The 54375-nt window shown below is 34.3% G+C and overlaps 3 protein-coding genes and 3 long non-coding RNA genes across 11 annotated transcripts; 4 read left to right on the forward strand and 2 right to left on the reverse strand.

The window, feature by feature from the left end:
- The first annotated feature begins 5379 nt into the window (after nucleotides 1-5379).
- On the forward strand, nucleotides 5380-10632 carry LOC145724033 (uncharacterized). Its single transcript, XM_081972101.1, has one exon. The coding sequence runs from the start codon at nucleotides 5380-5382 to the stop codon at nucleotides 10630-10632; it is 5253 nt and encodes a 1750-aa protein (XP_081828227.1).
- Nucleotides 10633-10680: 48 nt separating this feature from the next.
- On the reverse strand, nucleotides 10681-12602 carry LOC145740643 (uncharacterized). Its single transcript, XR_014181494.1, has 2 exons — nucleotides 11621-12602; nucleotides 10681-11564 (listed from the first exon to the last, which is right to left on the reverse strand). It is a non-coding gene; the product is annotated as an uncharacterized LOC145740643 (long non-coding RNA).
- Nucleotides 12603-12605: 3 nt separating this feature from the next.
- Nucleotides 12606-14180, forward strand: LOC145740639 (uncharacterized). Its single transcript, XR_014181489.1, has 2 exons — nucleotides 12606-12889; nucleotides 13609-14180. It is a non-coding gene; the product is annotated as an uncharacterized LOC145740639 (long non-coding RNA).
- A 65-nt stretch (nucleotides 14181-14245) lies between these two features.
- Nucleotides 14246-47366, reverse strand: insc (spindle orientation adaptor protein inscuteable). Of its 5 annotated transcripts, none has more exons than XM_081996207.1 (11): nucleotides 47101-47366; nucleotides 22977-23146; nucleotides 22812-22921; nucleotides 22581-22755; nucleotides 21973-22458; nucleotides 21687-21920; nucleotides 15453-15777; nucleotides 15154-15402; nucleotides 14808-15101; nucleotides 14501-14725; nucleotides 14246-14438 (listed from the first exon to the last, which is right to left on the reverse strand). In XM_081996207.1, the coding sequence occupies exons 2-11, from the start codon at nucleotides 23114-23116 to the stop codon at nucleotides 14307-14309; spliced, it is 2370 nt and encodes a 789-aa protein (XP_081852333.1). In that variant the 5' UTR covers nucleotides 23117-23146; nucleotides 47101-47366; the 3' UTR covers nucleotides 14246-14306. The 5 variants fall into 5 exon arrangements, with proteins under 5 accessions (XP_081852333.1, XP_081852336.1, XP_081852332.1 ...); XM_081996210.1 differs by lacking the exon at nucleotides 47101-47366 and adding an exon at nucleotides 26749-26971 and having other exon boundaries at nucleotides 22581-22749; XM_081996206.1 differs by lacking the exon at nucleotides 47101-47366 and adding an exon at nucleotides 26749-26970.
- Nucleotides 23417-38753, forward strand: LOC145740642 (uncharacterized). 2 transcript variants are annotated; one of them, XR_014181493.1, is made up of 3 exons: nucleotides 23417-23547; nucleotides 31359-31478; nucleotides 36686-38753. It is a non-coding gene; the product is annotated as an uncharacterized LOC145740642 (long non-coding RNA). The 2 variants fall into 2 exon arrangements; XR_014181492.1 differs by lacking the exon at nucleotides 36686-38753 and having other exon boundaries at nucleotides 31359-31745.
- A 4046-nt stretch (nucleotides 47367-51412) lies between the features above and the next one.
- On the forward strand, nucleotides 51413-54118 carry RpS16 (ribosomal protein S16). The gene is made up of 5 exons (XM_081996247.1): nucleotides 51413-51522; nucleotides 51610-51654; nucleotides 51760-51891; nucleotides 52065-52179; nucleotides 53917-54118. Exons 1-5 carry the CDS (start codon nucleotides 51508-51510, stop codon nucleotides 54060-54062), a joined length of 453 nt encoding a protein of 150 aa, XP_081852373.1. The 5' UTR covers nucleotides 51413-51507; the 3' UTR covers nucleotides 54063-54118.
- The last annotated feature ends 257 nt before the right edge of the window (nucleotides 54119-54375 follow it).

Raw genomic sequence — 54375 nt, forward strand, 5'->3', positions numbered from 1 at the left:
CGGTGCTTCTTTATGGGATGGAAGGTTGGACCCTCAAAGTAAACACCATCAACAAATTAGAAGCGTTCGAGATGTGGTTGTACCGCAGAATCCTCAAAATACCCTGGACAGCAAGAATAACAAATGAAGATGTGCTAGCATCTGTAAACAAAGAGCGAGAGTTGTTCACCACCATCAAAAAGAGGAAAACTGCATACCTAGGGCACGTCATGAGGAACGAAAAATATAAATACTTGCAATTGATAATTGAGGGTAAGATAGAGGGTCGGAGAGGAGTAGGAAGGAAAAAGATGTCTTGGCTACGGAATATTAGACATTGGACGGGAATGCACAACATACAGACACTGATTCACACCGCTGGGAACAGGGATGAAATGAAGAATGTAGTCGCAAACATCCGTTAACGGATAGCATGACAAGAAGAAGAAGCACCAGAGTCCAGAGATGTAAAAGCGGTAAAATGGAGGATCGATCTAAACGCGGAAAAAACGCATAATCTTCAAAAGGAGACCAAAGATGAGGATAAAAAGCAACGTCAGGTTAAAAGACATGGAGATCGAGTGGCGCCACGAGGCGACGTACCTTGGGGTCAAGATGGACAAGAAACTCACGTGGGGAAGCCACATAGAATATGCAAGACAGAAAGCCAGAGCAACCAGAGCAAAACTGTACCCCATGACAAGCAGGACATCGAAGCTGGCACTTCGAAACAAAGTGACGCTCATCAAGTCGGTTCTTCAGCCGCACTTAGAGCAAAAAGCGGAAAGCAGCGAAAATCAGTTACTGCGGGAAGCAGTGAACTACGACCCGGAGCTAGAAGCATCCCACAAACGAGCCCGATACCAGTTAGGTACTGGGTAACCGGTAATTATAAATAAGTTGTTCTTTTTGTTTCAGATAGACGACAATTCAGGACCAACCAGACAAGAAGAGGACCACAATTCCCCCGAGGTAGCGAGAATTTTATTCTCAAAATCTGGGTAGAACTTTTTCGCAGTTATCCCGGTGCTAACATGGGCTCTGACTGCACTCCTGGCACCTTCCCCCGCTTTGTCTACGCAAAGGTGGAAAACTCACCAGACCCCAACTCCCCAAAACTTTAGGATGTAAAAACAGACGGACGAAAGCCGGCTGTTTGGACATTCTATAGTTTGCTAGGCCCACCAGAGATGGACGAGCTGACGAAGAAAAAGAAGAAATGGAGAACAATAAGAAGAGCGCCAGAAGAGCCGCTCCATCAGCGGGGGCATCCTTTTCCCAGGACAAAGGATGCCGATACAACTCTGTGAACTTCCCGAAAGGAAAAATTCCTGGACTGTAGCGACTTCCTCTTCCAAACCAATCCTTTTGGTCTACAGCGATGGGAGGGTAAAAAGCAGTAGTCTTGCTTGACCCATCTATCTGAGGTCGCATTCCCAGCCAAAGAATATTGGCGAAAAACACTCTCTCTCAAACCTACCATCACCAAGTAACGCTGTCCCAATAAGACGGCCAACCAATTAACAACCCCAAATTCTTCACTTTGAAAGGTACTCCTGCTATTTGCAACACATCTATAATTTACTCTCTGAATAATTCCTTCAAGCAATAACCTCCAATTCTTTCACTTGAAGAGGTACCTACCACAGAGGTATACCTACTCTTGCTATTTGCAACCTATCTATATTTTACTCTTTCACAAATCCTTCGACTAAGAAACCAATCAAATCCTTCACTTTGAAGGTACTCTTGCTATAAGGCAACTTATCTCTTACCCTGGTAAGATCACACTCCACTCTGTTTACCTTACCTATGGATCAAAAATCACTACGTGTAATTAAAGTGTAATATACTTGATAAAAGTGTCATAATTTCAAAACTCCAGCACCTCGCAAATCCCTCAACTCAATTGGAGGGTCTCTAGTTAAATGATTGGTAAGGCAAAATGAACCTTATTCTTGATCCTATTGATTCTATTTTAAAAAATTTTATTAATCAATTTTTGAGGATAATTGTTGAGTTTTAAGGCGTTTTTAGCTTTATTAATGGCTTTATCTTGAAACTGCATGTCTGATAATTTTATGGCTCTGTTAGCTAACCTTATTACTATAGATTTTTTTTGGCTAAAGGAAGATTTGAGTCAAAATGTAAATAACGTGAGAACCATGTTTTTTTTAGTAAATCATTCGGTTAAAATGTAATTTTTTTCTGGATGCTGTGTTACATCTAAGAAGTTTAGAATCCCATCTGTTTCCAATTCATATATGAATTGGAGCTTATTATGGTATTTGTTGAATACATATACAAATTTGAAAATCTTGTTAGCTAATGAAAAACTTTATCAGTGATAGCTCTGAGACGTTGTCGCTATGCGACCATTTTCCGCAAAATTATATGTTTTTTTGTCTATTCCTACAGGAATATTTTTTATATGCTTCAGAGTGACCATCAGTCCATTAGTATCAGCCAAATTCTTACACATTACATGAGTGAAAAACTGAAGTATAATTCGGCATGAGTAAATTTAGCTATGGTGACTCAGACGATGTTTGAGGTAAAAAGTTATATACAGTTTGTCTATCAAGGAAGACAGATTTAAGGTTCCGTTAGTTTTATTGTTAAATACCTTTGAAATTGTAGGTTTTTCTTTCTCTTTTATTGAAGATTACAGTGATTTATACTTTTTCTTCGTAGTGCCTTCTTCTTCTTCTTCTTTAGCCTATGTCCATCCACTCCTGAATGTAGGCCTCTTCCAATGATTTTCATGTCCGTCTATCCAGGGCAGTTTGAAACCAGTTTCTTCCTGCTATCTTCTGGATGTCATCCCGCCATCGCTTTGGGGGTCTCCCTGCATTTCTTTTTGTGGCTCTTGGGCGCCACTGCATTATTTTATTAGTCCATCTAGATGGATCCTGCCTTGCAACATGACCCGCCCATCGCCACTTTAGTTCGGCTGCTCTTCTCATAACATCGGTTACCCTTGTTCTTTTTCGGATCTCTTCGTTTCTTATTCGATCTCTGAGGCTGATTCCCAGCATGGCGCGCTCCATGGCTCTTTGAGTTGTTCTGAGCCTCTCTGCACTTCTCTCTGTAAGTGTCATAGTCTCCAGTCCGTATGTTGTGACGGGTAAAATGCAGGCCTCATAGACTTTCCGCTTAAGGTTGATTGGGATACTTTGGGATTTTAGAATGTAGCCTAGCCTACCGAATGCCGCCCAGCTGAGTCTTGTTCTCCGGGATATTTCGTTTGTTTGGTTTTGTTTTCCCAGTCTGATAGCGTGGCCAAGGTATACCAGGTGTCCAAGAGCACCCTGGACATAGGAGATTAACATGGGAAAATGGTTTTGATTTTTTTGCGCCTGTACGGTTCATTTAATGGAAAAACGCTTTAGATAAAAGTTGTAGAGCACATTTTCGGCTATCTACTTGTAATTTTTTCAATACCGTAGATTTGACCATTAAGACGAAAAACGGATCTAAAATTCGGAAATTTTAAATCTCCCGCCAAGCGGTCGTTAAGGAAAGTTTATATCCGGTCGTGCTACCAACCTTTCAAAATCATAACAAATCGTTGTCAGTCACTCTGTAATCAAAACAAGTTTATTTAGTAATAATTTTGAGTTACTACCCACATACTGCGAAGAAAATACAAATAAATCATGATAAAAACACTTTATCAGGAGCCACAGTCCAAAAATCTAGTAAGTTGCGTTCATAACCTCATTCAATGTCTCTACTAAACTTATTTACTTTGTAGCAAAATTCTTTAAGAAAACACTGGTTTTGCTTGCAAATATTTAATGAGAATGACCGAATCACCTATCTCAAGCCTCTTCATAACACTACCAAACGATTTAAAGTGATAAAAACAATGGACTAGGAAGGCCTGCAGATGTTTGAAGATAAGTTGCTTTACTATACAGGGACCACAAAAGAGGGTAAATACTTCCCTCAAAAGTGGTGCAATTTAGTGACCTATGTGACTGATAGTTTATTGTATCCTTCTGTTTTGTAGTGTTATCAACACACCATAGTGTTTAAGTGGTTTTACATTGTATGATGTTAATAAAAAGGCATTTTTTATAACTGATTGTCAATGTTTTTTCCCATCTCTACAGGGTAAGGTAAGTACTGATATTTAATTAGCTCCATTAGTTAACTTGAACATCATTCACCTACAAGGATACTTGTAAAATGTCTACTAACCAAACATAGTTTATTTGCAAGTAATGTGTAACTCGAGTTCACATTTGATTAGTAAAAGTATGTCCTGTGACATGGTGTATTGAATTAGAAGCAAATTGTTTCTCTTTAGAGACTTTCAATCACTACATTTCACCTACCTTTGCTAATTTGGAACTCCACTATTATCCAAACAAACATTAGGTTAGTAAGACAAAGTTGTTTTTAGCATAGCTTGTATGGTGAAAGGTTCACCCACTCACACTCAATCTGTGGAACAATCACTGTTTATGTGGTAAGACCAGTTTTCTTTGCCACCTATTGTACCTAAGCTTTTCACTTGAAGAAAATGTATACTGTACCTTGAACTGTGAATAAATAATTAATACAAATGTTCAGTGTACAAAGTTTTATTTGGAACAATTGAGTGTGTGGAAAAAAGAACACAATTATAATGTTAATACCTACCTAAACCTAGAATAGAACAGCTCATGTAGATAGCTCAATTGGAAATGTTGGAAACTCATACAGTTTTTTTTAATTCCCTGTTGTTGATCGAATGAACTAATTCGGGGATTTCATGTTTTTTTTAGTATAATTTTTTATGTACAAATTCCTCGCGTTAATGCACATTTATGCGGACAAAATCCGGCAGTACGCGTCGTACAGCCGCTTCAAATAGTCTGGCTTCGGTACCGATAATTTTGTGACAACGACAAGAGCAGGTGAGTCCTATTAATGTGCATCGTTTAATTTAAATACAGTCCACTTAAAATCGTATGTTAAACACAAAAGTCTATTTGCGACATTTTGGCCACTTCGAGCCGGATATTTTCTCGAATTAGTTCATTTCTCTTCAGAAATATCTAATTAGTATTACATTACTTATATCCAACAATTAGCTCATTTCTCTTCAGAATTACTAATTGCTTGGCAAAATCGTCACACAACAAACATTTTTGAGCAACTCATCTGCATTTTGTGATTTGTACGTCGTTATTATTTTACTTTAAAACAACTTGAACACTTTTTTGCTGTACACTTGATCACCCGTACATTCGGGCATTTTAGGCATTTGGGGTTTGGGCTATTTTTAGCTTATCTGCGTGCGATAAAAACCAAGTTTGTAGTATACTTTCAGTTTGGGTCGACAATTTCTTAAACCAATTTAAAATATAAATCTGATTTAAATTTGTATAGTAATAACAATAAGCTAAAATGACGGATGCAGATATCATTGTCGAACTGAATAAACTTAGACTGCGACGTAAAGTGTCATTACAAAGATTGTCAGAAATTTATAATTATGCGGTGAATAATACCGATGATCAGTTTTATAAGCAAAACTTGTTTGCAAGATTGGAATTTGTCGACTCTATTCATGATGAGTTTAGAGAGTATCATAACTCCATTGTTTCTTTGATTTCAACTGACGCGGAATTTCAGTTAGAAGATAAAATTCGAAGTCTAGCAGATAAATATGTTTATGACGTTAAAGGGAAAAAATTTGAACTTACATTGTCTGCGACTGCTCAGCAGGAAACGTCAACGCAGTTTACTTCAACTTTAACTCCAAAACTTCCAAAAATCAACATACCTGTTTTCGATGGAAATTTGAAGCAATGGCCTGCATTCTACGACTTATTTAACAGTGTTATTCATACTAACCCAACTCTATCAGACATAGAAAAGTTTCATTATTTAACGACATCACTTAAAGCTGATGCTCTCAACTTAATCAAGTCCATTCCGTTAACTGCCCCAAATTATCAGATAGCATATGATGCCTTGAAGACTCGTTTCCAAAATAAGCGTGTTTTAGCCACTGCATATTTCAATGAAATTTATTTGACACAACCCATCTTCAAGCCTACGGCTAAAGATATTCGCCGGTTAATTGACACCTTTTCTGAAAATCTTGCTTCTTTGAGAGGTTTGAATTTTGATACAAATTCGTGGGATTTCATAATCTTCAATATACTTTTACAAAAACTCGATACAAAAACCAGAATGGATTTTGAAATTGAACATAGTACTGTAGAGTTTCCCACATATGCTATGCTGTCAACTTTTTTGAATAATCAATGCAAGGCTTTGGAGTCGGTGGAGTTCATGACGCCTGCTTCTAAAGGTAAATCTGAGGTTGCTAATCAAAATCCCCGAAGCAAATGTCAGTTCAACGACACTCATAGAACCGATATTTTATTTAATAATAATGTTTTAGATAAGGGCCAACAAAATGCAGTCGATCGAAAGTGCCCCTTATGTACAGCGTCTCATGCTTTGTATCGATGTTCTTTATTTTTAGCTAAATCACCTCACGAACGACTGGCTTTGGTTAAGAGTCACAATTTGTGTGTCAACTGTATGCGTTCACGTCATACCGTACGTAACTGTCTTTCTACAGTGCGGTGTAAAATGTGTAACTTACAACATCACACATTGCTTCATTTAGGTTCTCCAAGAATTTACAATCAAAATTCTGGAACTTCTCAATCATCATCTTTTCACGGCCCACAAGCCTCAAATAACCTTGCAGATGCAGCTCAAAACTCTGATGGAGTACAAAACTCTCAAACTGCCTCAACGGCTTCAGCACTCTCGTGCACCTCGCCATTTGGGCACCAAAGATCAATTTTACTATCTACCGCTATCGTTGAAATTCTTGATGCTTTCGGGAATTATCAAAAGGCGCGAATTTTACTTGATACGGCTAGCATGGCCAACTTCATTTCGGAACGCTGTGCCAATCGTTTAGGCTTAAAGCGTTACCCGTGCTCTACTCCTCTTGAAGGCATCAATAACCAAATTTCTAATCCGACTTATGGTAAAGCCCATTGTATTATTAAGCCTTTTGGCAAATCTGAGCCAGGGTTTGAGTTTGAAGCCATTCTTTTACCCAAAGTCTGCTCAGACCAACCGAAAATGGTAATTGATACCACCAATTGGCAGCACATTCAAGACTTACCTCTAGCTGATCCTCAATTTCAAATCCCTAGTTCCATAGATATTCTGTTGGGTGCAGAATTAGTACCTTATATACTACGATCTGGTCAAATCTTTGGTCACGCAGGTCAACCTGTTGCACTTAGAACCATCTTTGGTTGGATTTTACAGGGTCCAGCTGGAAATGTACCATCAAATTCTTCTCTCGTAAGCTGTCATGTTTCTTTGAATCCTCATATGGAACTAGCACTTAAAAAATTCTGGGAACTGGAAGAAGTGCCAACTTCTAGGAAGTTGTTGTCTCCTGATGAACAGCGTTGTGAAAGTATCTACACTTCCTTGTTGACTCGTGATGCTTCAGGTAGATTCATAGTTCCACTTCCATTTAAACATCAAGACCCGAACTTTGGTGATACATACTCACAAGCCCTTCGGCGATTTACATATCTAGAGTCTAGATTACATAAAAACCCTGAACTTCATTTAAAATACGTACATTTTATAAAAGAGTACATTGAAAAGGAATATATTTCCGAGGTTTCTACTTCAGATTATCAGTCTAAAACCGCATTTTATTTGCCACATCATTGTGTGCTTAAACCAGACAGCGTCTCTACTAAACTCCGTGTTGTCTTCGACGCTAGCGCAAAGGGTACCGCGGGTTTAAGCTTGAATGATACACTGTTTGCTGGACCTAAACTGCATCAAAACTTGTCCTCTATTTTGTTAAGATTTCGAATATACCCATACGTATTTGTTTGCGACATTAAACAGATGTACTGCCAAATACTGATCAAGCCAGAATATAGAAAATATCAACGTTTTCTTTGGCGTTTTTCGACCGATGAGAGTATCAAGGAATACCATTTAAATCGGGTCACTTTTGGAGTATCTTCTGCGCCTTATTTAGCCTTAAGAACCCTGAAAGAATTAGCCGCTTTTGAGCGAAATAATCATCCTCTAGCGGCCAAGGTTTTAGACGAATCGGTCTACGTAGATGACTGCGTTGCTGGTGCTGAATCAGTGAAAGACATTCTTAAATTACAACAAGAGCTGATCTCTTTGCTTGAAAAGGGAGGTTTTGAATTGAGAAAATGGGCCAGCAACTGCTCCGAATTATTATCTGCGGTAAAAGCTATTGATCCACAGATGCCATTGACTTTTGATAGTGATGGTCCTAATTTTGTAAAGGTTTTAGGTCTCCAATGGCATCCACAAAATGACATATTTTCATATTGTTATACTCCAATCAACGTACCCTGTACAAAACGGAACATATTGTCTCAAATTGCTAGAATATTTGATCCTGTTGGGTTTTTGTCTCCAATGATTTTCCTTGCTAAGCGCATTTTGCAACTTTTATGGTTGTCCAAATCTGATTGGGATGAAATACCATCTCATGAAATTGTAAAAACTTGGGAAAAAATAACCTCTGAATTGTCTGAAATTTCTAAAATTCGCATTCCTCGTCTTATGTCGTGCCTAGGATCAACTACGCGTGTGGAAGTCCATGGATTTTGCGATGCGAGTTCTTGCGGCTACGGTTGTGCTGTGTATTTCAGGTCAATTTCCAGTAACGGACAAACAGAATGCTCCTTGGTAGCGGGCAAATCTCGTGTATCGCCACTCAAAATAGTTTCATTACCTCGACTCGAACTATGTGCCGCTTATTTATTAGCCGACTTACTAACGTTTGTTATATCCTCTTATGAAAAGCTGCTCACCATTGATGCAGTATATGCTTGGTCTGATTCACAAGTCACTCTTGCTTGGATTCTTAGTTCGCCACACAGATGGAAAACATTTGTGGCTAATCGAGTGGCCCGTATTCAAGAGTTGATTCCTTCTTCTTCATGGAAATACGTTCCTACGGACCTGAACCCAGCCGATTGCGCATCCAGAGGTCTCACTCCTCTAGAACTTTTCGAGCATAAATTGTGGTGGAAGGGTCCCGAATTTCTTACTCACCCTTGTCATATGTGGCCAACTCAGCGCTCAGTAGTGTCGGATGGTACCCCTGAAACATCTTCTGAGGAGAAACAGTTGTCTCTTCACGTAACCAAGGCTGATTCTTCTATTTTAACAGATCTTCTGTTTAAGTTTTCCTCATTGCGAAAAGTTCAACGAGTCCTTGCTTGCGTTTTAACGTTTATTTCTCGCACCAGAAGACAGATTTCTTCCTTTCAGGAAACTATTCCAAAGGATGCTATGCAAAGGTCCATGGTTCTGCTCCTATTACACGCCCAGGAAGAAAGTTTTTCGAATATTCTACAAAACTGTCGTAATAACAGCCCTTTACCTAAACCTTTTAGAAAGTTGGCCCCTTTTATAGACGAAGTGGGTCTCCTTAGGGTGGGCGGCAGGCTTAGAAACTCCTCGTTATCTATAGATGCTAAATTTCCTGTTTTATTACCGAAAAATCACAGATTATGTGAACTGATTATCGAACAGAGTCATAATGATAATTTTCATCCAGGAATGAAGACTTTGCACAATTTAATCATTCAGAATTTCTGGATATTATCTCCCCGTTCCGCAATTTATCGCTGCCTGTCTAGATGTATCAAATGCTTTCGCATGAAACCTCGCTCTTATGCGCCATTCATGGCCGATCTTCCTTCATTTAGACTAACCCAAGTTAAAGCATTCTCTCAAGTGTGTCTTGACTATGCGGGACCGTTTTCCATTACTATGGGAAGGTATCGGGGAGGAAAACCTACTAAAGCCTATATTTGTCTTTTTGTATGTTGCAGTACAAAGGCAATTCATTTGGAATTATCCTCCGATTTGTCATCGGATACCTTTCTAGCGGCCTTTCGCCGTTTTATGGCGCGAAGAGGTCGAGTGTCCGAAATTCATTCAGACCAGGGAACAAACTTTAAAGGAGCGTATAATCAGCTTCTTGCCTTTTCTCAAATGGCTTGTAAGGAATTGTCAATTAAGTGGCATTTCAACCCTCCAGGTGCTCCTCATTTCAACGGCCTCAGCGAAGCCGGAGTTAAGTCTGTGAAAAGTCATTTGTACCGTGTTACTGGCGAACAAATTCTTACCTACGAAGAATTCTACACTCTGCTAACCCAGATTGAGTGTCTTTTAAATTCACGTCCCCTTTCACCTATTAGTGATGACCCAAATGACTTGTCTCCACTTACTCCTGGTCACTTCTTGACAATGGAACCACTCACGGGGTTCCCCGAGCCAGACGTAACACACATTCCTTTGAATCGTTTGGATAGATGGCAGCTTCTGCAGAAGATGCATGTTGATTTTTGGAAGCGTTGGAACCAAGATTACTTGCATACTTTGCAACAGCGCTCTAAATGGCTAACCCGTCTGCCTAACATTAAGCCAAACACGTTGGTTCTTATCAAAGACGAGCGCACGCCTCCTAAACAATGGGTATTAGGACGGGTGATCAAGGTGCATCCAGGTGCTGACGGTACTGTTCGCGTCGTTACCTTAAAGGTACAAGGCGGTTTATTGCAGCGTCCAGTCGTCAAGCTTTGTCCTTTACCAGGACAATGACTTGCAAACATAACCTTTCTTTTATTGCCTTTTCTTGATTTAGTAATCTAGTTTATTTTTTCTTTCTTTTTTTTTTTTTTTTTTTTCCTTTTCTCCTTTTTGCCTAATTTCATTTATATGTTTTTTTTGGGATAAAACCACAACCATAGGTTTTATGGTGGGCGGAATGTTGGAAACTCATACAGTTTTTTTTAATTCCCTGTTGTTGATCGAATGAACTAATTCGGGGATTTCATGTTTTTTTTAGTATAATTTTTTATGTACAAATTCCTCGCGTTAATGCACATTTATGCGGACAAAATCCGGCAGTACGCGTCGTACAGCCGCTTCAAATAGTCTGGCTTCGGTACCGATAATTTTGTGACAACGACAAGAGCAGGTGAGTCCTATTAATGTGCATCGTTTAATTTAAATACAGTCCACTTAAAATCGTATGTTAAACACAAAAGTCTATTTGCGACAGGAAAGTTGTTTTTTCAACAATACCTACCCATATACAAAAACTTTTGTCACCTGACTGATAATTTGACTGTGTAAGTCCATATTCTCTTGTTAGAAGGGGTTTCTCAGAGGTTTTATAGCCAGTTTAAGATTATTCACATTTCACAGGCACATCAAATTTTGAGATTTAAGTCAGATATCAACACTAAATCATTTTAAGTTTTAATTGCAACACTGGTGAAGACCCTCGCTGATGATAGTCCATGAAGTTAAGCACATTGAAACTAAATCACACCACTTATGAAGGAAGTATTTGGCCCCTTTGTTGTTGACCCTGTACAGTAGGAAACTTATCTTCAAAGATCTTCATTGTCCACTGTTTTCATCACTTTAAATCGTTTGGTAGTGTTATGAAGAGGCTTGAGATAGGTGATTCGGTCATCCTCATTAAATATTTGCAAGCAAAACCAGTGTTTTCTTTAAGAATTTTGCTACAAAGTAAATAAGTTTAGTAGAGACATTGAATGAGGTTATGAATGCAACTTACCAGATTTTTGGGCTGTGGCTACTGATAAAGTGTTTTTATCACGATTTATTTGTATTTTCTTCGCAGTATGTGGGGTAGTAACTCAAAATTATTTCCATCATCCACCAAAATTGGTTCCATCTACATTGATACCTTTGTTTTCCCAGGCCAAGTTTTTAAAGGCGCTTTCCAATGCCAATGTGAATAGTTTAGGGGATATGGTATCCCCTTGGCGGACTCCTTTTTCTATTTTAATCTTATCCGTTGATGTATCTTCGTCAATGGCTACTTGCAATGTAGCGTTTTCGTAGATGTGTTTTATAAGATTGGAGTATCTTGTGTCTATTCTTGCCTCGTTCATTGCGTTCAGAACCGCCCAGGTCTCAACCGAGTCAAAGGTCTTTTCGTAGTCGACGAACGCCAGATGTAGGGGTACGTTGTACTCGGTGCATTTCTCTATTAGAGAAATAGTGCCTTACGTTCTTATAATTACTATACATTTGAACTTGAATGTAAGTAATAAATCAAAATTGGAGCTGGTTTTTCGGATGTTATATATTACGTTTTTTTCAACAAGTATCAACTAAAAGATAATTTATTTATTCACAAAACCACATGTAAAATATGAAAAACAAAACAATACCTAAATGAGCGCAACTACTAGAAAAATACATACACAGAACCATATGCGACTTAAGTATGACCACATTTCTCTTTTTGTTAACTGAAATCAAGAAAACTTTTTTGATTGATTGATAAAATTCTTAAAGTTGACCTCAAATCTTGGATTTAGTTTTGAATCACTTAAAATTTAAGCTATTTAATGTGATTAGTAAGACTTTTTAGCAAAGTAGTGAACTACTCTGTGTAAATAAGAATATAACCTGGTCATCATTCTGAACAAATATAATAAGGATTAGGTACATTATATTATAGAAATATAGCCATACGATTGCAATAGTTATTTACGTATCAAGGGCTGAAAGAAGAAGACAGAAGTTTGATTGACTCTATTTGGTCAAGGATCGTTTTACGCACAAATTGTTTTTCTATACATAAAAAAAAGTAATGGTCATTAAATTTTATTTAACAATTTGACCACCAGTAAACCGCCTAACATGTCAATCAAACTAACTGGCAGTCACCGTTAGAATAGAAGTAGATTTTTACTTTACCGCCCTAGACCGTATAGTTATGGTTTCCGCCATGGTAAACTAGACGTAAACCAACATTACAGGGAAAAGAAGTAGTCCATCTTCACACAGTGGAGTTGTAGTGTAAGTATACAGGGTGTCCGGAAAATACGTGTACAACGTTTGACGACAGACTCCTGACGTCAAAATATGTCGATCTAAGCCGACTTAGTTATATCCAAAATTGTCTCGTTTAGCCGGTAGAGGGCGTCAAAAATTTGTAAAAATATTGGGTACAATTTCATTTCTTAAAGAGTATTGATAAGTGTATTCAGCAAGATGGCGGTCATTTTACACATTTGCTTAAGTAATGTGTTTGGTTTACTTAGTTTCTTACAATAGATAATTTCAACTTTATTATACCTACTTTGATGTATGCAGGTAATTGTAAATTTTTTTTTTCTGGCGAAACAGCTCATCCACCGGGAAATATTAAAGAGGTAAAATAGCTTCAAAATACTTCCGGTCACTCGACAAAAATATCTGGGTTGTCATAACGCCGTTCATATAAAAAATGAGGAGAAATGTTGACGTATTATATCACTTTTATAACACTTCCACTTATTTACAGCCGGTGACTATACTACTAGAAAACGTCATTTTATAGTAAGTCTACATACTAAAATTCATTAAAATCCATTAGCAGGTTTTCACGTAATTTAGTAAAAAACCAATATTTTTACAAATTTTTGACGCCCTCTACCGGCTAAACGAGACAATTTTGGATATAACTAAGTCGGCTTAGATCGACATATTTTGACGTCAGGAGTCTGTCGTCAAACGTTGTACACGTATTTTCCGGACACCCTGTATAAGCAAAAAACACAAAGTCAATTACCACAAAATTTTTATTTCGTAGCTAAAAGCTGCCCAACATGTTTTGAGTGTATAGCCGACTCATCTTCAGGGGCTAAAATTCACCGATTTGTTACATGTCCGCTAGCTGTCATTCTATTAAGTAGATAATTAACCCCAGAGTTGGCATGATCGAGTGCAATCTAATGGTCTTTAATTCTATAGGAGGGAAAAACCGTGATTAAAGACCGGGAAATGAAGAATTAGTCAGAAGGGTGGTCAAATCATAGACTGATGACGTTCAGTTTCTTGCCTGGACAGCACAAAAACGACGTACCTACGTTTAACACATACACATTAAAACTTCATGAGAATTGAAAGATTTTTAAATTTAAAGATCCACGTAACGAAGTCAAATGGTGTGGGTCAGTCATGGTGTCATGGCGGCGCGGCAGCAGGACAAGTGACTTAAATAGTTAAATTTTGCAACTTTACACATGTGACATGTGACAAATCCGTGAACTTTAGCCCTTGAAGATCAGTCGTTTGTTGGGCAGCTTTTAGCTACGAAATAAAGATTTTATGGAGATTGACTTGACAGAGCCATTTGTGCGTCAAATATAATCGACTATAATGGTTATGCAGAGGTGAAAGTATCTACATTTTGATATACTTATTTCAATAAATAGGTATACATTTATTAATTATTTTACGGTAACTTAAACGTAACTTTCATTTTGGGTTGAATAGGTCAAGAATGAATCTAAAAGCTTTGGTTCCACTAGTTCTTGACAGTCTTCTGCGTTCAGAACTTCCTTGCCACAAGCCTCTGCTATTTTTCTTAAAGTAGCCTGAGAAAGATTAAGTAGAGCTTTAAGGCCATTTTTAGCATTGTTTTAACTACAAAACTTACCAGAGCTGCCACCAAGACCGCATCACTACTGAACCTCTCATTTCGTTCCCTGCACAGCTGTACCAACTTGTTCAATCCACCATTCTCAACCACTTGCTTCGAAGCTTCCACATCGCTACACAACCTGGATAATGCTATCACACTTTTTTGCTGCAGTCTACGTTCAACATCTTCATTGTGGGTAACTTTAGGAGATCGCAGAAAATGTATCAATGCTGCAGGTGCCTATAATCACAATCCTTTTATTAAAATAACCGGAAAAATAACTATATATGGAAGTAAATTAATATTATAGTAAAACTATCACCTCGGTGGCAGTTAACTGTTTTCTAGCCAACTCCACAGCTGCCATGTTGGCTAGCAATGTTGCAACCTGCTCTAACAAGTACACACTGACCATTGGGCCTCTGTTTTTCACTGCTGATAGTAGAATGGAAGCTGATCCGCATTCGATCAAGTATTGAATAAAGTGATTATCCAATGAGCTTAAGTTTGCTAAGGCTGCAGCGCAAAGTAACAAGTTTTGGCAACATTTGGTTGTGGCAGCAAATTTAGTGATTGTAGATATGAGCCTTTTGGCGTATAGTTGCAAACCCTTAATCTGAAATTACAGTCATAAGACTCAAATATTTGTGAAACAATAAGAAACATACCGAATGGTTGTCTTCTAACCATGGTGCAGTCACTTGAGCTAATAACGCCACAGCTTCGCTTCGCTCAGGCTCAGGTTTGGAATGGTCTTCTAGAGTGTCTGTGATAATTTGAATTCCTGAATACTTTTCAAAGTATCTAATTGAGGTCGATTTGGTGCACATTGTACTTAAGGCTCTAAGAATGAGCGCTCTTAAAGATGATCCCTCACATCTTTCGCAAAGTATCAGTAGCACAGGAATTATGTCAGTCTGAAAGCATTTTTATTTAGCTGCATAAACTGAAAAGCAAACAAACTTACCTTCACAAAATGATCAATCAAATCAGTGTTTCTCAAAGCAACGGAAGTGATTCCAGTTAAGGTGGCCCTAAGATCAATATCAGATGTAGGATCTTCCAGTTTTCCCACCAATTTCCTAATTTCGTTGACTAGAACTTGATTTTGAATTTTTTGCCATTCGTTGAAAAGTTCACTAAGGGGGCCCAAGGCGCTGCTAGCCTCGGAATCTTTGATTTGGTCGTACAGTCTTAAGGTTTTCGAGCTGACTTGCGACGTGTGGATTTTAAGAAAATCTAGGATATTGCCAGCCAAACTTTGTACTAGATAGTTGGTTTTGGTTGATTCACTGAAAAAAATGCATTAGTACATTAAGTAATAGAAAAATACGTATGTAGAAATATTTAAATAGTACAGGAGAAAACAAGAAGAGTCACATCTTAACTATATTGCGTTAAAAGTGATAACACTATCCTATTTTTCAGTCAAAATCACGGTCGAATTGGAGTTAGTTTAAAAAAACCAGTTTGGTGCACCCTGTCATTTTTTGCCTTGTAATTTCTTAACAAAGCTTTTAATGCCAAAAATATATACAGTGTGACCCATTTAGAATGGAAACACCCCTATAAAATTTTAGGTTATTAACCGATTTCAATGATTTTTTTTTTTGAAATAATTAGGAATGAAATGTCTATTACGGGAGAAAATTTTAAATATTTATTTCAGTTTTCAGGTCATATTACGATACTTTTTCTTGATAGAAAATGGAGAATTTTTATTAGCGATTTTTTTATTGAAAAAATTACTACGCCACTGGATCTATAGTGCTTTCAAATAGCTGTCACCAAAATTTCATGAAAATCCATTCATTAATAACAAAGTTATGACAAATTAAAATTCAAAAATCCTCTAAGCTAACGGTCACAAAAGAACACCCTGCATCAACTGTTGCCATAGAAATGGTGTTACTATTTATTTGTTTATTATTACTTATTAATAAATTAATTTCTAAAAAAAAAAAAATCAAAAAAAAAAAAAATCAAAAAAAAAAAATTAAAAAAAAATCAAAAAAAAAAAATCAAAAAAAAAAATCAAAAAAAAAATAAAAAATAAATTTGGTCACAGCTATTTGAAAGCACTATAGATCCAGTGGCGTAGTAATTTTTTCAATAAAAAAATCGCTAATAAAAATTCTCCATTTTCTATCAAGAAAAAGTCTCGTAATATGACCTGAAAACTGAAATAAATATTTAAAATTTTCTCCCATAATAGACATTTCATTCCTAATTATTTCAAAAAAAAAATCATTGAAATCGGTTAAAAACCTAAAATTTTATAGGGGTGTTTCCATTCTAAATGGGTCACACTGTATACAGGGTAATTCAAATTCGACCCTCACCATTGGGATCTCGGAAACTATAAGAGATACGAGAAAGTTTAAATTGGGGCAAAGTTGCGCAATGTAAAGCTCAACCAAATGTAGTTTTAAAAATTTCGATTTTCCGAGTACTTCCGAAGATATCCGAAAAAAACTGAAAATTTGATTTTTTGTTTTTATTTATTTCTAACCTTATTTGAAGAGATATCCCAAAACTAAAAGCATATTTTCATTGCCACTTTTTCCTAGCTATTCGATGATGGATTCAAATTTGCCACACGACGTTTCGTTTTTTGGCAGCCATGATCAACTTTCTTTTTTCTTATGGGCGCCATATTGGATTTTTAGCCCACCAAATAGTACGTTTTATTCTGATTTTAGTGATGTATAATAACTTATGATTTGCTTCATAAATAACAAAATAATTCAATAAAAACTATTTTTACTTTAGTTATTGGCTTTGAGTTAATGGGCAGTTTTAAAAAATGTCATTATTTGACAGTACTTGTCAAACACGATAATTCGGACGATCATTAGAGCTTTTAGAGATTTTTACCTTAGTTAGCTTTGAGTTAATGAGACGTTTTATGAAGATTACTTGGTAGTACTTGTCACACGCAATTAGCCTGAACATACTTAGTCACAAAGGTGTACACGTGACTTAAACCGGTTTATTCACTCAAAGAGCTTATGCCACTTGCTACGCTTGTGGACCTAGTTGTTCTTTTCGTGAATAAAAAATGGTTTAAGTCACTTGCTGTATAAATAACTATTAAATCACTCTGAATGACATTCGCCTATTTACAGATGTAAACAAACAAACATCAATGTTACATCTACGGGGCGCGGTGCAAATTTAATAGAACTGTAATTTTAGTTTTTATTTTAATATAAAAAGTCGAAATTTAATAAAATACTGTATAAGACACGTGACTTAAACCGGTTTATTCACTCGAATAAATATGAATAAATAAAAAATGGTTTGTCACTTGCTGTATAAATAACTATAAACTTGCACTTAACATTATAAAAAATTGAAATTTGGCAAAAAATGAAGTTCCTAAAATGATGATCTTTCTCTTGGAAACATAAATAAGCCTTTTAAGTTAGAGATAATGCTAACAAATCTCTTTTTCTGATTAACCTAAATAGTTCAGCAATGCTTGTATAATAATAACATTTTCTGCGGGGATTTCTTTTCTAGATACATTTTTAACTATGATTGACCGAATTATCGTGTTTGACAAGTACTGTCAAATAATGACATTTTATAAAACGGCCCATTAACTCAAAGCCAATAACTAAAGTAAAAATAGTTTTTATTGAATTATTTTGTTATTTATGAAGCAAATCATAAGTTATTATACATCACTAAAATCAGAATAAAACGTACTATTTGGTGGGCTAAAAATCCAATATGGCGCCCATAAGAAAAAAGAAAGTTGATGATGGCTGCCAAAAAACGAAACGTCGTGTGGCAAATTTGAATCCATCATCGAATAGCTAGGAAAAAGTGGCAATGAAAAGATGCTTTTAGTTTTGGGATATCTCTTCAAATAAGGTTAGAAATAAATAAAAACAAAAAATCAAATTTTCAGTTTTTTTCGGATATCTTCGGAAGTACTCGGAAAATCAAAAATTTTAAAACAGCATTTGGTTGAGCTTTAAATTGCGCAACTTTGCCCCAATTTAAACTTTCTCGTATCTCTTATGGTTTCTGAGATCCCAATGGTGAGGGTCGAATTTGAATTACCCTGTATACAATCTTGTAGAGCATGAAATTTCCTACAACTTTCCTTATTTACACTTTTTTGTAACTCCTCAATTAACAGAGACAGAGCTGGTGCACCCTATCACTTTTTGCCTTGTCACTCCTTAAAGAGGCCCCTAATGCCTGTTTTCCCGACACTTCCAAGTCGATTTTAAGTACAACTTAAGCTGAGTTCACGTTTGAATGTGACTGATAAGGTGCAAAATAACTCAGTCTAAACTAAACTTATCTAAGCTGTCTAGGGTTCGCCAATTTCTTGATTATGTCAAGATCTTGTCTTGATCTTGTCTTGATTTCAAGACAAGATCAAGACAAGAAATGGATTTGTATATTCAAGACAAGACAAGAAATGTTATGTCAATATCAAGATTTTTTGACAAGAAAAGGTAATTTTTTTTAAAAAAAAGGCAGAAGATCTTTATGTAAGTAAATAAGTGTGTCTTTAAAAAAAGTGAAAAGTACTGCCAAAAAGGCAGTATTATTATAAAATGCTGAATATACTTCACTTATATTATTATAAATACTAAAGTTTCATTATAAAAACTTAACAGATAAAACACAAATAAAGATCATACATCAGAAAATTCAAGTATTATCTGGTAACAAAAAATATCAAGTATGTTTCAAATAATATTTTAACACTTAACAAGTATTGGTGGAGCTCTTTATATCCGAATTCAGAAGCCAGGAATTAAGGCACATAAGACTTCTTACGGAATCCAGGGCTAGCCGATTTCTTGATTTGGTCACAGTTAAAGCTGCTCTTGAAAATAACCTTTCAGCAGGTACCGATGTTGCTGGAGTTGCGAGAGAGAAGTGCCGGCATTTTTTATTTTTAGGTAAACACTTTTTCCAAATTTTTCAAAACATGGTATACATTTGGCTATCTTATCATTGTTTTTTTTGCTTCTGTTCCCCACTTCCACATGAAAAAAATCTTTAACTTGTCTTTTGCCACTCTCTAACATTTGAGAATGAGGCTGCTTTTCCTTTTTGGTACCACTAGATCCGTCATCGTTCTCATGTGTATCACTTGAGTCATTTTCACTTTCACTGTCCATTTTATTGTAATAGCTTTTCTGTCCTTTGCCTGGTAGGTATTCGGAGCCCGAATCGGAACCAAAAGGCTCAGACTTGCTAGAGTCACTCATCTCACAAAAATATTAACAATAGAAGATACTTTAGTATCTACGAACACGAACTTCACTGCCTTCCTCCCTTCTACTTATCATCAAGCAAATTAAATTAACGCCTGGGAATCACATTTCGCCTATCCATGACAACCAGACTTCATGGGCGACGGGAAATCCCCGCTTAATCAAGAAATTTCAAGATCTTGAAATTACTTGAATCAAGACAAGAAAGAGGTTCTCAAGAAATCGTCAAGACAAGATTTTTCAATTTCTTGAATTTGTTTTTCAAGACAAGACAAGAAATCATCAGTCAAGACAAGATTTCTTGTCTTGTCGAACCCTAAAGCTGTCCTTAAACTCAACTTAGCCATTGTTGGGTTTAACTTTATAGGTCACGTGACTGTCTTGAATGGCAAAATATTATTTGAAGAGTCACGTCACCGTTTTTCAGTTTGAACTAATATTTTGAAAATCACGTGTCTCCTTTCAAGGTGGTCACGTGACTATTTTCAATCATCAAATAACTTAATTTTAAAATTGCCGTGACTGTTTTAAATGGCAAAATATTATTTGAAGGGTCATATCACCATTTTTCCGTTTGAGCTAATATTTTGAAAATCACGTGTCTCCTTTTAAGGTGCATATGGTCACGTGACTATTTTCAATCATCAAACTTAATTTTAAAATTGCCGTGACTGTTTTAAATGGCAAAATATTATTTGAAGAGTCACGTCATCGTTTTTCAGTGTAACTGATATTTTGAAAATAACGTGACTCCTTTTAAGGTGCATATGGTCACGTGACTATTTTGAGTCCTCAAATTTCATTTTAAAGCAAAATATTATTTTAAGGGTCACGTTACCGTTTTCAGTTTAAACTGATATTATGGGCAAGGTTACGTGACTCTTTTTTTACAGTTAAATGGCCAAGTAACAATTTCCAATAATCAAATTTATTTTTAAAGTTCATGTGACTCTTTTTACAGTAAAAATAGTCACGTGACGATTATCACTCATCAAATTTTGTTTTAAATGTGGTGTTTTTTTTTAACGTCAAACGGAAGCCTAAAGGTCACATGACTGGTTTAAATGTTAAAATATTATTTGAACGGTCACGTAACCGTTTTTAAGTTTAAACTGATGTTTTTTAATGACACGTAACTTCTTTTAAGGTAAAAACTGTCACGTTACTATGTTCATCAATGATCAAATTTAATTTTAAAGGTGACGTGATTTTTAAATGGCAAGATATTATATAAAAATAGAATTCATAATGACGCGTGACAGTTTTAAATGTCAAAATGTTATAGTTGAAGTACTGAAATCACGTAATTGTCACGAGACAGTTTTTGCGTTTAGAGTGATATTTTTAAAGCCACGTGACATGGAAGTCATGTGTGCTGACTGTAATTTCCATTTAGACCAATAAAGTTAAGTCAATTTTTGGTAAAACGGAACGCAGTAGCAAGAAAATAAATACGCCACTAGAATTACATGGAAAAAGAGCTTTGAGAATGTTTTTGCTTTTATTTCAATCCGAAAGGGTTCTGAAAAGGTTTGACGGAAATTTGCAAAACGCCCTCTAGCGCCGTAGACTGAAAGAATACCAAAATATGCTTTTTGTTTAAAATTGAGCTTTAGAGAGAGAGTCACAGTGTGTTAGTTTTTTCGTATCGAGCTGGGAAATGGTGTTTTCCTGTTAAAACACTCCAAAACCAAAAACCTTGTATACTATACGTTAAAAAGCTAGTGTGTAGATTTTAATTGATTGTAATGAAGTAAGAGTCACTTTTACAAATAACGGTTAAATGTAAATCTGTAGTTATACCATGCTAACTCCAGATTGCAGATAAACAAAACTACTAAATTTAATAAGTCATGGTTACTCTCTCTTTAACTGCTAATTTAGGTATTTTTGGCGTAATTGGTATAAATAATTTAATTAAATTGTATGCTTTTCTAAGACTATTCACTCACCTATTTAGTTGCCTATAATCAGCCTCAATACACCGACAATGAGACAAAAGCCCCCTTAAAATAGTAGTTGCACAAGCAGCCAAATGGTTGACTTTCTGGTTCAATTCTGCAGCAATAGACTTAAACTGCAATGTAGTCGTACATTCCTGATCCATGGAGATTCTAGCTTCTTCTAGCCAACGAATAACCGCATTATTGTCTACGGTAACACCATCCGTGGAAATTGGAGGAACTCTACAGTAAAAAACTTATTACAACACTGTTATGTAATGTATAGGCAACGTACCTCTCATTATCCGGGTACCTTAACCTCAACCTGTCTTGCAACCTCTCTCTATTCCGTCTGCGATGCCTCATACTCTCCAAACCTTTAGGAGTCGAGGTATGTCCAGGTCCCTCAAACTCCTCAAATATATGTTCCAATTCGCTTTCGCTGGATGTTGAGTTGAAACACGTCACCGCTTCGTATTGTTGCAAATCGGATGAGTTGGAGAGGTTCAGTTTTGAGGGAGCCGACCTCTCCAAACGCGGCGATACTGGAGGAGTGGTTTGAGTCAACGGAAGTGATTTCGTTCCCGATATTTCGCTGCTGGTATCGTAATCGTCCAGCGATAAGCGACTGTTTTCTTCTTCTTCATTTGTTGCTTGGGTTGATTCCGAGTTTGTTGGTGTGAGCTTTGAATACTGATTAGGTTTAGGGTTTTCGACGCATTCTTTGGCGTGTTGGCTTGTGAAGAGTTTTCTGGTCACTTTTGGTGAATGTTTTATGTAACTGAAATTAGACAAAGAATGAGTTGAATGCAATCAGTATTGTCCGTTTGGTACTACTCGTTAATTAAGTGAATTAGTAATTGTTTGTTTCAAAAACCCTTTTTGTAAACCCTGTATACTTACCGTTGTCTTTTAGGGGGTTCACTAAATGGCACTTCGGTTGCAAACTTTCTTAAAACATGTGGGGAATTTTTCCTGTCAGACTTGACTAATCTGTGATCAATGTTCTGCTTGACTGGAGTGAGCTTTTCCTTGTAATTACTTGCCAAATTTAGGTTTTCATTGGAATTCACTGTACCTTCCAACAAAATTAACAATCAGTTACCAGAAAAGTTCTTTTATTATTGGTAATACCTTTGAATATGTTTTTCACTAAATGATTTTGGTTGCTAGTCTTTGGAGTGTTGTTGTTTGGTTCCTTGTTGCGTTGCCCACTATTCTCCTTATTTTCAGAAATGTTTTTCCTAATAAAAAAATTACAACTTTTAGAGTTGTTTAGGAAAACTACCAATTACTTACCGGTTGTTATCAGTATTGTGGGGACTTCCTTCCGCATCCGAAAAACCGGAATCCTGACTTCCCGGACTGGAGGAAACTTCGCGAAACTCCAAACTTTCGCTCCCCCACCAAACTTTACTAGGACTTCGCTTAAAACTCATCGTAAACTGGTCTTATGAGGCTTCTTGTAACTGCAAAAATAAATCAGGTTATAATATATTAAATTGATTTTCTATTTTACTTAATCACTGAAAGTTGAGAAGTGTAGCGGGTAAAGGACAAGAAAACCAAAATTCTCTTTCTTTTTCAAGGCTATTTTTTTTATTTTGCCTACGACACTTTTTTGAAAATTTTGTAGAAGTCTTCTTGGCTCTTACCCGCTACACTTCTCCACTCAATTTTACTTAACATTTTGTATACAACTATCAATCCCTCTCAATAACCATTACGTTCATATGGGACTAATGTTTATCAAAAATGTGTATCTTGTTTTACTTATTCAGCATTTTGTTTACTTTAACGCGACAAGTATAGGTGAGCAACCTGTGTTTGTTTTAATATTTGTCTAGAATGATAAGGGGTTAAGTAACAGGTGAGTAGTGGATAAAAAGTGATTTAGTAGGCATTATGACTAATTTTACGTCTCAGAATTATTACTATTTACTAGACACAATTACGTTTTAACAGTATGATAATTTAATAACATCTTTACCTATATTTAATTATGATAAATAATTGTTTGAAGCTTAAATTAGCATTCAAATACTGCTTCATATGAATCATATCTTTGATTGAACAAACAATAACAGGCTTAAAGTAGTGAGCAATTAGCCGCTTAACCGCATATTAAATGCATATTATTGTTCTTACCCAGATGTGTAATTAAATGAGTAAATATGATTCATTTCAATGGAATTTGATTTTGATGACTATTTTTTTAATGTGATATGATTATACTTTATCAGTATTGCACTAAATACCACTTACCATTACCAATATTATGTTTTAGATATACAAGGGATAAATGAGCTAAATATTATTTAGCTTATTTTGAAAAATATGCTAATTTTTTTGAGCATTACCTGACTCAAAAAAATTGTATAAATCTGACATTTATGTACTTTTAAAATATCAGCAAAGACCTTGTTCAAGACAAGTGAGTATTTTGCAACAATAAAATAAATACTTTAGTAAACGACGAAATATGTCAAAAACGACTGTCATAATCCATATATGAAGCATTTGGATAAATTGCAGCACATTAGGGAGTTTGTGATTGGTCAAAAAAAGCAGGTTTCAGCTCATTGCATTTTCTGGACCAATCACAAACTACCCAATGTACTGAGATTTACGCAAATGCTGCCAACAATGAAACACTCTTTATATTTTATGATGAGTTGATAGATCTTTTTCTTCTAATTCAAAAAATATATAATAAGTTGACATTTGGTTTAGCCGTTTTCAAATAATTGGAATTAAAAAATTGTGATTTTATTGTTTTTCAAAATTACAGGTTGGTGTACTAAATAATCAAACAGCTTACGTCATCAGACTTGATGCTCTATCCAGTGCGCAGAGCAAATTTTACGTCACAATGACGTAGTCTAGCAAAACAATTTATTGACAAACTGTCAAATTACGTCATCGTGACGTTCGGTTTCTTGAATAAAATGAATGACGGAAAATGTCGTCTTTAGCCTTGAAAAATCTGTAAATTCCTTTGTTGTAACAAAAATTCCCGGCTGGCAAAACAGTAACTTAAGTTGACACCTGTCAACAACAGTTATGCGACTCGGAAAATGTCTTTAATCTTGAAAAGTATGTAAACTAAATTTAAATATGCAGGTGGCAACACTGTAAAGTTAAGTTGAAACTTGTCAACAACAGTTACGTGACCAGGAAAATATCATCTTTAACCTTGAAAAGTCTGTAAGTTATATTGAAACAGTTGGAAAAGCTGAAATTGTAAAAACACGTTTTCTGATCGTGACAATTTAAATTCGCTGTAGGCAACGTTGTAAAATTAAGTTAAAGTTTGTCAACAACAGTCACGTGACGAGGAAAATGTCATCCTCAACCTTTAAAAGTCTGTAAGTTACATTTAAACAATTGGATTGGATCGTCACAGTTTAAATTCGCAGCAGGCATTGCTGTAAAGTTAGATTGAAGCTTGTCAAGAACAGTCACGTGACCAGGAAAATGTCATTTTTAACCTTGAAAAATATTACATTTAAACAATTGGAAAAGCTCAAATCGTAAATACACGTCGCGTGATCGTGACAATTCAGTAAAGTTAAGCAGAAGCTTGTCAAAAACACTCACGTGACCAGGAAAATGTAATTTTTAACCTTGAAAAGTCTGTAAATTGCATTTGGAAAAGCTAAAATTTTAAAAGCACGTTTCTTGTTTGTTACTAGCTAAATTTGCAGCTGGCAACTCTGTAAAGTTAAATTGACACCTGTCAACAACAATCATGTGACCCGGAAAATGTCGTCTTTAACTTTGAAATTATCTAAATAAATATGATTCATAAATATGTAAACACTAGTGGTGAGAAAAGGATAATTTATGTTATAATACGATTTTTAGCGTTTTTTAAATTTCTTGGTAATCAGTTTAAAAGTGATTTCAGATGTTTTGAATGTCATTAATTTGCACAATTAATAACTAAAAAGTGACAGTTTAAGAATGTTTAAATTTTATCATACTAATATTGACTACTTTTCTTAACTTTACTATATTTGCCGCCTAGGAAGTGGAAAATTAAAAAATCCGAAATTACTTCATATATTTTCTCTTCTTCTACATATTGTTTTATATTTTTAAATTAAACATCCTCTGTATTCATTTGTAATATCCTACACATATTCGGACAGATTTTCAATAGACGAGTTGAATTATACAGTTTGATAAATCTGTAATTCACTATTTCGGAAATACTTGCTGTCATATTTAGGAAAATGATCAAATCCAGATTAATAATGTTGAAAAATACTAATAAAAATAATGTTACAAAATACGGTCTATTTAGTTTATTATCAAATTCACACAAGTGCAGTTACTTTAATTGTTTAAGTTTGTGTGTGTGATTTAATGCGATTTAATGAAAAAAAGTAGTAAATAATATAATAAAACAAACAGTGAGATTAAATTCATGATCTGAATCTGGGTATACTCCTGAAGATGACAATGAATGTTTCCAAAACGGCGCATCGCAGGGAAATCAAACCGTACATCATTGAATTCGTTTGTTTAAGGGCTATCCGAATCTGTAACAATATACAAGATGTTTTTTTTTAACGTAAAACGTAAACTTGTGGCAACAACGTCAGAGAAGTGGAGTAGTTGCAAATTTGAATATTTTTTAATAAACTAGAATGTATATACTATTTGAGGCAGACTTTTGTTGGTCGGAAACATGGTTGATGGCATATTTGTACATTTTGTAACCAAAAATTTATATTACAATATAAGGTATTTAGTTAGGTAGAATTGGACAGTAAAATTACTGTGGTAATAGTCAAAAAAGGAAAATAAACAATATGAAGCATAATTTAAAAGTTTACTTTTTGACAAACATCATTTTTGCATATTTTTTGGATGGCCTTAAAAAGCTTAGATAATAAGTAGGTAACCCATTTAAGTGTACTCAATTGACACTCTAAAAATACATTGAAATCAAATTATGCAAAACATTCAAGTCGCATGTAGTATAAAAATTGTTTAAACAAAAAACACGCACCTAGTTCTAATTGCTTAATTGTATTCTTATGTTTAAACCGAGTAAAATTACCTTCTGACAATCAAACGTAACGCAAATTATGTCATTTCCCACTTCAACCACAATATTACAAACACAAATTTACTTTTAAATTGGTATTGTCAAACCAATATTATACACATCATAAGGTTGACGATGCGATCACCGAAATCGTACCCAAAACGCGTACTGCCGCGACTTGATAGTACCGAACCGTACCATGTTCAGATGGCTACTGTTTGGTTTAGTAGTACGGTACGAGAAATACACATGGTGAATGAAGAACTAATTTCTTTCACCCCAACTTTGTGAAGTGACTTATGGGGGACCCAAAAATTCCATCTGCGTCCGAGTTTTGTGGGAAAAACAAATAGAATTTGAGAAGTTTTGTTGTGAGAATGTGTTGGCAGATTGATATTTTACTTCGTACTGAACTATAAAAAGTTTTTTGACTTTTATCTAGTAAATTAGTCAATAAAAGTTAAAATAAAAGTAAGAGTAGAGTTACTAATGATTTGTTACAAGAAAATGCAGGAATAAGCTTTAAAACTTTTTTGTTCTTTCACCAGAACACGCAAATATTAAAGTTTACTATTTATTAGAGAAGTAGATAATGCTATTGCTTTTTCATCAGCTATTTTGAAATTCAAAAAGTTGATTACAACAATTTAAAGAAGATGGCGCTTATCCATTTTTTGAACCGCAAAACTAGTCACATTTGCGCTACATTATATGCTAATTCAGCAGTTCAAAAATGTGGCGATAAATTAAAAAATGACCAGTTGAACAATGTGATTATTACCATTTTAAAGTTGTTTCAGGAAAACAGTTTGGCAGCGCTGTAAAAATTTGGTTTGGCAACGATACTGAAAATATGATAATTGTTCATTTTGAATTTCAATAATTTAAAGAAAAATGATAATGCTTTTTTGAAAATTTTCAAAAAGGTAATTTTGTTGTAGAAATTATTGGTTAATTTTAAGTAATTTTAGAAAAATGGTAAGATTGGCAACATTACAAATTTGGTGCTAAATTACGAAAAAGACGGCAACATTGCACAAATTAGATAGTAAATTAGGAAAATGATGAGACAAAAATTTGGCATTAAGTTAGAAGCTTGGTCAGTTTGGCAACGGTGAGGAAATTTGGGATTGATCATTTTTAAGTAATTTTAATGGTCAAATTGACAACATTGTAAACATTTGGCAGTAAATTACAAAAATGATTGATTAACATCACTGCAAAATCATATAGGAAATACTCAAAAAAATCAGTGCGGCAACATTGCAACAAATTTTGAACACAATTTGAAAGATGGCATAATTGACAACATTGCAAAAATGTGGTAGCAAGTTAGCAAAATGGACAGTTAAACAACATGGCAAAAATTTGATACTAAACTGGAAAAGTTTAAGATTGGCAACGTCGCTGAAATGTGAATATTGATCGTTGGTCAGCAATTTTTGAAAAAATGGCAACATATCATGCCAATCTGATTTTCTGGTAAAATTTAAAACACATTAAAATTATTGCTATTAAATTTGATTTAATGCACTACAAAAAATCATTTTTAACCACATTTAGTTGCAAATGATCACTCTTAAAGTAAATCACTCAGCCATCTTGGATGTAAACTGTCAGAAAACTGGTCACGTGACAGCTCTATCACAAAATAGCTATTTATGTAACCAGTTACGAAAAGATCGATTTTGTGTAACGAATGAATGTTTGTAGGGCGAGCGCAGCGAGGTCCTACAATTTGAATGAGTTACACAATAAGACATTTTCGAAACGTGTTGCATACATAATTTTTTCTAATTTTGACCAAAATGCGGTATAAACCATCTTTTAAAGTGATTTAACACAAATATTCACTTTCATAGCACCTTGTATAAACAGTGACAACGACATGTTATGATGGATGTCGCCCATATGTTTCTACGGAAATGCATAAAAACAGGGAGTGATGAAATGAACTTTTCATAACTAGTTACATAAAGTGATACTTTATATAACTAGTTACATAAAGTAAAACGTTTTGTCACTCTAATCAGTTTTGAAAAGTGTCACTTTATATGCCAAAATTAGAAAAAAACCTTTTTTAACCATAATCGTTTGCAAATAACAACTTTAAAGAAAAGTTGATGTTTTTTTAATTCATCATCGTTTAAACATTGAAAATTACAAAGTTTTGCCGTAAGTTTAATATCCAAAATAACATTACATGTCGGTCGACGATCTTGGGTTTCCAAACTGACACAAAACTGCTCACGTGATTGATTCATTGATTATTTAGTGTGAATAACTTTGGCAACCATGCACTGGTTACAAAGAATAAGTTAGGCAATTGAAGAGTTTCTAATTACGTCACGAAGGATCGTGCCAGGCTCATTTTAACATTATTATAAAAATACTGGCGATTTAATATTGAAAAGCAAGGTATTAAGAAATAAACTGTATTAAGTTTATATGTTTAACCTTAAATTGCACTAAAGTAGACGACCTTATTGTGGTTTAAGAGTTTTATAAAACTTTTAATGATTTATATCTTTCAGGAGCACTTAACTCATCCCAAAAACCATTATTGTGGGCCAAACAGATTTGTAATGGTAAATTTAATATGTCCATGGGTTTGACTTTCCAGAGACGTTTTCCAACCAATTTTGATAAGCTATTACTCTAAACATAACTGATTTAAAACACTTTTACTGGGTTTTATAATCATTATACGTTGGCATACATTCTAAAAGGTGTTCCATAAATAATTGTCGTCAATATTTCAGGAAAACTTGTAAATTTTCAAATGTATTAAAATCAACATGTTTGCTACTTATAGGTACACTCTGCAATACTGATTTGTTTCCAAACTACAGGGAGTTTATATTTAAGAAAAAAATGTCAATGTTAATCTCTCAAAAACGTTTTAAAAACTTCGATTATTTTATTTGTATTTGTTATTTTAATATTAAGGCACTTTTTTACAAGAAATATGATGACGTTTTCAGAAAAGATGTATCATCATTTGTTTTCGAGATATGTATAATAACTTAAATAAATCTTATGGACGCCATTTTAGTTTTTTTTTGCATCATTGGAAATAGCTCAAGTTTATTTTTCAACCTTGTTTTTAGTTTTTTTTTAGCAGTAAGAAGGCGTTGAAGAGTTTCCTAATAGAAAACAAAAGACATGTGAATTGATCACTGTCAAAATAAAAAAAAAAGTTTAAAACTAACACCATCTATTATTAAATTATTACAAAAATTATTACTAATTTATTATGATCCTTATAACTACTACAAAACTAAATAATGTCACAAAAATAAACTCTTTACTAATTTAAAAATTGTCTTACATTTTCTTACTTTTTAGGAAACTGGAAAAGATAATAATCAAAATTTGAAAACCGAGTATGGGTTATCATAATCATAAAAAAGAGTTATCATATTATTAAATTCTCTAAAACTTTCGCTCACTCTGTAACTGTTAAGATATTAACCAAAGTTAACCTCCTGTAGGAGTGGAAAAACAGTATTACCCTAATTGCATCACATTTTAGTATCTATGTATTGTATTTATGCATTTTGAAATACTTCTTATTCTATTTATTTTTTTAATCCTCAAAAATTAATGAGAGAATTGAAAACTTTCAAACAAAGTTGTTTTGCCAAAACTAACTTAAACAATATCGAATTTTTACTAGTGTTCTTTACGTCTTCCTGGTAAGTTTTGGATGGTTTCTTCAATTAGCAAAATAATGTTATATTAAGAACAGTGTAACAACTATAATCCAGTGTATCAAATCGATGAGTTGCGTGATATTAGTGGCAAATATCTAAGAGAAAAGCCATTGAGAAATCAACTTTTACATACAAAAATCACTAAAATAATTAATTTCTGCTCGTTCAAAATTACTCAAAATGGCAGAAGCAAAATTAGTTTTTGTTTACAAACACCGTAACTACTTTTTTTCTGTCTATAAAAGCTTATCGTGAAAATACAATTAAAAGACAATTATCCTTAAAATTACAAATTAAGCAAATCATCGCTAAAACCCAAACAAAAAATTAACTGAATTATATAAATTGAATTCTACCAGTTTTCCAACAATTACTAAACATTGTTATAACGTTTTTGTTGCTAAAACTTCGATAAGTCGCGTGCCCCTTAGAAGGAAGACGTTCCAAAGACCGGACAAAGCATTTTTCGGTTAACGCCTGTGTTAACCCAGTTATTGCCTTGTAAAAAACCACAAAATATCTTATTTATGTATCGTGAGTTACTTTAATAATAATCGTATTTACGATATAATTTAACGCCAGTTTACTTGAAGTGGACCAGCGACCATAATAGAGATTGAACAAAAACCGGATTAGGATTGATGAAATTTAATTCGTTGAGGTTTTTAGTGTTTATGTCCTTTATTAAGATGGTTTCATACAAGTAACGGAACATGTTTTCTTACGCATTGTTTATGATTTTTGTACAATAAAATTAGGAAGTTACCAACCAGCAAAAAGGAATTGTTGTGAGGCAAAAAGTTGTTAATGACCTCTTTGATACGCTATAACTTTATTATTAGAATTTCTACTGAATTAAAAATTGAGGTTTACACACGATACTAAAATTGTTCTGTATGGTTTCAGGTAATATCCTTGCTGGGTGTCTGTGGAGGCTGTAGAAAGGAAAAACTCTACAATCTTAATGAAGAGAAATAGAGGATACAAGATCCCAGTGGATTGTCAACATTAAAACGATGGAGATGGGTGGGTGAAATAGCAACTGTGGCGGAAAAATACGTAGAAAAATTTCTGAAAATGAACACAATGGTAGCCATAATGTTTGAAGAAAGGTGGAACTTATGAAAGTTTTCCAAGAAAGTTAGTCCTCCTGAAAATATAAAAAAAGTGTCTTGTGGCTCCTCTTACTTCTGCTGTGTTTTTAGTATTGTAATACTGTTTTTGAGTATCTATGCATTAAGTTCGTTGTATTAAATTATTTAGCGTTGTTTTTATTAAACCGGAAGTGACAGATAGATGAAAATATTATTTAAATATGGCAATCAATTCAATTTTCAAATTCAAATTTTTATGATTTAATATTTTAATTTTTAAAGTTATCATGAATAATAAAAGAAACTAAACGTCATCAGTATTCGAGCTGATGCTCCATCCATTGTGCAGAGCAAGTTTGACGTCACGATGACATAGATTTGTGTTTAATATATTGGTCAAATTACGTCATTAATGACGGAAAGTGTCAACTAACCTTCAAAAAGTCTGTAAATTACATCTAAACAGCTGAGAAAGCTAAAATTGTAAAAGCACGTGTTTGTTTGTCACAATTTAAATTTGCGGCTGGCAACACTGCTAAGTTCAATAGACACCTGTCAACAAGAGTCATGTGGCTCAGAAGACGTCATATTTAATCTTGAAAAATCTGTAAATTACATTTAAACAGTTGGAATATCTGATATTGTAAAAGCACGGCTTTTTATTGTAACAATTTAAAATTGCAGCTGGCAACCCTGTTAAGTCAAATTGACATCTGTCAACAACAGTCATGTGACCAAAAAAATGTCATCTTTAACCTTGCGAAGTCTGTAAATTACAATTCATAATCACAAATCGATTAGTGATCGATTTGTGATGAATGACGTCACTTACCTCGATTGTGACGTCAGAAACATCGATTTGTACTTTTATGAATGCTCCTATTTTGCAGCAACAATCGATTGCTCAGTCGTTGTTACTAGTATCAGCTGTCAGTTATTTCATTGAATCTTATTTCTCTCTCTCTCTCTCTCTTTCTCTACTCTCTCTAATTTCATTGTTCGGTTTGACGTTCCGTCAATTTGAAAAATGAAAAATATGGTTTTAAAATAATTACTTAATTAACAATAAATTTTAATTATTAAAGTCAATTTGAAATAAGACTGACAGTGACAGATCAACAAATCACAAATCGGTTTTTAAATACGGCCTTATAAACAATTAAGAAATTAAGAATTGCAAAATCACGTTACCTAATCGTGACAATTTAAATTTGCAAGTGGCAACACTGTTAAGTCAAATTGACATCTGTCAATAACAGTCATGTGACCCGAAAAACGTGATCTTATTCTATAGTAATTTTGAAAAGTCTGTAAATTACATTTAAACAGTTGGAAAAGCTGATATTGTAAAAGCACGTCACGTGATCGTGACAATTGAAATTCGCAGATGGCAATACAGTAAAGTTAAATTGACACCTGTCAACAACAGTCATGTGACTCGGAGAATGTCGTCTTTAACCTTGAAGTTATCCAAATCCATGACAACTGTGATTTTAAAACACAATAAAATCACAATCTTTAAATGCCAAGAATTCGAAAACGACCAAAACAAATGTCAGCTTATTATATCGTTTTGGAATCAGAAGAAAAAGATCTATCAACTCATCATAGAATAGACAGGGTGTTCTATTAAACATTATTTGTCAACTTTGTATTTTTTTTTTCACCTTTACTATGGTCATTCATTAGGTTTTTTTGGTGTTTTAGGAGAAGCCTTACTTTTGTAATAACAATTTTTTCGCCACAAGCTAAATATACGGACCAACCCTGTACATTACCCGTGTGGTATAGCAAATAAAATTGATATACTCGTGTGCTGTGCTGATTCCATAAATAATGGTACAGTTTTACGTTTGAAACTTGGAACACTCTGTATATTTAAGCAAATTGCATTCGATTATTTTCTTGAGAAACAACACGCTTTCTGGGCACATTAGTGGTAATCTCAATGAATATACCCGCAATTACCTTCTAAAATCGTTGATTACCATCAATATGTTCATTTTAAACCTTATGTTACAAACATACTAAAATCACTGTATAAACTGCTTGCATGTTGTTAAAACACTGTGCATAGGCATATTGTTTGATCTATTGAAAAACTGCCCTAGTTTCTTAATTCATTATCAATAGGTAACGATAGGAAAGTGGAATATTAGGTCAATCAATATATTAATAAGTGCGATTTACCTCCATCAGCATTATAAGTAAATACGAAAACTCAACTTAAATGTCATCATAAATTTCAACCAAAATTTAACGATTGTTATTTTTACTCACTGTATTGTATTTTAATCAACAATAGGACCATTTCCTTTCAAAAGCTTTATTAAGAAAATTAGTCTCATCTTGCAACTGCACTATTCAGTAACACCGGAACAAGCACTGTTTAATATTACTAAGGATTTTATGGCCTGGGAAAATATTTAAATTGTGCAACCCATGCAGTTGAAACTCCTTGTAATGGTTAACATGATATTATAATGTTTGTTATAAGCTTCGCGAGAAAAGGCTGATTCAACTTGTCGATTGCACTAAACTATATGCACAACATTGATAAAAATATGTTAGAACAAAAAAGTTGCATTACTTCCGAGTCGAGTAGTCTGTTGGGAAAATTTCAAGTGGACTTTGCTATTACCAGGATTGAATAAGTTCATATATCAAGCCTCTTGAATGCAATTATAGATACAATCTTTAAGAGACCGCGGATCGTAAAAGGTTTCTCTATCCTAAGCTCTAAAGGCGTGTTTTTCTTTCAAGTGCCCGGTTATGGGTAATGCTTATTTTCAATTTGACTGGACTTTCTAAATTTAAATACAATTCACTATTACAGGCTGATTATATCTGAGCTTTTTAATATTTTGATTGGATGCACTTTTTGTACGAAGCTGAGTTGGTCGACCTATTACATCGAACAGTTTATTCATTATTCAAGAAAGAATACACATTTCAAGTAGTTTACTGTACAATATATTGTAGATACTTTAGGTAGAAAGTGTTTCTTTGTGTGAATGTCATAAAGATTTGACGATTCGTTAAGTTTGCATATTTTAGATTCAAATTAGCCCATGTTCGTAATTTGTAAATATATAAACCAACAGAAATAGGTCTTATCATTAAGAAACATGTGATTCTCTTCTCTTCTTCAGCCTTTTTCCATCCGTTTTTGGACATAGGCCTCCCCGTGCGTCTTCTATTTCTATCGGTTTTGTGCTATCCGTAACCAGCTTCGACCTACTTCTTTCTTAATATCATCTATCCAGCGCCTTTCTGTGGCCTATTTCTTCTTCTGGTTGTTTCTCTGGGTCGCCAAAGTACAACCCTGATGGTCCATTTTTTCTTGTTCTGGCGTGGAACATACCCTACCCAGCTCCACTTCAACTCATTGGCCACTCATGACGTCTGTAGCTGTGGTCCTTCTAATTTCTTGATTTTTCACTTTATCTCTAAGGAATATCCCACACAAAGCTTGTTACATAACTCTCTCAGTCATCCTCAAGCGATCAGCACTTTGTCTAGTCAGTGTTAATAGGTCTGTTCGTAGAGGCAATTTCAAACTGGTTTCCAACTGAAAATCGGAAATTGTTGGCTTTTATTGGTTGAATGCTCACGCGACATAGACGTTTTAAGGGTAATGGTCAATAGCCGGACATATTCCTCTGATTATTGGATTGGAGATTCGTTCTGCGAACAGACCTATTGTCTCCAATCCGTACGTTGACACCGACAGATTGAATTTAGTATAGACCTCTCGTTTCAAGTTCAGGAAATCAGAGAAATATGTCCAGCTATTGGCCATTACCCTTAAAATGTCAATGTTACGTGAGCATTCAACCAATAAAAGCCAACAATTTCCGATTTCCAGTTGGAAACCAGTTTGAAATTACCTCTACGAACAGACCTTAGATCTCCGCTGTTTGATTTTCTTTTCCTGGTTTGATTGTATGACCCCGATAAACGTATTCCTTGTCATTCTCAACTATCTGATCGCCTATGTTGATATCAGCATTGTCGAGGTTCATTGTTTTGGTCTTGCTTATGTTCATTATCAGCCCTGAACCTTCCAAAGCTTCATTGAATTGATGCAACATTTCTGTTAGTTCGCATAACTTCCTGGAAATGATGACAATGTCATCTGCAAAACGTAGATTTACAATTATCCATTCCATAGTCAGTTTTTTGAAGACGTCTTCCAAAGCCAAAGTTGACGTACTTCTCGATTTAATTTGATTTTGTCTTTCGTATCTTCGTTAATTTTATCTTGCATTGTTGCGTGCTCATGTATGGTGTTCTTGAAATTTAAAAACCACCATGTTTCTACAGTGCGTTTTTTTTAACGCGCAACATAGGATTTTACGTGTTAAATTTTTAAGCACATGTCAGACCATGTTATTTTGGAACTAGACGTATAAAACTTGACGGGTGGTTGTTTCGTACCCTGAAGCTTAAGTAAGTTTACCACTTCGGCCTAAAAAGTGATTAAAAACTTTCAAAAAATCATCTTTTTTCGAAAAGATTTTATCTTTCCATACTCCTTGTATGTATGATAGGTGCTTGTTTTTCATACTGGCACGGCAGGTAGCAGGTAAAATTTGGCGTAGAAAGTAAAACAGGGTGATCATTAACTTTATATCAAGAAAGTTAAGAACAAAAGAAGCATTTTTTATAAGTAAATTGTTCAAAGTGACCCCGGTTTGAAGCCAAACAGTATTCCAAACAATCACAAAATGCCCTTTTGACGTTCAAAAGATGTCGGGCCATGATGCAGTCAAAATATGTCACTCTACCTGCTACCTGCCCTGCCGATATCAAAAACAACAAAGAACAACAATGCATACAGGGAATATGAAACGATAAAATCTTTTCGAAAAAAAATGATTTTTTGCCAGTTTTTAATCACTTTTTAGACCAAATTGATAAACTTACTTAAGCTTCAGGATACTAAAGACACACCAGTCAAGTTTTAGACCTGCAGTTCCAAAATAACATGGTCTAACATGGGCTTAAAAATTTAACACGTAAAATCCTATGTTGTGCGTTAAAAAAAACGCACTGTATAGAATCAAATGCCTTTTAGAAATCAACAAATGCAAGGTATATGGAAATATTGTATTCTATTGTTTTTTTTTCTATTAGGGTTTGCAATGGTCATTCAATCAGGGCACCTGCAAAGAAGCCAATACGATCGCCTAATAAAACGGGTATGGAAGGGAAGGCACCAATAGGAAAAAGACCACTGGGAAGACCCGGGCTCAGATGGAGAGATAACATCATTAAGGATCTGGTTATCCTTGGTGTAAACCAGCAAGAATGGAGGGAGATGACCCACGACCGCTCCAGGTGGAAGCAGATAGTTAAGACAGCCAAGAAAGACCCATCCTGGGTTGCAGTGCTACGGAGTAGTAGTAGTAGTAATGGACAGTTGTGCTGTATTCCCTTCGAAACCCTCTGTCTTGTTTCACTGATTGATAGAAATCTAGTTTTCTTGAAAGACGGATGGTAAGTATTTTTTCGTTTTATAGATTTGTATCATCCCCCTTCTTGAACAAACACACAACTTCTGCATTATACCAAGGATTCGGTCTTCTACCGTCCTGTAGTCATTTGTTGAGCAGAGTCTGTAGGGTTTTCTCTAACTTACGTCCTCCAAATTTCAACTTTTTACTGTAACCAGGGCTTCTTCTGGGCATTTACCGTTCTTCATCATCCTCAGAGCTGTCCTTACTTTCTCTAGAGATATTTCTGGAAGGTATTCTGAGCCCACATTTGTTACTGTTACCCGATGACAGTCAGCTTCCGCAGCAAACATTCCAGACAAATACATACAACTCTCTGTAGAATTCTTCAATGACTTGTGGAATTTGCTGAGTAGTTTGTAATTTGCTATCCACTGGACAGTCGTGACCTGAGCATTTTCATGTTTTCACTCTAGTTCTGTGTGATTTCATCCCTATGGAAAGCTTTCGTTACAGATTTGCTAAGAAATTTGTGCTCTTCCGTTCTTTTTTTCAACTCTCGTCTTTGTTTTATCATTTGCAAGGTCGTTATGCTAAGTTTGGAATTTCCTAGTTTTTTAGTTTTTGAGAGTTTTGATTTTCTTAGCTGCTGTTTTTATAGATCAGTTATCAATTTTTCTTCCAGTTGATTTATATCCATATTATTTTCGTGACTTTTATAAGTAAATGTCTTGCTAATTCTTCTTGAAATGATTCTTGTTCTGCTTCTAGTTCTTCACTTTTAAGTAAATTTAGGATGCTTGGTTATCTTATTTTTTTCGATTTTGGTATCAAACTTAAATCATGCCCGAACCATTAACATGTAGTTAACACAGCATAATAAAAGATGCAATAAAATACTGTGGTATTATTTTTAATGTATGAAACCAAAAAGACTCGTTAACCTTAACCTTACTGTTATTCCCAGACGATAAGGTTCCTTTGCATAACGGCCAGGGCTAAAAGCAAGATAACCAAGTATTATTAGCCATTTCCTGAAAGACGATACTACATCACAGAAAACCAGTAAAGTGTAATGCAACCCTTGCGATATGGTTCGTTTGTCAAGATTTTTAACGACCAAATTCGTGCTATATGATTATCATCTCCCCTTTAAATGGTGTGTTCCCTTTAGCACGCGCCTTTGTGATTTGTGTTCTCAACCGAATCTCCTTATTTAAGTTTCACCAAATATTAAAAATATACCTTATCTAGGTGCCGTACTATCAATATTTGAGTGTTTGTTCGATATCAACGATTAACTGTTGGATTATTGTGTGGGCTTAAACAGACACTATTGTAAATTGCAATGCAGTTAACGGTAACTATTAAACTAAACATTTTCAAATTTAAACTAATTAATTGGGTACACTTTGTAACGAATAAGAAGCGTTTTTTACAAAAAGCGCCCATTTAAAAATTAAGTAAAATTCGGTAAAGACACCAATTGGTACTGTCGGTTGTTTACATACAGGATGAGCCAAATTGGGAATGCATATATGAGTCAAATATATGGGGAAAGTTTTAGAGACTTTTTTGAAAATGTTTTTCTTTTTAAAAAAAAAAAAATTATAAAAGAATTTTGTAATTTGAACAAGGTTTTTTCAAGTAATTTTATACATATAATCTTGTAGTAGGTAGGTAGTTAAAAGGTTAGTAACAAATTAGTAAGTAATAATTTTTGTAATAAATTGATAACAGTGTTTTGTTTAATAAAAACTTGTTTTAATAAAAACAAACAACTCCAAATATGTTTTTTGTTTTCTATTAGTAAGCTTATCAAAGCCTACATTAATAATAAAAAAATAAAATAAAAATAGTCACGTGACTTTCAGAACAACTTTTCTTGCTTAAATATGGTCATGTGACTGCAAGGTAGCTATTTTAACCGTAAGCAAAGTCACGCGACATTTAAGATTAAATTCGAAGTTTGAAAATAGTCACCTGACTTTTGTAACTGAATTTGACGATTGAAAAGAATTACGTGACTTTTTTTGACCCTCTCCCTTTAACTCGTAAAAATGGTAACATGACCTTAAGAATGCTATTGACATTGAAGTCAGTCACGGAACTTTCAGAAATACCTTTTCCCGAAAATTATATACTTTACCCTCCAAAAATACTACTTTAACCTTAGGTAGAGTCACGTGAACGTCAAGATTCCATTGAACACTTAAAAATATGAAGTTGCGTGACCTTCGTAACCGTATTTAATAATTGAAACTCCTTGTCGTCCTTTAATCGAAAAATTAATCATGTGATCTTGAGAAATTCCTTTTAAACGTAAAAACTATCACGTGACCATCAAAAGAACACATTGATGACGTGACTACAAGAATGCAATTTTTACCGTAAGTATGGTCAAGTAACTTTTAAAGTTTCCTTTATATAATAGTCACGTGACCTTCAGAAACTCCTTTCAATTGTAAAAAGTATCAAGTGATCTTCAGAGCAACATTTTGATCTTAAATATGGTCACGTGACTGCAAAGCAGAGTCCTCTACAGAGATGTAAAAGCGATAATTTTCTAGTCGGAAAATTTCCATTTTTGGAAATTTACCGGAAACTTACTTCATGCTTAAATGAAAATTTTCCTTGATAGGGAAAACAACTGTCAAACTTGTCATTGTTATTATCAAACTTATCATGCATTCTAATGAGAGAATTTAAGACATAATGATTAAAAGTACTTTATTTGAAATTGGATTGTTGTACAATTATTATAATTAATAAAACGAATTATTTTTGAATTTTCAGATTTTCCAATTTTTTCCGGAAAATTACCGAAAACTTTCTGAAAAATGTTGTATACCTAACCTCAACACTTTTCAAAATAATATGAATTTTGAAAAAAATATTATTTATAAATTTATCCCTTCTGGACATTCCTGATATAAAAGCTTTAATTTTTCGGTAGCGTGATATTTCTACTATATATGGTATACAGGGTGAACAAAAGACAATTTCACGGGCTACAAATTGGTATATTGAACCACCCTCTAACTGTCAAAATAACAGAGTTATGGGCTGTCGCAGTAAAAACTGTCAAAATCAAACAACTCAGTTTTAACAGTAAATAACTCACTTATTCGACGTTTTAGATAAAAACGCTATACAGGGTGGTCAAACGAGAATTTCAAGGGCTACAAATTGGTATATTGAACCACCAATCAAAAATATCAATTGTCAAAATAACCGAGATTGACAATACTATGGAGTAGTTTACAGGGTGATTCAATAAATTTTTAACATCCTTGTAACTTGTTTAATTTTCATTTTATAAAAAAAATACCAAATATGAATCTTGTAGATATTTGGATATACTTTATTCCTAGATAATCCATCAGTATACAGGGTGTCCCAAATTTGAGCAACAAACCAAACTTATAATTTTTTATTCGATTTTTGGAATCTAAGTCAAATTCTAGGCCCACTTGATGTAAAATGTTTGTGTCGATATTCAATTGTTTTTGCTCTAACATCCTTACTTTGACCACCCTTCTCGAAAGCAGAAATTCCCAATTTGAGCGAAATTTGTGTTCACTTTTCCAGAAAATCGTCCATAACTCGCTTATTTGAAACACCCTGTATAACAAAAGAAAGCTAATGAACGGGGCTATCACGTGACGTTGAGCGCGCATGACTATATTGTCCCGTTTAGCCGCTAGAGGGCGTCAAAGTTGACTCTCGTTTTTTGCAGTTTTTGCTCAATATCTCAGGAACGTTTCAGGTTAGAGGTCTGAAATTTTTACCACAATGCACCTCGATGGGATACAACTTTTACCTTCTATACACTTTTTTGGTATTAAAAACTAGAATTGTCCAGAAATTTCAAGTAAACATTTTTTATTTTCAAAATTAACCTAAATAACTGCCTAAATACCTTAAAGTTAATAGAACAAAAATGTAAAAACGAATTATTTTGGAATTTTCATATTTTCGAATTTTTCCGAAAAATTTCTGGAATAATTTCCATAAGGTTAATTTTCCGGAAATTAAAATAATAAATTTAACAGACTTTTGGGTAAACAATGACGTAAGCTTCAGTTGTACTGACTTGCTCTATACCTACTCTCCGTTGTTTATCTTTCTTTTGTTTGAAACTTTTTAAGTTAATTCTTAAATTTCTCTTTTTTTAGTGTGAGTTGTGATTGTATCATCAACACAAAACAAAAAAAAAAAACGCATATTTTGCTCTTAAAAAAAAACTTATATATAATAAAAAAACAAAAGGTAATATTGACATTTTTGAGTTGTTTAACTAAGTTTTAAAACACATGATTACAATATTGTTTGATGCAATTATTGTAAATATACTTTTGAGCTAGTTTATTTGATAATAAAAGAAAACTTAATAAATAAATCAAATATTTTAATCTACCACAAAACTGGAAAATATTTGAAAACATTATCTGTGTTTACCCATACAGATGGCCGTTAGTTGAGGATTTGGCGACCATGAAGCGGGTGTTACTACCAGGTGTGCACGTGCGGGGCACACGTCCCTACAATCGAATATTTCACCAACCTTAACGAATTATCAGTGGCGTAACCGAATTTTGCATTTTTGTAATCAACGTTGTCCAGTTAAATGAAAATCCTGTAAACCGGACATGTTTTTGGTGGCATGTTCTTCTCAGTCTTGCCGATGAATTTACTGCAGAATTTAGGTTTGTGTTTGCAGGGTACGCCACTGGAAACCACCCTTTTCTGTATATGACCCCAAGTTTTTGACCCAGCAAAAGACTGAAAGTGAATCGCAGCTGTCGAAGATGTTCCATAAGGGATCATTCCATATGGGTTTTAGTGCATTCGTTCTACAAATTAAAATATGCCTATTCTCCTTTTATCAATTTAAACTGCTAATTAAACAAAATGTAACAATTGTTTCATTCAATTACTACTCTTCAAAGTAGGTTCTTCTGCAGTAAGTAGTATGACAAACTTATAAGAAGTGGGAATTATTTGTTCTCCAAGAATATAATTTATATCAATCATTCATAAAATTATTATTAAGATAGTCAAAAGTTGTTTTTGTAATAAAACAAACGCTTGGTTTTTCAGTTATTTTCACAGTCATTGATTCTCTAAATGACCTTAGCTCTAACGACACCAAACCAGGTTTTATTGTTGTTAACTGACCACAATAAATTTACTGTGCAACTGAAATTTTCAATGAGTAACATACTTAATGGCGCAGTAACTATAATAGTCAAATTCCGCTAATAATTGAGAAACAATCATTGTTTGTCCCGGCTGAGTAATCGTATGAATGATTCCACATTTACTCGCCGATACTATTCAACCAAATCAACATATTTACATGCTTAGTCTTAGGACTGGTTTCACGATTCATTTATCCTTTTGCTTTTATTCGACATTCTCAGCAAGGTAAGTCATTATCATGGCCAGGTGGCGGCCAGTCATTGTTATTCGTCAGGGAGTCTGTGTCATTAAGTTCACAAATGTTGAAATCAACACCGGAAATGTGTTTTTAGCAATTTAGTGCTACTTAGCTGTTATATACACAGTTTAACATTGTTTACCACTGTACGACACTGATCAGGGTGTAAAGTTTGAACTTTAAGATGAATTCACTTTTCTACCTATGGGAGTTTTGGTGCCTTAGGGTGCTAAATCTAGGGGAATAAGGGTCATGGGAATTATATTCTTTTTGTGAAGCAAAACTGTACTAGGGTACCAGGTAACTTGATAGAGATAGAAATAGATATTTAAACAAGACAGATTTATAGTAAGATATGCAAGTCAAAGTGAGATAAAGAAAAAAATTATTTTCCATTCCCTTACATAGATCCATTGCTGGGTTTCCTTATTTATGATCTGTATGCAAGTGGAATTTGTATTTGCTCATGGGAACTATCACATTTTAGCTCCTATCTGCTTATGCAGGGTGTCCGAAAATAGGTGTTCTCTACGTTAACCGTGTATTCTACACGAGAGAATACTGATAAGATGATTTTCAAATCAGTCAATTTGAACATTGTTTGTGCTTAAAACTCTTCTATCAATTTCATACATAACATCAAAATGAGACATTTTCCTCCTCTCAAGTTTATGCAATCCCTCCAAAATGTCACAAAATTGTTCGTTGTCATTATGTTCTATTTTCTGGTACAATTATTGTAAAGACATTGATTTAAATTTTAAACTATCCTAATGCAATAATATTTGATACATGACATTAAATTCATTATTAAAATTGTCACACTGGAGAGTAAATAAAGAAGAGATGTTCTATTATTTTGCAGGAAGATTTCCATTTAAAAGGGACAATACTGTAGTAAAGCTATTTTGGTTTCACACAAATTTCGACCACATCACCACTAAGTTTTTTAAAAATAAAAATGGAAAATGATATTGCGTTAAGATGGTCAAAGTGTACGAAAAATAACTATAAAATTTAGTTGATATACTTCAAGTGTCATTAAGTTTCTTCTTTCTTCTTAGAAAACTTCTTTTTCAAGCCAATTCCGACCATAACGACATAATATTTTAAAACTTAATATTATGTCCGTGAAGTTAAAATTGGTGTTTCTTAGGTTATTGGATAGGAAATTTAATGAGGATTCCAAAAATGTGCTTAAAACAGTCATTTTCTCACTACAAGTGGGTTTTACAGACGATTTTGTCCCTGACAGTCTTTTCAGACTGTGTTTCTGACAGTTCAAAATTTGACACCGCTTTTCTCCCTGACTGTACCAAACTTTGTAGTGTTTTATTAGACTATTGGATAGGAAATTTAATGAGGATTCCAAAAATGTGCTTAAAACAGTAATTTTCTTATTTCAAGTGGGTTTTACAAGCGATTTTGTCCCAGACCGTCTTTTCAAACTGTGTTTCTGGTAGTTCACAATTTGACACCGCTTTTCTCCCTGACTGTACCAAATTTTATAGTGTTTCTTTAGGTTATTGGATTAAAAATTTAATGAGAATTTGAAAAATGTGTTTAAAACACTCATTTCCTCACTGCAAGTGGGTTTTACAAGCGATTTTGTCTCTGACTGTCCTTTCAAAACTGTGTTTCTGGCAGTTCAAACATTGATAACCGCTTTTCTCGCTGACTGTACCAAATTTTGCGGTGTTTTAATAGATTATTGAATAGGAAGTTTAATGAGGATTCCAAAAATGTGCTTAAAACAGTCATTTTCTCACTTCAAGTGGGTTTTACAGGCGATTTTGTCTCTGACTGACCTTTCAAAACTGTGTTTCTGGCAGTTCAAAATTTGACACTGCTTTTTTCCCTAACTGTACCAAATTTTTGTAGTTTTTTTATGTTATTGGATAGGAAGTTTAATGGGGATTCCAAAAATGTACTTAAAACAGTCATTTTTTCACTCCAAGTGGCTTTTACAGGCAATTTTGTCCCTGACTGTCTTTTCAAACTGTGTTTCTGGCAGTTCAAACATTAATAACCGCATTTCTCCTGATTGTACCAAATTTTGTAGTGTTTTTTCAGATTATTGGATAGGAAATTAAATGATGATTCCAAAAATGTGCTTAAACAAGTCATTTTCGTACTCCAGGTGGGTTTTACAAGCGATTTTGTCCCAGACTGTCTTTTCAAACTGTGTTTCTGTCAGTTCAAAATTTGACACCCCTTTTCTCCCTGACTGTACCAAATTTTGTAATGTTTTTTTAGGTTATTGGATAAAAAATTTAATGAGAATTTGAAATTGCGTTTTAAATAGTCATTTTCTCACTCCAAGTGGAATTTACAGGCAATTTTGTTCCTGACTGTCTTTTCAAACTGTGTTTCTGGCAGTTCAAACATTAATAACCGCATTTCTCCCTGATTGTACCAAATTTTGTAGTGTATTTTAGGTTATTGGATAGGAAATTTAATGTGGACTCCAAAAATGTACTTAAAACAGTCATTCTCTCACTCCAAGTGGGTTTTACAGGCAATTTTGTCCCTGACTCTCCTTTCAAACTGTGTTTCTGGCAGTTCAAACATTGATAACCGCTTTTCTCGCTGACTGTACCAAATTTCGTAGTGCTTTTTTAGGTTATTAGATAGGAAATTTAATGAGGATTCCAAAAATGTACTTAAAACAGTCATTTTCTTACTCCAAATGGGTTTTACAAGCGATTTTGTCCCAGATTGTCTTTTCAAACTGTGTTTCTGTCAGTTCAAAATTTGACACCCCTTTTCTCCCTGACTCTACCAAATTTCGTTGTTGTTTTTTTAGGTTATTGGAAAAAAAAATTTAATGAGAATTGGAAAAAACTGAGTTGAAAATTTGCAAAAACTGAAATTTTCATAAATTACCCAAACAAATGAGAAAACCATCTTCAGCGTTGTACCTCTCTTATAAGCTTTTTATTTTAGAGCTTAATCTCAAACAGAATTTACGGTTAAGGTTGGAGACACCCTGTATACTTATGGATGGTTAACTGCATACTAAAATTTACAACAATTAGCGTTTTAATTAATAGTGTGGCACTTTAAAGACCTGGTCTATACCACTTTTACAAGTAAACCCGTTATAAAATGGTTACACTCGCTTAATGTTACAAGTACTTTCTATGATATTAGCTGGAAGCTGAAGAAGTCGCATATAAGCGGGCTTTATTATTAAAAATTTAGTTGACGTTACTGACTAAATTTGATTATCATTACCTTTACGTTTGCTGTTATTTGCCCTTCACAAATACGTACAACTTCTACGTTATTAGCAAACAACCTCGCTGTTCAGAAGCCGAAACCAATTGATTATAGCCTGCTATTTTTTACGTTAAAATCGATTTACCTTGTTTAAATTATTGAAAAAAAAAATAGTTTAAGTTGAAAGTGATAATTAAAGTAACATTTATACCAAAAAAGAGATTAACATGAAAACATTCTAAACGTTTTAAATTCACAAGAGCATTTACGTTCTTGTCACATTCTCTCGGTTTACCTTAAAGAAATTTTTTTAAAAAATATGAATATAATTACCTAACATGCCAGTAATATTTGTAAAAGCATATTTACATATCATGAAAAAGCTAGACGGGCATTTTTAGAAAAACATTTAAAAAAAAGTGTATTTTATCGCTATTTTTGTAAATTGTAATTGTAATGTAAAAGTATCACTAAACACATAAATTTCTTGTAGTTAGTTGGGTTTATTTTAAAAGTACAGTTGGTAAAGCTCGAATCAGCTAAGAAAAGGCCACAGGCGTCATCAAACGATGATGTCACGATCTCTGTACGTCTCGCTTTAAATATTGCTGCTCTCGTTACTTTCCAAGTTGTTGCAGCCAGTCAGTGGTGTGCTATTATTTTATCAGTAAAATGAAACGTTTTCTTCGTTTTTAATAAAGAAAATAAAAGACAAAAAGTTTTTCAAAGGAATGGAAACTCCTTCTGCTTCTTTCTTCATAAATTGTAAGACGTTACTGACGATTTCACGGCCTTGGCTGTGTATGATAACACCTTTCCTTCCAACCTTTTTGGAAGACATTATGACAAAATAACGTTTTTCATTCATAACACTGTGTGAACTTCAACTGCGACCATCAACAATACAACCAAAACACCAGACTAAAACGGAACCTAACCTAACCCCCTAAGTCTCCCTGTTCGCCACTACATTTTTTTAAACTTGGCAACACCGTTTAGAGTGCCGGCTAGTAAAAGCATATAAAAAGGTCCATCTGTCCCTGGCCGCTGCCGCATCTGTTTTAATTGTGTCCAAGTAAAAACCGTACTACGTTGCCAAGTGGCTTTTTGACCGCTTAACAATTTATTTTCGGGAATATTTTAATAGGACGCCTCTGATTATATCTAATGCGACGGCAACTGTAGAAGGAGAAAGAAATAGTTTTAAAAACTGCGTCATTGATGATGCGGTGGCCTTTTCTCATCTGATTCGAGCTATAGAATAGCTTGATCGTGACTTAAAATAATCGTTTAATTTGAAAATTATTTATGCGATGTATTTATTATGTTATTATTTTTCTTTCAATCCTACAGGATAATTGGATTTCAAAAACATTTATTTAAACAAAAGCTCATTTTTAGCATTTATTATACTTTATGGGTATATTTACCTTTAGTCTTGTATCATTATATGTTAATTCCTCCTTATAATTAGTTTCTTCTTTCGTCTAAACCACTAATTATTCCGCGTAAAACAAAAAAAGACACACTGTGGCTAATAGTCAGTAATAACTTTGCTGTGTAAATATTCAACTAATCAGTCAGTATAAGAATGCCGACACAAAAAAATCTCAATTAGTGATCGTGTTTGAACGAAACTCCCGCTAACGATTTACAAATTGCGTTTGAATTACCATTCCCGCGAATTAATGCACATCACCAGTACCGGTAAAGTGCGCTAACAGTCATTCCCATGGATTCTCCGTATAACAAATAATGATGAGAAGGGGAACTTTGACTCACAACTTTACCAGCTCGGTGCTCATTGGTCGTGATTTTGAAGGTGTATTGTTTGAAACCCCTCTGAAAGTTTTTTTTAGAGGGGTTGTTTGATTTTGACATGTTTTGTGTTACAAGTAAAACCGTTATTCGTCATTTAAATTGAGCTAATATTATGCTATATTATAATAATAATAATAATAATAAATGCTTTATATTTGCTCAAGTGCACAGCGTCGCAGTGTTTAGCATTGTCAAAGGTACATATACTTTACAAATTACACAATATACAGCATAACTATAACATTACCTATATGTTGTAACTATTGCTAATATAAAATTCATCTAAGGAGTAAGGACACAGATCTAAAAGTAATTGTTTTATTCTTGTTTTAAATGTAGCATAGGGTAAGGCTTTTAGTTCATTGGGCAGGGAGTTGTACAGTTTGATGCTGTTATTGATGAAACTCTTGTCGGTTAAGGTAAGTCTGTGTCTTTGTGTTAATAAGTTTTCACCGTGTCTTGTGGTATAATGATGTCTGCTGCTTACTGTTGCAAATTCTGATATTGTGGATTTCACATGTGCGAAACATTGGTATTTGTATAGGCCTGGTAAGGTTAGGATTCGGAGATCTTGAAAAGAGGCTTACAGCTGTCCAAGGACTCTAGTTTGCCCATAATTCTTATGGCTTTTTTTTGTAACAGAAAAACCTTTTGCCAGTCTGTCGAATTTCCCCAGAATAATAGGCCATATGATAGTTTGGACTGGAAAAGACCCATGTATGCTGTGCGGGAGACTTTTATTGGAGTGGTGTGTGAGATTCTGCGGAGAAGAAATAGGGTCGAAGAGAGGCTTTTTGTCAATTGGGTGATGTGGTGTTTCCAGGTCAACCTGCTGTCAAGGATTACTCCTAAAAATGTGAACGATTTACCTTCATCTTTTTCTTTCAAGGAGAATATGGCAGTTTCTGTTTTTTCGAGGTTGAGGCATAGATTGATGTCAGCAAAATAGGTGTTTAGTTTCCTAAGAGTGGCGGCAGCTACCACGTGGAGCTGAGCAGTGTTACAATGATGGTCAAGAAGGGTTGTGTCATCTGCATATTGAAGCAATGTCAGATTTGAGAGATGGGAAGGTAGTTCATTTACATGGAAGCGGTCTGAAAGGTATGACTGAATAAGTTGTAGCGAGTTACCGCTAAAGCCATAGTATACAAGTTTGCTAAGAAGGATCCGGTGTGACACACAGGCAAACGCCTTCGAGAGGTCGCAGAAGATCGCCAACTCAGATTCCCCCCCCCCCCCTCGAACCGCTCAACTATGTGGCCCACCAGAGCCTTCAAATGCGTCCGCGGTGGATCTTCTTTTCCGAAAGCCAAACTGACGCGCCGAGAGGAGATTACTTCTCTCCAGGAAAGCGCTCAGGCGATTGTTTAGGCTGATTTCGATGGGCTTAGATAGAACCGGGACTAAGGAAATAGGTCTGTGGTTACTTGGGTCGTTTTCATCACCTTTTTTGCAGATGGGGATTACTCTACTAGTTTTTAGTTGGGAAACTCCCAGAGATGTAACATTTGTTTATGACAATGGAGAGGGGCAGTGCGAGACCTTCAGAGAGCTGTTTTAGAATTTTGTTACTGAGGCCAAATAAATCTTTAGCTGTGTCGTCGCTTAAGCTCTTCAGGATTATCATAACACCTGTAGGAGACTCAGGTGCTCAGAATATAAGGTATGATTGTTGTGTATGATTTTTGAGGTGATGTGTGCGTGGGATCAGCCCCGGACCTCTGAAGATTGGTTGAGATAATGTCCGATATATTGGCAAAAAACGTGTTGAGTTCATTTGGGGAGAGTGTCATTTGTATGTTGGCGTTGTCTTTGATTTTGGAGTCATTGATTATGTTCCAGATTACTTTTGGTTTATTGGTGTTGTTTTCAATGTTACTAGTAAAGAAATTAATTTTTGCTTGATTTATTTTGGACCTGTATAAGTGTTTTTGTTGTTGTATCACTTGTGTCAGGTTGACATTTGGATTTTGTTTGTCAAAAGTGGTGAGTAAGTTTAGGGAGTCTTTGAGTTCATTGTTGAACCATTTCTTATTCCTGTTGCTACAATGATATGTCTTTGATTTTAGAGGAAGGCTGCTCTCAAATATTCTAAGGAAAATGTTGAGGAATATATTGGAATATATTGAAAGTAGAATCTATATCAGGTTGATCTAGAAGTGACGGCCAGTCAGTGTTTTTTAGGGTAGTAACACATAATGCTACATTTTCTGTGCATAAGGGTCTGAAGACTTTACCGGATGTGTATGGTTATTAGTAATGCCTTTTTTTAAAATCTGTAAGTGTTAGTGATAGTCATGTGATCAGACATGTATGTGTCCCATAGAGACCAGTTTGACTCTATTGCAGCATTAGTGATACAGTTATCCAGACAACTACTTTTTGATATTTTTGAAATTCTTGTTGGTTTATTCACTAAGTAATGTATAAGCTGGTCCTCAACCGGGACAGTGACTTTTTTGGGTCATTTTTAATTGAAACAACAGATTTTGATGCGATTTGGACTATCATTGAGCTTGATTCATTGGCTTTTGGCTGATAGGAAACACTTTTGACTTATACTATTGAGGAGTATCTAAGATCCTGTGTCCCAAAAAATATCGGATTATCCGAAAAATGCGACATAGCCAGTGCTCAATCTCAAATTAAGGCAGTAGCTTTGATCTGTCATTATAAGCCAGGTCTAGGTCTCAGGGTGTCTAGAGGCAGTTAAAATGAGAGAACAACTTGTGCCAACTATTTCAAGTTTTACTCACTGTCTCTGGATACCCTGTAAGATCCTATCAAACATGAGGCTTGTCCTGAAAAGTACTCAAAATATGTAACCAATAATGTTGAACATATAACGGCATTTAAATGATATAAAAATGCTGATATCTCTTAATTTAAGACACTTTGGTCACATGACGTTAATTAAGAAACACTAAAAAATGTCCCGAGATATTACCCTCAACAACATACAAGTTACAATGTTGGAAAAAAATAGAAAATATTTATTAGTGACTGTAACTTAAAACTTTTCTTTTTTTGCAGAAGTTTTTCTCCCACTTGAACACTCTGTATGGTCTTATCTATCATAGGGTTAGCTTTCAAATTATGTTACATATAATATTGGATCTAATGGCAAATACAAAGTTGCTGCCATATAACTTAGTTTGAGGAAGATTGTCCTTTTCGAATAAATCAATATTTCTTGAGACATGAGACATTAATTGGAAAACGTCCCGAGATATTTACCTAAACAACACTCTCTTGAGTTAAAATCAACCCAAAAATTATTTGCCAATTGGAGACTACTCTAAAAAAGTTCACTTTTTTGCACGCGCTTGTTTCCTACCCTGTATAGTGCAGTTACAGTGAATTAACAGCAAAAAAGCCGATAAATCAAGCCCAATGACAGTCCAAACCGCATTTAAATCCTTTAATTTGTTTCAAAATTGCGAGGTTTTAAAAATTGAGAAAAATGAGGAATGGAATAGCCAGAACAATCTCCTGAAATAACGTCGCCAGACTATTAAAAAATGTGTGAACACACGTGGACGTTTTGGAATATTAATAAAGTATAAATGTACAAAATCACAAAGTAGCATGATTCCTATCATTAGTAACGGAAAACCCATCAACTACATGCATATAGAATGTGGGAATGGTTAGTTTTTTAAAAAAATCATTACAAATTAATATTATTAAGCAAAAGCAAACCCAAGTTTTTGGAGTAAACTTGATAAAACCTCAATATCCTATTTCATGCAAAACAAATTTGTTAAAAAGCGCGTCTAATGCACTAGAGCTGCACGCTGCACTAAAACAGCACTAATCAAAAAACTATACTAGCAGATATCACGTGACACTGTGTATATTATTAACCAGACGATCACGTGATAGAATGCGATATTTATATTCCATTTTGACTTTTGACAGACAAACGTAATTAACGTCACCGGTCAATTGTCAAGCACCTACCACACTTCCGTTTTTCGTCCCTTCTATTCTTTCGCGTCAAAAACGCTGCAAACATGACGACTCCTAAGGTAAATATTTCTTAATTTTCCATATAAAAATCCACAAATCTTCTACAATTACTGTTAAAATTGCTAACTAACTGTCTCCCCTTTCAGCCCAAAAGAGAGCCGATCCACGCTGTCCAAGTTTTCGGCAGAAAAGTAAGTTCAAACATTTCCTAACCTATACTTGTCGCTAAACATGTGGCTTTCTCATCTTGGGTTAAAAAGGCTCCATTTCACTTTAAAATGTGTGTTTTATTTTAGAAATCTGCTACCGCAGTCGCTTACTGCAAACGAGGTAGAGGAGTCTTGCGAGTAAATGGACGTCCTTTGAACCAAGTTGAGCCCAAAATGCTCCAAGACAAATTGCAGGAGCCAATCCTTCTTTTGGGCAAGGTGAGTGTTTGTACACTATTTCAGAACAAAAACCGGTGTATTTGTTGTGATGATTCCTTTATCCCGAATATGAGTTTTATGAAATCATACCACACTCTGATTTGTTTAGTCTGTTCACACTACAAATTAATTCAGATCGAGAGTAGTTCATAATGTTATTCCTCTAATTTTAGGACAAGTTCTCTGCTGTTGACATTCGAGTCAGAGTGAATGGTGGTGGACATGTCTCCCAGATTTATGCCATCAGACAGGCTATTTCAAAAGCTTTGGTAGCTTACTACCAAAAATGTAAGTAATATATTTAGTAAATACTAGTAAATTATACTATTATGTTTGTTCTTTGTATTGTATTGCAATTTGTATGTATCATTATTATGAGTATGACCATAATTTGAAACTATATATATAGTTATTATCAAATATGTATTTGAACTGTGATAGTAATTTTTTATTGGATATTTTAGGCAAAATATAGAACTAACTTTATAAACCTAAGTTGGGAGAGTTATTAATCAATGAGGTTTTGAAATTAGATAATAACTGGAACAGGATAGCTTGTCAGGGTTACTTAGAGATTTAACCCAGTTTGTTGAAAATCGGGTTAATCATGATGTTTATGCTGGCCTTAAACAGGTCTCTGCAGTTATTTTATTATATTTTATTTTTTTGCTGTTTTAAAAATGAGTACACAGTATCATATTTATTAATTTAAACATTGATAAGTTACTCATAAAGTAGTTGATGATTCTTAATTAACTTTACACTATTGGACATCACAGTAATGTAATTTATGGTTAGATCAAATTATAATCTAAATAAATTGTGTCATCATTGTGGATGTCATGGAGTTTCAAGTTTCAACTCAAATGACTAATCAATTATTTGTGAGCTCCTTAAGAAATTAAAACCCAGTAAACACAAGTTGTTTGTCAGTTTTATGTCTGGTGTCAATTTATCTGAACAAAGAAGATAAAAATTTAAAATATTCAAATAGCAGAAAATCAAAGGTGGTTTGTTTAACCCCTTACTGCCTTCTAAAAGTGCTCTAAAACAGTTACATGTAAGTGTTCATTGAAAAGCCTATTTTTTGTAATATTCCTGAAATTTCAAATGACTGAGGAGATTTTGCGTTCCAAGGGGAGGAGATCTGTGGAAATCTGAGGATATTTGGGTGATTCTATAAAATCCGAGGAAATTCGGGGATATTTTGAGAAAATCCCCGGAGATTCTGAGGATATTATGACATGCATAATTGTGTTGTTGCCATGAACTTTTGTTTTACTTAACTTTTTGACTTGAATGTATTTGTATTTTCCTTATCAATAACAAGAAAAAACAAGGATAACATGTTAACTTATAGTTTTACTCAGAATTTTATTACATAAAAATTAAAATGAGTGTTTATATTTCTTTGAATGGTAATGATAAAACCTACACATTGTAGGTATTGCAAAGCAATTTTTCTTGACATTTTCTAACAAATCACAGATATGACCTACTTTGTTACATTAAATAATACTTAAATCAAACTATTTTTTGATCTCAGATTTATAATACTCATGTGACTAGTAATAATTTATATTGACATACAACAGCCTTAAAAAACTAGACAACATTTCTGGGCAGATTTTGTGGTTATTAAGGATATTTGAAAAGATATGGGAAAAACTTGGAGATTTTTGAGGACATATAAGGAGATTTTCTGGGGGAGGCAATCTTTTGACCCTAATAATGGGCAGTTAGTAACCCCTCGACTGAAGCTTTTACTAAATTTTACTTGGCAAGCATTTTTTTACAAGACTATTTTAGTTCACCACTTAATTACACATCAATACATGGTGATTTCAAATCTAACATGTTATTTTAGCGATATATCACTGCTTTTGCTGTGCCCTAAAAAATCTACAAAGGTTGTTTGTGGCAAATTTTTACAATAAGTTAACCCAACTTAGAATACATACTTAATATACAAACTAAAAAAGTTATAATTTTAGATTTTGCCAACAGTTGAATTTTTTATTGCAGACGTCGATGAGGCCTCCAAGAAAGAACTGAAAGACATACTGATCCAGTATGATCGTACTTTATTGGTAGCCGATCCTCGTCGTTGCGAACCCAAGAAGTTTGGTGGTCCAGGAGCTCGTGCTCGCTACCAAAAATCGTACCGTTAAGATTTTATGTCTTTTTTTTGGAACCGAAGTTCTAATAAACAACTATTTGTAAGTAACTTGCCCTATTAATTTACATTTTCCTTCTTCCTACAATATTCATATTTTTCGATTTCTTCACTACACTGAGAGAGAAGACATTTGGAAGTTATTTTTCTAATTATTATTGTTTTTACTTTAAGGCTTTATTTCGATCGTCAATAATTTTTCAGCTGGTTTTTGCACTCTTCCATAAACATGACAATAAAACAATTTTATTTTGGGAAAACAGTTATTTTATAATTATTGTTTTTGGACAAATATTTACTATTTCTAT

Source organism: Ips typographus, linkage group LG2 (assembly GCF_016097725.1).
Source record: "Ips typographus isolate SLU linkage group LG2, UJ_Ityp_2.0, whole genome shotgun sequence".
Classification (NCBI taxonomy): domain Eukaryota; kingdom Metazoa; phylum Arthropoda; class Insecta; order Coleoptera; family Curculionidae; genus Ips; species Ips typographus.

Coding starts and splice junctions, on each gene's coding strand:
- LOC145724033 (XM_081972101.1), top strand. CDS start 5,380: ATGACGGATGCAGATATCATTGTCGAACTGAATAAACTTAGACTGCGA.
- insc (XM_081996207.1), bottom strand. CDS start 23,116: ATGAGTTTTAAGCGAAGTCCTAGTAAAGTTTGGTGGGGGAGCGAAAGT. Junction 22,922..22,976: donor CACAATACTGATAACAACCG/GTAAGTAATTGG, acceptor TTTTTTTATTAG/GAAAAACATTTCTGAAAATA. Junction 15,403..15,452: donor TGATTGATCATTTTGTGAAG/GTAAGTTTGTTT, acceptor AAATGCTTTCAG/ACTGACATAATTCCTGTGCT.
- RpS16 (XM_081996247.1), top strand. Junction 51,655..51,759: donor TCCAAGTTTTCGGCAGAAAA/GTAAGTTCAAAC, acceptor GTTTTATTTTAG/AAATCTGCTACCGCAGTCGC. Junction 52,180..53,916: donor GGTAGCTTACTACCAAAAAT/GTAAGTAATATA, acceptor TTTTTATTGCAG/ACGTCGATGAGGCCTCCAAG.